Here is a 72,089-nt window from a genome sequence, read left to right as displayed (position 1 = left end):
GCACCACTTAGACAATCCAGTTGACCATGTCGGCCACTCACATACCTAGAAGTTTTTCATACTGAAATTCCAAATGCAAGCAGTGTAAGTACTAAATACCCTATTCATAAATTTCTTTCTTATACAACCTTGTCATCTAATTTTAAAAGCCCCGCTCTTTCTATATCCTCACACACGGAGCCTCATAATTATAATGAGGCATCCAACCACGCTTGTTGGAAACAAGCGATGCAAGAAGAACTTGATGCTCTTAATGTCAATCATACATGGCAACTCGTCCCTCTTTCCGAAGGGAAAAAGACCATAGGTTGTAAATGGGTTTATAAAATCAAACATAAGTCTGATGAAACTCTTGGTCGCTACAAAGCTCACTTAGTGGCCAAGGGTTACACACAACTCGAAGGTCTTGATTTTCTTGATACCTTCACTCCTATCACCAAGCTTACTACCTTAAGGCTTCTGCTTACGGTAGCAGCTGCCAATGATTGGTATTTAAAGCTACTAGATGTCAATAACGCCTTTTTACATGGCGATCTACATGAAGAAGTTTATATGCAACCACCACCTGGTTTATCTCTCCCTACACCTCGACATGTTTGCAAACTTCAACAATCCCTTTTATGGGCTTTGCCAAACTTGCAGGCAATGGTATGCTAAGTTATCCTCTTTTCTCATTTGCCATAATTATATCTTATCATTTGTAGATCACTCCTTTTTTTTTTAAACATGATAAAACTAAACTAATTGTTATACTTGTTTATGTCGATGATCTTGTTCTTACTGGCAACAATATCAAGGAGAGCAATCACATTATCACAACACTGCATCAACAATTCAATATCAAAAACCTTGGCGATCTCACATACTTTCTAGGCCTAACAGTGGTTTACATATAAATCAACGCAAAACTGTCTGGATCTTCTCCATGAGATAGGCATGTTAGGTTCTGCTCCAATGCAAACTCCAATGACCCACTCCTTTCAGTTGACATCTTCTGAAGGCATTCTCCTTTTTAAGAAAGACTTTTTAGAAAGACTTTCTAGGCCTAACAGTGGTTTACATATAAATCAACGCAAAACTGTCTGGATCTTCTCCATGAGATAGGCATGTTAGGTTCTGCTCCAATGCAAACTCCAATGACCCACTCCTTTCAGTTGACATCTTCTGAAGGCATTCTCCTTTTTAAGAAAGACTTTTTAGAAAGACTTTCTAGGCCTAACAGTGGTTTACATATAAATCAACGCAAAACTGTCTGGATCTTCTCCATGAGACAGGCATGTTAGGTTTTGCTCCAATGACCCACTCCTCTCAGTTGACATCTTCTAAAGGCATTCTCCTTTTTTAGAAAGACTTTTCCACATATCGTCAATTAATTGACAAACTAATTTATCTCACTAACACCAGACCAAACATCGCTTTCAGTGTGAACAACCTCAGCCAATTCCTTTCTTATCCAACTAAAGCTCATCAACAAGCTATTTTTTGCATTCTCTGTTATCTCAAAGACAATCCTGGTTCTGGCATCTTCCTCCATCGCAGTAGCTCCATACAACTACGTGGCTACATTGATTTAGACTAAGCAACTTGTCCTAACACCATAAAATTTGTAACTGGTTTCTCCATTTTCTTGGGTGAGTATCTTATTTCATGGAAATAAAAAAAGAAAAAGAAAAAAGGACTATTTCCAATAACTCATTTGAGGCCGAGTGCAGGGCACTTGCCACGACTACTTGTGAATTACAATGACTTACTTTCATTCTTCAAGATCTTGAAATTTCATCCATTGAACCAACCATAATTTTTTTACAACTAATCCACCATTCAAATCACTTCCAATCAAGTCTTTCATGAACGTACCAAGCACATTGAAATCGATTGTCACATTATCAGAGAAAAAATCACTGTTGGGCTTCTCAAATTACTTCCAATTTTGTATTGACTACAAATTGTCGACATCTTCACAAAGCCTCTTGCTCCAGCTTTTTTTTATTCAACTCAAATCCACGCTGGGAATGAAAAACATACTCCCAGCTTGAGGGGTGATATTAGGTTGTTACTTTCAGTTACCTGAGTTGTTACTTTATGTTTATTTTGTTTTTATTTTCAGCCTATGTCTTTGGCCATGCTTTCTGTTTTATATATACACCTTTGTAATTACTCAATGACACAGAGAGAATAATACATATCTTTTCTTTCTTTTCCCGTTCACTATCTTTTTGTATGTTCCATTGTCCATTTTTCAGTGCTTCTTCACCACTGGGCTAAAGCAATCATACGTTCCACCATCTTCCACAAGGCGCTTCTCCATCTCTGTTTTGGCTCAACCGTATTATATTTCTCAAACAGTTTGGATATTATGCCTATTACAATGTTTGATTTGTCTTTGTTAGTTGGGTTAGAATTCGATTTGGCATATGTAGCTTGTGTTGTGAGTATGAATGAGATGATCTCACTTGGTCTATATGAGGTTGGGAAGGTCTTTTTTTGACAGGTTTGGACTGAGGTAAACTGTGTTTTGCAAATCGGAAGCTGTCACAGAGGCATGGGTGTAACAACTTGGCTATGTCTTTCACAAATGCAGCTATGGAGCTTAGGAATTACAATACTAATTGTACTAAAACACATTGATTTGGTCTGCAAATGGTAAAGCTAGTACACAGGCACGAATTATATTATATAAAATTGTACCGTCCAGGTCATCGAGTGTGATGACGTGGACAAGAGAAAGGTAGGTGGTCAAGAAGTCAACATAGTCGCCGTATAGTCAACATAGCACAGAAGATACGATGCTTAAGTTAAAGCCCAAGTGGCCGCAAGGTTATACATTGCACTCCAGATAAGGGAAGTCCATGGGCCGGATATGCTAAGATCCTAAAGATAGCGGCGCAAGGACCTTCTCCAAGGAACCCTAGATAATAGCAAGCAACGCAGAGGTAAACCCTAGTTTTCACCTATATAAAGGGCACGAAGAGCCCTAGTAAGGTACATGCTTTCATAGTTATACAGAGCACTAAACCCTAGTTGTTTTTTACGGCACACCCAGCTGTGAGCACAAGGCAATTAGGGCAACACAGTTCCAGTCATTGAGATAATCATACAGTCTCTAGTCACTTCGGTGTTTCTCGCTAGCTGACTTGATCGTCGGAGTGCAAACGGCCGCGAGGGCGCCCCTTTGTTCTTCTTTTTCAGGTACTCGTAGACAAGGCAGAACGAAGGTGCTCTAGCTCGTGGGGACAAGCCACTCATAAAGACGACCAAGGTCAACCGGCCGGAACATTTGGCGCCCACCGTGGGGCCCGATATAAAACATCAGTCCCACCACACAGGTTTTTCAGTTCCAGTTGTCGTTTCCAACCTAGTTCCAGCCCTCAAATCGCAGATAGTCAAGGGGGGCTTCCAGAAACCACGAACATGAGACCCGCACGCACTAGGAGCGAAGAGATGACCATACAACAAATCGAGGAGAAGCCCTCCAATCAGTGAATGAAGAAGCCAAGGCTGACCAGTTAAAGCCATTCCTTGAGCGTGGAATGTGGCAAACCTTAAGTTGTATTTCAGCTAAGATATTCGTGCTTAATGCTTTCTCTTTAAACAATGTGTGATAAATCTGTTCTTGGAAGATGATGCATTTAACTTTGTTGATTTATCTGAATTGGCACATGATAAGTTGACCTAGCTCGGTGTAAGTACGAGCATAGGCGCTCTGTGGAATTAATCTGTTTGTTGATTTGTTTAAGCACAACACAGGTAAAGTCAACCTAGCTCGGTGTTAGTGCAACCACTCGAGTATAGCCGCCCCGTGAGTAAATGGTTACCTAGTGCCAGGTAAGACAGGGGCATGGGTACCATGCAGGAGAGCCCGTCAGCTCGACCCAAGGGTTTGGGGGAGGTCATCGGTGATTGGGCACAAGAGGTGAGTCATGAGCTCAACTCAGATGTTGGTCAGCCCAGAAAAGGTAACAAAGATAAAAAAGATATTTTATCTGTTGCGATATTATTCCAAAGATAAAAGATAATCTAGAGATAAAAGATAAAGAAATATTTTATTTGTTGTGATATTATATTTGTTGTGATATTACTATAGATAAAAGATAAAGGAATATTTTATTTGTTGTGATATTATATTTGTTATGATATTATTATGAAGATAAAAGATAATGGAATATTTTATTTGTTGTGATATTATATTTGTTATGGTATTATTATGAAGATAAAAGATAATGGAATATTTTATTTGTTGTGATATTATATTTGTTATGGTATTATTATGAAGATAAAAGATAATGGAATATTTTATTTGTTGTGATATTATATTTGTTATGGTATTACTATGAAGATAAAAGATAATGGAATATTTTATCTGTTGTGATATTATTCCAAAGGTAAAAGATAATCTAGAGATAAAAGATAAAGAAATATATTATTTTAGAGATAAAAGATAAAAAAAATATATTATTTTAGAGATAAAAGATAAAGAAAGATATTATTCTAGAAATAAAAGATAAGGAAATATATTATTTTGGAGATAAAAGATAAAGAGATATTTTATCTGTTGAGATATTGTTCTAGAGATAAAAGATATGGAAATATTTTATCTGTTGAGATATTATTTTGGAGATAAAAGATAAATAAATATTTTATTTGTTGAATATTATTTTGGAGATAAGAGATAAAAAGATATTTTATCTGTTGTGATATTATTATGAAGATATTGTGACATTATTCTGGAGATAAAAGATAAATAAATATTTTATCTGTTGTAATGTTATTCCCAAAGATAAATGATTATTATTTTTATCATGTTATTCCGAAGATGACGTGAACAATTAATTATCATTTAAATTTGTTGTGATATTGTTATGATGATCATGATCTCTCACAGTGGAGAAGTTATTCTTGTTGCTGGTCATAGAGCATAGTAGTGAAAAAGTACATGTCTAGGAAAGTTCAGACGAGGAAAGACTTGGTATTTAAGCATGTCCGTTGGTGACCCACCTCTCTTTCCTGGGAACTTACCTGGTGTACTAGTTCACGATCTACAACATGCAAAAATGATCAACTTTGACAAATTTTGCAGAACTCGTGTGTCGAGAATGACAAATTATTATGTCCTACCGTAGCTCGACGGTAAAGGGCAGTACAACATCAAACTTTTACACCATGCAGGGTCATAGAAGTGTTGGACGACGAAGCCTGTCGATGAAAAGTCAAGCCATCAGGACAACTCCTCTAAAAGGTACATTACGACTCATGTGCACTGACCCTTGGCTCAGAGACAATCTGGACATGGGCACCCTTGATCGCAACTCGCCACCGTTGTGGTTCGAGCCTTTGAACAGGTCCGTAGCGACTCTCAAGTCGCCGCTCGCCACCGTTTTGGTTTGCCCCTTTGTCTTTGCAGGTGAGAGGTTTCTTGATCAAGGAAATACGATTCTCAATCGGAGATAGAAGGGCTAAAGTCTACCATTGGAGTTAACCAACGAGAAGAGGCCTCAGCCAGTCAAGGAGTGGCTTGAGAAGAAGATCAACGGCAAGACGTTTAAGCTGGGGAAAACTTTAGACGGTGAGACACAAGACCATATCGCCAAGGTAATAATTAGAAGTAGTTTCAGTTAAAGCAGTTTTTCAAAGGGCACTCTTTAAGAAGTGGTTTCAGTTAAAACAGTTTTATCAAAGTTTCCAAGTTATTTAAGTTCGCATGCTTATCGTTTTAAGTTTTCAGAAAAAAGACCTTATCGCTTTTATGAGATTTAAGGCAACAATTTAAAGATTATGGCATGCATTCAGTACAAGGCTTTAAAGCATAATGTTTTAACTCCTGATCGCCATATGGCGATCGGAGGCAAAGGTTAAGTTTTTTAAGTCCTCATCGCCACTCGGCGATTGGAGGCACAAATTAAGTTTTTAAGTCCTCATCGCCACCTAGCGATCGGAGGCACAAGTATAAAGCTTTTAAGTCCTCATCGCCACCTAGCGATCGGAGGCACAAGTATAAAGTTTTTAAGTCCTTGTCACCACCCTGCAATCGGAGGTGAAAGTTAAGTTTTAAGTCCTACTCGCCTAGAACGAGTGTAGGCGAGAACAGAATAAAAAGTCCTACTCGCCTAGAACGAGTATAGGCGAGAACAGAATAAAAAGTCCTACTCGCCTAGAACGAGTATAGGCGAGAACATAATAAAAAGTCCTACTCGCCTAGAGCGAGTATAGGCGAGAACAGAATAAAAAGTCCTACTCGCTTAGAGCGAGTATAGGCGAGAACAGATCAGAAGTCCTACTCGCCTAGAGCGAGTATAAGCGAGAACAGATCAGAAGTCCTACTCGCCTATAACGAGTTTAGGCGAGAACAGATTAAGAAGTCCTACTCGCCAAGAACGAGTACAGGCGAGAGTTCAGAGCAAGATGACAGATATGTCCAGTATGAGTAAAATCCGGGCGCCTAGTCCTTGAGCAGGGGTTAAGGGATTCCTTCGGGACGCCCCCTCCACAAGTATGAATAGCTAGCCCCGGTACCAGATAACAGTTAAAATCCGGGCGCCTAGTCCTTGAGCAGGGGTTAAGGGATTCCTTCGGGACGCCCCCTCCACAAGTATGAATAGCTAGCCCCGGTACCAGATAACAGTTAAAATCCGGGCGCCTAGTCCTTGAGCAGGGGTTAAGGGATTCCTTCGGGACGCCCCCTCCTCAAGTATGAATAGCTAGCTCCGGTACCAGAGAAAGTCCTCCTCACCCTCGAGTGAGTTCAGGCAAAATGAGATTAAAAGTCCTCAGTGCATCCAGGGGAAAGGTAGCCCTGGGCAAGTTGAGGCACCAGAGAAAGTCCTCCTCACCCTCGAGTGAGTTCAGGCAAGATGAGATTGAAAGTCCTCAGTGCATCCAGGGGAAAGGTAGCCCTGGGCAAGTTGAGGCACCAGATAAAGTCCTTCTCGCCGTCGAGCGAGTTCAGGCAAGAACAGAGTACAAGACCTCTTTGCTTAAGCAAATTGAGGCAAGTTCGAAAGTCCTCAGTGCAGAACCAGGCCAACAAAGTCTTAGGCGACGACCTAGAAATACACATGTTGATGGAAGAGGCCCAAGCACAAGCCCACATGCAAGCCCACCAAAGGGTAGATTTGGGCCAACCATAGAGTTATGGCCAAGAGGATCCAAGAAGACGTTCTTTTACATGTTCAAATGCCATAAACTCTAGTGTATAGTAGACTTTAATTTCTTGTCAAAATTAGCATAGGAACTTTATTTGTAATTTTCTTAGAATTAATTTTGGCACCTAAAACACCTAGAAAGCCCATGGAGGGGGTGAACATAAAAACTAGACACACCCCTCCCCATGTGCTCATTTGTGCACCCATGTGCCATGTGCACCCATGTGCTTCACATTTACATTTCATTTGGCTAGCATTAGGGTTGCATTATGGTCCTCCTTAGCCTACAAAAGGAGGAGCCTACACCTTGTATTTTCAAGTTTATTGTGAGTAAAGTTATGCTGCCATTTTGTGCCAAGCTTTGCTTCTCCTAGAATTCTAGGCTCTAAACTTCAATTCCTTCATCTTTTCCCTTGAGCTGGCCGAACCACTCAATACCCATACTTAACATGCACCTACAAGATCAACACCACTCTTAGGAGGATCTTGCTCACTCTCATTCATTGCTTCCGCCCCATACTCTACATTGATTCAAGAAGAACTTCATGAAAATGCCATCATTTGGTATCATGAGCTTTTGGTTCTTCAAGATGAGTAGCTTGGTCTTTTAAATTTTCAGTTCTTCTTTACTTCATATTGTCATTTAAATTCCATACTTGTCTTGCTGTTTTTTACTTTTTAAATTGTTCTTGGTGTGCTTATGGAAGATCCAACCAAAGCACAATTGTTCAATTGATCTTGAACAAATTCTGTGCAGCTTGTGATAGGATTCCTTACACCATTGAGTGGCTGTTTTCTTTTAGGAATTTGAGTCCTTATTGCTTTCTTAATTTTGCTTCATTTTATGCTTTGAGTCTTTATTTTCTGAATCTATAAATGTTGTGTCAAGTCATGTGAATCCATATTTGTCAACAATTCTTAGTAGTCCTATTATTGACTTGATTGTTTCTTGCTTTTGGGTCTCTTTAATTTGTTTGAATCTGCTGTTCTTTGATCCTTTGGTGCCTTTTTATTTTTAGTTTGAGTTCATATTGTGTTTAGATCATACACAATTCTATTTCACAAATTTCCATTGTGTCTAAACTTTGGTATCTTGCTGTTTTTGTTTCCAGTTTTCAGATTCCCCTGTTTATACCTTCTCTGTTTTGGCTGTTTTAACCCAGAAAAATATTTCCACCCATAGAAAAATTCTGATTTTCTGGAAAATGCAAGTTTAAAGTGTTATAGAAAAGACAAAAAAAGAATTAGGTCAAAAGAAGCAACCGAAAAAAAATGATAAATCTTACAAAATCAGAGTGCAAATCCTGAGCGCTCCAGCTGGCATAACCGAACACCAATTTTGCAAAATTTATTAAAAAAAAATGGTGCATCCGTTTTGAGTGAATCCAAAGCCAGATTTTAGATAAGATCCTGAATATCTTGCATAACAAATTTCAGAGCCAAATTCTAAAAATACAGATCAGCATAAATCGGGGAACAAACACGTTTTCTGGCCCACAACATTTTCCAGTGGTGCTGTTTTTTTTTATTTGGTCATCTAATCTAGTGCTTTTCTTTAGGAATTTCTTTTGTGTGCCAACTTTTATTGAGTACCTTTAATTGTTTGCTTTAATTTCTTGAATCTCTTTCTAAGTTGTCATATTATAAATCCTTTTGGTGGTACTGTTTTCTTTCAATTAAATTTGTTTCTTGCTTTTGTTCCTTGACCTCTCTTTTTGGGTGCTGGAATTTAATTTCTCCCTTGGTGCTTATGTGCATGGAATTTGACTTGGTTTAAGGTTTAGCCCTTGTGAATAGGTGCTGGAAATTGGAGAATTAAAGCCAACATTCTAAGGAGGAGACAAAGCCAAAGCCGAAACAAGCTTTCTTGAAACAAACACTACAAACACTTAGGAGATCAACAATCAAGACAACAAAGAAGTGCACTAACCAAAAGGAGGAACAACAAAGGGAGTTTTCTCTTATTTCCTTTGCAACTTGGTTTATTGTTAATTACCTTGTTAATTACGTTTAGACGGTGAGTGTGTCTTCAAGGGCTCAAAGTGTCCAAGAAGCCTCACCTAGGGCTGAATAGTATAGCAATTTCTTGATTAGTAATTGTTACTTGTTTGTAATTGCTTTTCTTTTGCTTTCATAGATACGTTTTGCATGTTTAATTTTGTTTAAGTTTTGTTAAAAACCGTCTAGCTTTGTTAATTAGTTAGCATGCATTGTTTTCTTGCATTAAAATCTGATTTCTCAACTTAATTGTGTTCCAAGTGGTTTACTAAGAGAAAGCTTTGTGTGAAGACATTGAGGGATAGTTTTTGGCTAAGGCAAAGGCTTGGTATTTAAGTAGTCCACTGTGACTCACCTCCCTTACCTGGAAGACTACCTTCTTTGACTTCCCTAAATTTTTCTCAAGGTAAAATACTTCTACACACAAAGTTTTAGTCATGTCTTCTCACTCCTCTAAATCTCTTAAAAGTGAGCTGAAATCCTTGAAATCTCTTTTGAAGCAACTTACTAAGGATATTCAATCCATTTCATCTAAACAATTGGAGAATGAGATCAAAACTAATGAATTGACTAAAGCAAAGAATGAGAAGTCTCAATTTTCAAAAAAATTACATTCTCATGCATCTAGCTCTAAACATCATGATTATCTTGGGGAAGAAAGTCTTAGGAAAAATGAATATCATCAACAATTCCCTAGGAGAGCTAGGAAAGAGAGACAAGAAAACCTAACCAAGCATATCTCTCACACTCAAGCTAGAGAAATTCCATGTTTAGAATACCTTGGAAATGATCAATTAGCATCTCAATGTTTCAATGAAAGATCTATGATCTTAAGGGACAAAGATGAGAATAGTAGCCAAGAAAAAGAAGCTAGTGAGAGTGAAGAAAATGTAAAAATAGAAAAGCAAGAGAAAACCCTTGCAAAACAAAAGGCGTGGGAGAAGAGTGTTCCTTCCCACAAGGTCATTCAACAAGAAGGAAAAGTTGAAAATACATTTAAAAATATACCTCTTGTTGAACAACCTAGCCTTACCTTTTGTAAAGGAACACTTGCAAGCCTAGAAAAAAAAGAAGAATCCTTAAAAAAGGCTTGCATAGATAAAAATATAGTAGATTATTTTACATACATGCTAAGATATCACCAAGTGAAGGTCAAGTCATCTATAGGCATCTACAAAGACAATTTTTTATGTGAAGTAGTGCCTAAAGAAACTTGTCATGTCTTATTGAGACAACCTTTGCAAAGAATTGAAATTTCCATGAACAAAGGTTGTATCAACGAGACTACCTTCACACATAAAAGAGAAATTCTTCATGAAGGAGAACTCATGGGTCAAAATAGAGTTGATAAAACTCTAGAGCTTTTAAAAGGAAAATTATTGTCACCCATGAGAAAAGATGTTCAAAGACATTACCCTAGATACATTCCGTGTTTTAAAAATACATCTAAGGCGATGTCTCATGAACTCTATACTCCTTCACCTTTTGCAAATGATCCTTGGGAAGACATAAGCCTAAATTTCATATTAGATCTTCCTAGGACAACAAAAGGTTTTGATTCCATTGTCATAGACATGGATAAACTCTTCCTTAAAGAAGTGACAAGTCTTCATGATTTCTCTTCAAACTTAGTGTTGGATAGAGCTCCAAAATTTGAAAACCATCATTTGAGGATTCTCTTGGAAAAACTTGCAACTAAGTTGTCCTTTTCAAATTCTTATCATCCTCAAAAGAATGGTCAAAATAAAATTGAAAACATAGCTCTTGTTACTATGCCTAGAGAAATCATGAAAGCCAACCACAATTCTTGGGATGAGTATCCTTTTTCTATTGAGCATGCATACAATAGAGTAGTCCACAAGACTACTAATATTTCTACATTTGAAGTTGTATGTGAACATAGTCCTCTTTCTCTTTTTGTGTTGTTACCACTTCCTAAAGGAATTATGCCTAAGGAACAAGTAACCACTATTGAAAATTTTACAAAGCATGAGAGGATTAGAGAACACATGCAACCATCAAAAGAGAAATATTGTAAAAAGTTGCCAAAAACAAAAGAAAAACAAAAATGGCAACTTCATAAAATTGATTTGTATATAACTGCTTCAACTAACTCATTTGCTTTATTAGATAATTCCCCTAGGTGGACGTTTGATCCGGGAGGGCAAGCATAGTTGAAGAAGCAAGAGGCTGCTATCCGAGATCAAATCTCTAGATCTGAGGATAGATCTTCTCAAGGAGAAGGAGATGATGGACACCATCCAGCCACATCCATTCCCCTAGTCATGAAGAAGAATAAGCAATGGATTTGAGGACAAATCCTTTTCAAGAGGGAGGGGATGATGGAAGAGGCCCAAGCACAAGCCCACATGCAAGCCCACCAAAGGGTAGATTTGGGCCAACCATAGAGTTATGGCCAAGAGGATCCAAGAAGACGTTCTTTTACATGTTCAAATGTCATAAACTCTAGTGTAGAGTAGACTTTAATTTCTTGTCAAAATTAGCATAGGAACTTTATTTGTAATTTTCTTAGAATTAATTTTGGCACCTAAAACACCTAGAAAGCCCATGGAGGGGGTGAACATAAAAACTAGACACACCCCTCCCCATGTGCTCATTTGTGCACCCATGTGCCATGTGCACCCATGTGCTTCACATTTACATTTCATTTGGCTAGCATTAGGGTTGCATTATGGTCCTCCTTAGCCTATAAAAGGAGGAGCCTACACCTTGTATTTTCAAGTTTATTGTGAGTAAAGTTATGCTGCCATTTTGTGCCAAGCTTTGCTTCTCCTAGAATTCTAGGCTCTAAACTTCAATTCCTTCATCTTTTCCCTTGAGCTGGCCGAACCACTCAATACCCATACTTAACATGCACCTACAAGATCAACACCACTCTTAGGAGGATCTTGCTCACTTTCATTCATTGCTTCCGCCCCATACTCTACATTGATTCAAGAAGAACTTCATGAAAATGCCATCACATGTCACTTGGCAGATCAGGCAAGCGAGATTTCAGATGCTAAAAATGACTCTCGCCTACTGCTCAGTAAGTAATTTCGTGTCAAATGTTATTGCTATAGACTAACCGTTTGTTCAAGATAAGTTGATTTCCAGGAAATTAAGCATCAGTTTATGCTAAGTTAATTGGGTTGAGTAAAAACCAACCAAGTTATCAGGTGATCGCACAACAGATAAGTTATCAGGGTGGAAGAAGTCACAGGGTGGCTGAGGTAGCTTCGTAAAAGACACCTCACTACTCAGATCAAATTGTTTCAGATTAAAGGCTCAGGGGAGACAGAGGGGGGTCCGTTAAAGGCAGCTCTCCTCCCAGAATGAGCAGAATTGATAGCTCAAGGTATGAGGCCGCTCCCCAGAGGACGCCTTAGCAGATAAAAAGGAAAATAGCATCCAAAGAAGCCCACGGCTTTGTGATTGAAGCTCGAAAGAAGAAGTACACGGCGAGAATTAAGTTAGCAGAGTTTGAGGCGATGACATAGAAGTGCGCATGTCACTTGGCAGATCAGGCGAGCTAGATTTCAGATACTAAGACTGACCCACGCCTACTGCCCAGTAAGTGATTTTGCGTTAAATGTTATTGTTATAAACTAATAGTTTGTCCAGTTAAGTTGATTTTCACATAGCTAAGCACTAGTTGGCGCTAAGTCGATTTCTTTAAAGCAAGAGTTAGTCAGTTATATCAGATGATTACACAGCAGATAAAAGCGAAACCATGCGCACATTTATTGAAGAAGAAAATGGAACAGTGAACTTCTTAGTCTTTTTGCTGAAAACAAGTTATCAGCTCAAGACTGGGGGGCTTGTGTACCGTCCAGGTCATCGGGTGTGATGACGTGGACAAGAGAAAGGTAGGTGGTCAAGAAGTCAACATAGTCGCCGTATAGTCAACATAGTCAACATAGCACAGAAGATACGATGCTTAAGTTAAAGCCCAAGTGGCCGCAAGGTTATACATTGCAGTCCAGATAAGGGAAGTCCATGGGCCGGATACGCTAAGATCCTAAAGATAGCGGCGCAAGGACCTTCTCCAAGGAACCCTAGATAATAGCAAGCAACGCAGAGGTAAACCCTAGTTTTCACCTATATAAAGGGCACGAAGAGCCCTAGTAAGGTACATGCTTTCATAGTTATACAGAGCACTAAACCCTAGTTGTTTTTGACGGCACACCCAGCTGTGAGCACAAGGCAATTAGGGCAACACAGTTCCAGTCATTGAGATAATCATACAGTCTCTAGTCACTTCGGTGTTTCTCGCTAGCTGACTTGATCGTCGGAGTGCAAACGGCCGCGAGGGCGCCCCTTTGTTCTTCTTTTTCAGGTACTCATAGACAAGGCAGAACGAAGGTGCTCTAGCTCGTGGGGACAAGCCACTCATAAAGACGACCCAGGTCAACCGGCCGGAACAAAAATAATATATTTTTATTTTTTTTAAATATTAAAAACATTAAAATTATAAATATACATTGTTTTGTAAGAATACATTTTTTTGATGATTTTGATTCTTTATTTATTTAATCATTTATTAACGCGTGCCTTTCTCTTCTGTTTTTTTACTTACTGATTGTTATATTTTATGGTTTGACAGATTTAATTGGAGTTGTTAGTAAATGTATTTTTTATCTTTTGCTTGAGATAAATAATTGTTGTTAAAAAAATTGTTAAGTGTACACCTATGGCAAACCGCAAGAATATTCCTTGACGTGATTTTATATATTTTTTAAACTTTTTTCATTTTCGTACTACTGCAATGTTCATCTTTTGTGTGTAACAAAAAAATTATATAAAACTTGATGTTTACTAGTATCATTGGTTAATAAGATTTAAGATTTTAATTAAACAATAACATAAGTTGGTTTTAACACATTTTCCTGGTATGGGTAAGGACTTATGTTAGTCAAAACAAAAAAAAATGTTATTACAAAAGTTCATATCTTACTCGTTCATATAATTGAGTAGTTAATTATTTTAAGAGGTTGGGTTAAATTAGTAAATCATTTCATTATTATGGTAATGAAGAGTTAGTGTAATTTTATATGAATTGGAGTAGACATACTACAATAATGAGAAGGGAATGCTTCTATGTGAAAAATAAATGGTTAAAGTATAAAATTTTATGATTATTAGGATTGGAAAACATTCATTAACAAAATTGGAGATTTTGGTTAAATCACTACGAAAGTTTGTTAGGCCAATTTCTTATGGTATTACAAATTGCATTAAATGGAAACACCTTACATGTATTATAGGCTTTCTTCAAAGAAAAATAAAATTGTAAAAGAGCGTTGACAATAAAGACATTTGACTCAAACTCACTTCTCATAACATAACATGAGAGTAAAGTTAAATAGTGAGTTTAAGTAAAAAGTCACAAAAGATAGATGGAAAGAAAGAGAGCATTAACCTAAAAAAAGAGAGGATATTGTGGAAGGTTTGGAAGACCCACCAACACGAAATTGCCAAAACATTATAGAAAAGGGAACAAGTAAAAAAAAGTTATAAATAAAAGAGAATGAAGAAAATATGCAAAGTTAAAAAAAAAAAAAAAAGTCAGCTAAAGGTGTAAACTTGAAGTGTATGTTTATCATAATGTTATCATGCAAATTATAAAATAAATATTTTTATTAACTTTATATATTATAATTATATAATATTTGAGGATAATTATTATTTTTATAGATATTTTTATAAATAATAAAATAAATTATATTCATAAAAGTAGAATTAATAAAATAAATTATATTCATAAGAGTAAAATTCTCTTTATCAATATTCATAGATATTGCTATTAGTGAGTATATATCTCAAACTTTGAATATATGTTATTTAGTATTTATTATTCATAGATATTATTTATTATAATATCTAAATTTGTAGTTATAATTTATTATTTATTATTATCACACATACGTGTAAACAATACGGGGTCCATATAGCGTATGGGGGTATAAATAGTATTTCCTTTTAAGAAGAGGCCCGAAAAGAATTGGTGCTTTAGAAGGCCCGTGGTTAAGCCCATGGTGAAGATACGATATGATGACTGTGTTTTGGCGGAGGGGAGGCGTGGCAGTGCAGTGGCAGCGGTGAAAGATTGAGAGAGGAAGAAGGAGAATTAGGGTTAGGGTTACGGTTGTGCTTGTGGTTGTGGTTGTGGTTGTGGTTGTGATTGTGGAGAGAAGATGCAAGGCGGTGACGAAGTTAGTATAGAAGAGTTGGCCTCGAATCTTTCCCTCTACAAAGATCAACTTCACCAGGTAAGCTCAATTCAACTGTTCACTCACTCTGTTCTCGTTTCGTCTCGTCAATTTATTCCTATTTCAATGAATTTTCAGGTCAGACAGCTCCTTAACGATGAACCTTCGAATTCAGAATACGTTGACATGGAGAGGGAACTTTCCGAGGTATGACTACATTTTTCTTTTCATGCTAACAATTAATACACCACTTCTCCTACTTCTTCATCATCTCAATCTCAATACCCTTCTTTGTCGAGAAAGCAGATCCCTACCATAAAGACATCAGAGGATCCTTGTAGGCAAACATGTCTGCCCTTCCCATGCACCGTATTGTGTATTACCAATCAAATTCATTTTTTGAATTTTCTTGGTTTTAAAAGGTGCTGAGCGTACTACTTTATATTTGGAACTGCACTGCAGCAATTTGTAACATGATTCAAATTGCTCAACCTGAGGACCATGTTCAAATAAATAAGTGAATCTTACATACATAACAAAACAAAAAACCAAAGACAACCTCGTCAAAATGCACATCACGTCTATCTTGGTTCTTGTGCAGGTGTGCTCTCTGTCGTGATGTCCAGCATGCTTTCTTCCTCTCACCTGATATGAGATGTTCACACTGAGATTCTTCTAAGTTAGAATTTTGACATTAATTTTGGTTTATCATGTAAACATTTTCTGAAAACTTCTTGTTTTACTGAACTCCAAATATGTGCCCTAAAATTGTGTTACGCAGGTCATTGCTTTGACGGAGGAACTCCTTGCAACTGCAAAGCAAAATGAAATCTCTGGTTCAACGGCTGCTCCTAATGCTGGTACATCTCCAAGTTTGTCAATACATAAGGAGAATCAAATGGTATGTTCTCTGCATTCTCGTTTGATTTTGGAGTTTACTTGCACCATTACTTTCAGGGAAATTGGAAATAATGATTAGAGAACACTTTACTAATATTGCCTAGTTTTTTCATACAATTTATGCCTTTTTCCGTACTCTTATTTTCCCTTGTTTTCCCCATATATATAACAATTATTTTCTGAATTTGGGACTATACGAGCAATTGCTCATTTCAAGTGTATGTTTCGTTCTTGGGGTCTGTAAATCTCCTTTGGGGCATTAGTATTGTCATTAGTTTTGATTTTGGTGGATCTAGTGTTTTCCTTTGGACGTGGATCAGTTTTCTTGCCAGAGTCTTTTTATTACAATAAAGAAAAAAGTAGAGAGATTTTTTTACAGGAACATGAAGACCCAGGTTTTACTGCAGTACGTTAAGTCCTCAGTTTGCTCATGGTTTCCTTTGTTTTGTTGTAGTAGGATTGTTGGAGTTTCCATGTCCTCATTTTGGTCCTTTGCTCGTGGTTTCCTTTACAAAGCCCTTAGCATAGATACAGCCAGATGAATTTTAATGCATGATAAGGATCATGTCATATCCCCTCCTCTTCCTCCCTCCAATTTTCCTGCAGTCCAATTCTGAAGAGGAAATAAATTATTGTTGGGTGGTGCTGGTCACTTACATGTATTGAGTTGCTTGTGCATTGTCTGGTAGTATCTTCTGCCTATATTATGATTACTGGGCCTGCTGGTGGGTTATTTTGGCATTTTAAGGATGTTTGAAAATATGCATTGGCATATGCCAGGTCTCTGTCTGCTTTTGGCTATAATTTAGGTTGCAGATGAACAGTTGATTTATCTGCATTAATATGTATCTGCAACAGATTGCATTGTTATATGCTAAAATAGAATCAAGGTTGTCTAAATCTTGAGTTATCTAGTCAGATCTTGCAAGTTTACAATGCTAGGTAAATAAAATAAGTTAAACCATGGTCTAACTCTTTTCAGGATAAACTTTGGTAAACTCTCACAAGCTTTAGTTAAGAAACAAGTTTGCGAATTTGAAATCCAACCCAAACTTTGCTTCCCATTGATCTCACAGTGTTGTGTTTTCTTATGGCCCAAATGATTTGAAGATTTTAACTCCTTTTTTAAAGTTTTTCACCTTAAGAACTCATGTTTTTATGAATATATGTATGATTTGAGAATTTATGGATGTGATTCTATTTTAGTACTATGAGCATATTCAATGGGAGTTTCTTACAAGGATTCCTTATCAGTAAAAACTTTATTTTAATGTGGATACCACGTCTTTCCTTAAAATTGAAGATAGTTGCTTGTATAAGGAGCTTTTTGTAACTTTAAGGAGTCCATGTTTGTGGGTTACTCATTAAAGTGATGTTTTTATTGATAAGGAACTCTTGTGAGAAACTCTTGGTGATGCCTTATCATACTTTATTATTGTGGTTTGCTACTTCTGTTATGGAGATAAAATGTAGAATTATTAATAGTATTATGTAATGCATGTATGTTTTTAATATTACTTTTTATGATGAGTAAACTTGTTACTGTGAAAACTCTCCAAGTTTATGTAGACTTTCAAGTTTGACAACCTTGCATAGATAGAACTGCCTGTTCATGATTCATTTAATTGCTTTCGATTGATAATTGATGAAATTAAAACTAGTAGAAGTAGTGGAGGAAGTAATTGAAATAGTATCTGAATCTGATGACCTGTATGCTGTGATGCACCAATACATTTATCAGGCCATCTGACACGGATACGTTTAAAGTATGTATCTGTCGCAGTTACATTTAAAGTATGTATCTGTCGCAGTTACATTTAAAGTACGTATCTGACACGGTATCTGTCATGATATCTGTCACAGTTACATTTAAAGTACATATCTGACAAGGTTACATTTAAAATACGTACATGTAAAGTGTCAGCAATTAATTACAAATAGAAGAGTGCTTAACATAGTGCTTGGAAGTTAGAACTGTTGCTTATTGATACAACTAATAATGATTTATGAATTCTCGTTGTCCTTTAGGTTAAACCTTAATCCCATAGAAAAATTTATTGATGAGAAGGGTCCACAACTTATTTATAAGACAACACTTCAAGGATCCCACTTTTTAACCCCTTTTTGCTAAAATAGCCTCATATATAACATTCCTGTAATATATATAAAAATCATAATTTTTCTAATAGTAATTTTTGTTCTTTATAGTCATATATTTAACTGTCATTATTTTTATTTTATGTTATTCCAAACACTAAACATACATAAAATATATAATTTTATTGATGTATTCCATGAAATCATTTTCCAGATTTGATATTTGAGTACCACTTAATTAAAAAACAAGTTCTGTGGCAACAAATGTTGATAGAAGCAAAGCAACTAACTATTTTATGTTATTCCAAACATTAAACATACAAAAGATATATAATTTTATTGATGTGTTCCACGAAATAATTTTCCAGATTTGATATTTGAGTACCACTTTAGTAAAAAACAAGTTCTGTGGCTACAAATGTTGATAGAAGCAAAGCAACTCACTATTTGTATATACATTTGGATAATATTTTATAATGACTTTTTTAATGAAATTACAACGAAATTTATTTATTTTGTGAATTATATATATTTTAAACGTATATGAACCCATTGTGTCCTATTTTTTTAAGATCAGACAAATTGCCGAATCAGATACATTTCGTGTCCGACACTTGTAACAGATACGTACATCATAACCTGTACGAAATACTTTTCTTGTGATTGATTATTGATGAAATTACAAACTGGCAACGGTTGTGGAGGCAACTATTGAAATTATCTCTAAATGTGATGACTTGTTTTGTCACTATTACCCTAATTATATCTCTATACTCAATACTTTTCTGGTAATTGTTAAAGGATTGTTATGTTGTTTCACTTTTGTTGGAGATGATTTGATTAGAGATATGATTTGATTACATTAAAAAAGGAGAAATGATATGATTTGATAGGGGAATATCTTCCCAATCCGGGAATTGTTGTCACTAATCCTTTCGATATCTTGTAACAGTTGGATAGCAGTTCTGATCTTCAAGAGAAACTTCCTATTGGAACCAAAGTTCAGGGAGTTTGGAGTGAAGATGGGGAGTGGTACTGTTGTCTATCACTGTATTTTTTTCCCATTTCATTTACCTATGTTTACTGTGTTTTCACTTTGTTGTGTTATGAATTTCCAGGTATGATGCTACAATTGAGGCTTATACACCAAATGGTTATTATGTATCCTATGACAATTGGGGTAATAAAGAAGAGGTAAGGCTTGTAAAAACTACTTGATGCACACCCGATGATCCCATTGCTAGTCATGAGGTGTCATTTGTGGTCATGCATAAATTTCCCTCTAAATTCTTCATTGCTATTTGTTTTACTTTTTATGGGTATTTTCCCGCACCTAGGAAAATAGTGGTTGGAGTTATTGAGTTATATAGGTGTGATCGAACTCTAGAATTTACATTAACTCGTGAAGCTTTCATAAAATCTTTTAAATTAATAACAAGTTTGGGAATTCAAATAACCATAAAATGAAAGAAAAATGCTACCAAGTTGAAGTTCAAGACTTTAAATACGGACAAACAAAAGTATTGAGTAGAAAATAAAGATAAACAGAAAAAGGGGAAACTGAATATGAAAATAGAAAAAGGAAGAAAAAAAAGGACCGATTTACTTCAAAGTGAAAGGAAACAAAAAAAGGATGGAACAAAAGAGAAAATAGGATGAAACATGTCCCAGGCAGCAACTGAATAGGTCGCAGGTGGTGGCAGCATAGGTCACAGGATGCACCATTGCCACCAGTGTCTGGTTAGTGTCAGTGGTTGCTGAATTAGAACTGCTGTGTGTTTGGGTTGTGGCTGGTAATTTAGGTTGGGTTGGGCTGTATGACCCAACTTTTTTTTAAAGGAACTATTGGGCTAGAGTTGGTATGGACCAAAAACAGTTTTGAAATCAATGAAACTCGGGTTGCATTGGTCTAGGGTTGGGTCACACTGACCCAAAGCTTAATCTTACTCCTTTGTGACTAGGTTGGGGGCTTTTGTGGCATGATTTCCACCAAGGTTTCCTGCAACATCCCAAAGGGGTTGTCATGTACTGCCATGGAAGACCTGATTGGTGTGGCAACAGAAAAGAAATCTGCCACAACTTTTTATTGAATGAACAGAGAATAGTAGAAAAATCTCAAAGGGTTTTCCTTTTCCAAAGGATTTCTCCTTTCACAAACAAAGAGTGAATGGTCAATCTACAATTGATAAGTGAATAATTTCACAAATTGTGAATGGGTCAATCTGCAATTGATAAGTAACAACTGTCCACACTACACCAGAAATTCAACCTTGTCATTGAAATGGAATTTGGGGGATTCCCTTTGCATGTGATTTTTTTGCTGGTTATATTTGTTGACAATCCCACATTGACTAGATAAGACCAATTTACAGAATATAAGTAGGGTAAACCTCACCTTACAAGCCAATTTTGTGAGATTGACTCAAGCATAAACCAACTTACTAAGATGGTATCAGAGTCATTTAGAACCTATTTTAGTGAAGTTCATTGGGATTGTTGTGTCATCGCTATTAGTGCTCCTTAGACCACCCACAAATATCTAATTGCACGCTAAATATGTTTGTTCCTGTGTGTGACGGGTGTGTTGGAGATCTCATATTGACTAAGATAAGGCCAAAATATAATATACAAGTAAGGGGCAATCCTTATCTTTTAAGCCATTTTTTGAGATTGAGTTTGGCATAAACCCACTTTTTAAGATATCCTCATTTCTTCTCTTCATTGAGTTTGGTGTCTAGTCCTGTCGTGTCCTCATCCATTAGCTCACCTTCAACCAGAGCTAGGTATTTGGGCAAAAGCCCACAACCCACCTGCAAACGTTTTTTATACCCAGCCTGCACAACCTGTAGGTTAACTGGGTTTTACTTGCAGAATTCACGGGCTATTTGCTACCTGCATTACCAAGTCTAATTCATCTCAAAATTCATTATTTTCTTGTTTCTATTGGTTGAACTTTCTTTAATGAATCAAGTAAATTGTTATGCAAATGGATGCTAAAAAATCAATCTCTAGTGTCTTTGTGGGTGCGGGTTGACTCATTTAATTCGTGGGTTTTATTGGGCGGATACGGTTTGCAAGAAGGAAAGTCTGTCTAAAAAGCGGGCTATCTGAACAGGTTTTTTATAGTGTGGGTTTAAACGGGTCTGCCCGTCTGCATATCCAGCTGTACTTTCAGCTAAGATCATAACCCACAGGCTCTTGGTTAGTCTCTTTATTGATAAGTGGAATCAGTGGACTGCAGTTCTGTCCATGCTGGTGAGTGCTAGTTGAGTCTTCTGTGTGGGTTTTGTCTTGTGTGCCTCCCAATATCCTTGCTTTGATAATCCATTACAACTGATGATAGTGGTGTTCTGCCACTTCCAAAAATACTAGATTTTCCCTTAAGCTTACAGGAGAAGAAACAACCTCGGCCATACATCTTGAAGACACAAACCAATTATATTATGTGGTCCTATTATAATAAAGTGTTGAGTGGAAAAATGAAAATCAAATTAATTAAAAAACCAATCGAAGGATCCTTATCTTGTGGTATCATACTCTCTTATATGAGTTGACTTTTGACTATTAATATTGAATCTTCCCGGTTTATCCCCTCTCCAAAAGAACCAATGAGTCATGTGTTGATGGTGGTTGTTTATTACAGGTTGATCCGGCCAATATAAGGCCAATTCAAGAAGGGTCTGTAGATGCTTTATTAGAAGCTGAGCGAGTTGCGGAGGCTACAAAACAGGCTATCAAAAGAAAAATTGCGCAAGCTGCATCGATTGATCTACAGTCTCGCAGTCTACCTGCCAAACTTCGTATAGAGGCTGATGATCCTGAGGATGTGGTGAGATGTTTTATGCAAGTTATACATGTCTGAATTAAAATGGTTGTTTTCAATGTTGATGAAACGCCTGAGTTTTCTGTTTTATATAGGATTCTAGATATGTTGGGTGATGTTTTTGGTCTTGTATGTTCTTCCAAGAACAAAAATGTTTGCTAGTGGGTTCTGGACTTGTTTTTGTTTGTGGTTTATCTGGCACTTAGCTATGATGACATTGATGACATTTTTTCTAACTCAATCACAGAAAGCATCTAAACGCAAGAAAATACATGCCTTTAAGTCAAAGATGAGGATGGAGCAACTTGAAGTCACACAAAATAAGCGGCAAAATGCTTGGCAGCAATTTCAGTCCACCAAAGGAAAGGCAAAGAAGGTGCTTTTCTCAATTTTGCAACTATTTTTATTCTCACAGATAAGCTTTGAGAAGTTTTTGCACCTTACTTTAGGTTCTGTGACCAATGGTAGTTTTCTTGTATTGTATTGAAATTTTATTTGTTTGTATATACATTTTCTAGTAAATAGTAAATATTGAACTATGCAATTGATTCATTAGGATACAAGGCTTGATTGGATATGATATTACACCCTTGTGCTATCTTTTGTTTTAGGTTCTCTTTTACGGGACCAATGGTAGTTTTCATGTTAGAATTGCAGTGATTCACTTTTCTACATGCATTTCCGTACTAAATCTTGGAAATTAACTAAGTCATTTGGTCCGTTAGGGTACATTACATTTATGCTTGGTTAGGATTAGATTGTCTACAAAGTTTCATTCTAATCCAGCTTGTCTTCCTAACATGCATAATTTTATATTGAATTACTATATTTCATCATGAGATAATTTGAAGAGAATACAAGTGTTATGGAAATATTGGTTTCTATCTCCTTTTTGAACTCTATATTAATAACACTCGATATTGCAATTTTTTTACATTGTCATTCATTTACAAACCATAATCTAGTCAATTTGTTAATTTTTATAATAATTATCTTAAAAGTCATTGAAAAAAGTTATTTCTAATTGATTCAACATTATACATTTAAACTGAGCGCTGCATACCTGTTAAAAGTTCGTTTTTGAAACATGACATATCTTCATCGATTTGACACTTTGAACATGTATATATGATGTTTGGTAGATTGTGATAGATTATTGCATAATGTACACACTTGTATTCAATAATCATATATGTACAATGGAACTGGTTATGCACATTTATATATGAAACAGTTGCATGTAAAGGATTGTCTCATTGAAATATCTTGGAGAAATGTTTTTATCGGATATTAAAAAATTTAAGTGTCTCTTGATATGAACTTTTGTATCTTGGTTGTTTACATGCTTAAATTGAGTTTTGACAATGATCTTTTCTGTTCTTGTATGTGATACTTTGGCTTTGCATACAGATTGGTTTCTTCTCTGGAAGAAAACGGGAAAGTATATTTAAATCTCCTGATGATCCTCATGGAAAGGTTGGTGTGACAGGAAGTGGAAAAGGTTTGACAGAGTTCCAGAAGAGAGAAAAACATTTTCACCTCAAAGATGGCACAACTGAAAATGATGATTAGGGTTCTGATACTTTCACCTATTAGCCTTTCAAGTGTATGTATAACATGCTCAAACAAACCAATCTTGTGAAATGTGTTGAGACTATTCTAGATTGTGGTATTAGCTTCTAATACATATTTTTTTTCTTTTAACTCACTTTACTTGATCATGGTGCAATTTTGTAGCCTTATCGTTATGCTATATTGTGGTGTTGTTGTCCTTCTTCTTGAACTGAGTTCATGGTTTGTTGGTATTGAGATCCTATTAGAGGCTTTCCATAGAAAATTTATATAAAAGTGTTCATTACTCAATCTGAAAGTGCATTTTAAGTCTTCGAATAGTTCCAGGTGTAGTTCCAGGTGAGGTTAGCAAGGACCTTAATGGTAAGTATGTAAATAATCCTAACTTACTACTTTAATTCATGCAAATTTGAAGATATTTCAAATCATACTTACAGTTTGAAATCATGCAAGTTTAAACATATTATAGGTTTAGCTTAATTTTTAGTTTTTGATATACAATTGTATTTAATAGGAGTTGTCTTCTTATTTGACTTAGATTGTCTTACACTGAAATTGTTAGTATAACTACTGGATTTGAATATAAGGTTTTAGACATAATTTTACTAAACATTTGGTAAAATTGTTTAATTTCTGTATAATTTCTGAATTTTGTATTTAGACTCTAGTAATTTTTCTTATTTGTTATAACTGAAATATTTATTTTTTTGAATTTTATCATTGAAGAAATATGTATTTGTATTTTGTTCTTATTATTTGAAGAATTTCAAAATGGTTTATTTTTTATTTCTGAAATATTTTTACTATAACAATTTATATGTTTTCCGAGTCAATATATATAGATAATGTTGGGATTCAAAATCAAGAAAAAATTATTAGGAAACTAAAGTAAAATTTGTAAATCATTTAAGCTTCAAACTTTAGAGTAAATTACTAGAGTGTATAATTATTTTATTCCAGTCAAGTAGTCACTTGTGAAAGACTTATGTTATGACGAACAAATATATTTGTAGTTAAATAAAAATTTGTTTTTATCTAATTTAAGTGCTTTTGTCATTCCCTTTCTATATATTGTGTTGTAATAAGTTGAAATATACTATTTTGCATTTGTTTGGTAAATTAATAAAACATGTTATAATATTGAGACAAATTAATTAAAATAATTTACCATGTTTATGCTAGAATTCTTAGGAATAAAATTAGTTTTTTTAAGACTTTTTTTAAAAAATATACTGCTTTTGTGTCAATTAGTAAACTAAAAATATATAGAAAAATGTACTTTTAGTGGCAAGTACGAAAAGTTAAATACAAATTTTTGTATTAATTTGTTAAAAAATATCAACAAGAACACGAAAGAAATATTGATCATTGACTAAAGAACCAAAAAACATGAATCACTCCACATCAAATAATATGATAGAAAAGAAAAAACAATTACCACAGTATTCATTGTATTAATTTGTTTCTTCAAACTCATGTTTACAAAAATTATAAAATAATCTGATAAAATTTTTGTAAAGATTAATATATAAAGACATCAAACATCCACCCTAAGGAAATAGAATTTGACAATAGATAGTGAACTAATCTTAACTTATAATAGACTTTTAATGAATTTAATACTGTATTACGATAATAAAACTTAAATTTAATTTAATTTTACAAAATTGTTGATAATCAATTTTTTTAGGTTAAGTTTAAGTTTCATATCACAGTCATTCATTTATAATATGTCATTTATAATGTATTGATATTTCAAACATTTTTTTAATCAAATAATTATTAATTACATAAGCTAGATATAGGCATAACATAACGGACTATACATAAAAAATTATATCAATTATTTATTTCTTATCTCCATTTAAGTTTTCAAGAGAAAAACTATTACTTTTAAATTAAAATATCGATTTAATTAGATAATAATGAACAATGATAAGTAAGTTGAAGAAACATTAGTTTCGACTCAATAATTTATTAGTTATCTATACATAATCTTGTAATAATTGTATTATTGCTATAACAAAAGAACTTGAAATAACAATAAAATTTGTAAAGTTTTGTAAAATTATAAAAAGAATAAAGTTATAAAAAACAGAAATACACATGTTTAAGATATGTGTTTTTGCTAGTATATTATATAAAGAAATATGTAATTTAATTGAACAATTTTAATATTTAATAAATAGAAAATAATTTATTTATTTATTTAATAGGATAAGTAATTAATCAACTTCTATTTCAAAATAACTATTTTTTTTTAAATTAACCATCACATACTTTTTTTTTAAATTATATATTGAACTCAAGTCCCTATCTAGTTGGTTTTATTTCCCTATCTAGCACCCTTTTCTTTTTATTTCTCTATCTAGCACCATTTAAAAGAAAACATAATAATAAATTAATTTTTTTGATAATTTTAATTTTGAATGCATTAAAAAAATATTTTTAATGTTTAAAATAGTTAAAAATATAATTAATGAATAAAGAAATAAGTTTTTACAAAATAAAAATAAAAAAGTAATAAATTGAAAATGTTTAGTTTAAAATTATTTTTTTTAAGAATAAAGAAAATAAAAAATTAAACCCTACAACAACATAAAAGTTGAATTTATAAACATAAATTAGTATTTATTTTTATTATTATTGATTATGTAATCATGTTAATTTCAAGTAAAAAATACAGGACATAATTATAAAAAAACCAAAGTTAATTAATATTAATTAATAGTGGATACACAAATAATATTGAAGTGTCTACCCTAAATGTAAAATCCTAAAAACAAAACTAATGCAAATGTTACACTTAATGCTTAAAAATGAGAAAAAAATGTAAAAATAAATAAATATAAAAATAAAAACAACAACATTGCAACATGTCTTTCATGTGTTACAAAAGACTATTTGGTGAACTCATAAATGAAGAGTATTGACCTGCATACATTGGTAAAATACTACGTCCAAAGTCCTGACATGAAAAGAACCTCAAATGGGAGGCCTAAGTAAAGTCAAATAAGAGTTGATATTGACATAAGAGAATAACATGATCGAACAAAAAAATGTTCATATTGTCAAACATCAGGACACAAAAAAAAAAAAACACGTCCCAACATTACTGGATCGTCCATTTCTCGTCATTAATTATGTTTCATTTCACACAAACTATTTAATGTACCACTGAAAAAAATATTAAATGAATGATCATCTCTTATTTATTTTTCTTTTTATGATCAACATATACTTATTTAGTATCGTCTTATATCTCTTATCTTTATCTTGTTTGGATTTGTTTTTATTTTTTTATATATTTTATCTTTATTTTATTTTGTTTTGTCTTTATTTTATATCTTTTATGTTTTTAGTTATTATTATTTTTTCTAGGATTCTTTATTTATTTCTGTTTTTTGTTTTTATTTTATTGTTGCTATTTTTATTTTCTATACTTATTTATTTTTGCATTTTTTTCTTCTCATTTTTAAGTATTATGTGTAACATTTGCATTAGTTTTTTTTGGTTAGGATTTTACATTTAGGATAAACACTTCAATATTATTTGTGTGTCCACTACTAATTAATACTAATTGACTTTGCTTTTTTTTTTATAATTAATTTTTGTATTTTTTACTTGAAATTAATATGATTACATCATCAATAATAATAAAAATAAATACTAATTTATGTTTATAGATTCAACTTTTATGTTGTTGTAGGGTTTAATTTTTTATTTTCTTCATTCTTGAAAAAAATAATTTTAAACTATTTTTTTTAATTTATTACTTTTTTTATTTTTATTTTGTAAAAACTTATTTCTTTATTCATTAATTATATTTTTAACTATTTTAAACATTAAAAATATTTATTTTTTAAATGCATTCAAAATTAAAATTATCAATTTTTTTAAATAATGCTAGACAGGAAAATAAAAACAAAATGATGTTAGATGAGGAAATAAAAGTGTAAATGGTGTTAGATAAAACATTCACTCATCGAAAGATATATATTATTAATAATAGTAATATGTAAAATAAATTATAAAAATAATTCATCAATAATATAATAAATATAACTCAAATTCTTTTTTGATACCCAACCCACAAATTTTGAAACTAGTTTATTAAATATACGTGACAACAAATTTATTTCATCTTAATTTATAATTAAGAAATGATTTGTCTGAATTAAACACGATTCCTTGTCGCTCAAACATTTAATATTAATTACATTTTTTTAATAAATACACATAAATACCAAACATGTGTTTAATTTATTAACTTTAAATTGAAACAAAATTAGAATTATTGAAATAGAACTATATTACTTTAGTGTATTAAAGACAAAATATGTGATGTTAACAAACTGTATACTAAAAATAGAAAATAAAAAGAATTATAATAAGTTGACATGTGGTTGGAACAATGGGAGAAGGTATAGGGGTTTGAGGAGACGCATTATATTGTGTGACTTTTAGTTTTACCTTGCGTCTTCCTTCGCGCACTCACACTGTTCCACTTCCAACCAATCTCACTCTCTCCAAGAGTGAGTCAGATTCTGAACCGATTCCCAATCACTTCTCTGCCAATGGATCTTCACAACTATTTTTTTGTTATTTTCATCACTTCACTTCAATCTTCAACCATTTTCTGCAACTCACACACTTCAATTTTCTCTGCTTTTGTTTAGGTTGCTTCACAGCCTATTTACTCAATTCAATGGCGTTTTCTGCTTCAACACACAAATCTGCGGGACTTCTTCCAGGTTTCACACAATTTGTTCTCACGTGACATCCTTTTTCACTGATCCTCTGCTATTTAATTTCTTTTTTTGGATAAGATGTAGTTTGATTGTAGTAAGTGATCCGAGTGATGATTTATTGATGATAAAAATTATGCCGGAAACAAAATTACCGAAAATAGATGGCTATATTTTGTGCTCTTAACCTGCTTTGTCTGTTTTTGACTCAAATGATGCTTAATTGTTGTTCTAGTAAATTTTGACCTGTTTTACCCTTGTTTCACCCTGCTCGTGATTGTCTTTAAGTCTCGAATTGAGAGCCGAGTTTGAGATTGCACCTTCTTTGTACCTGTTTAGTATTTATGTACTCTGGACACTTAATTATAGTATAGATGCTGTAAAAAATATACATGCTGCTAACTCCAACTAGCACCTAAAAGGATAGAACTAGAACTTGGATTGTAATGGTATCTTCTACAACTGCAACCTTCTAAACTTCCTCTATGGTTGGTTAATAGAATGTAATACTTCTTGTTCTTTGGATCGGAAGCACGGTGTCTTTTTTTTACCCTCTCTGTTGAAGTTATTTTGTATGTTGTTGCTGGGCAATGTATCTTGAGTTTTGCAGCAGGCTTGACACATCCAGCTGCTTTTTTGCTTTGTGGTATTATTGTCACCCATGCTTTCTGTCGTGAATGACTTTGTCTGACTGAACTTTTTGGCAGCTTTATTATCACTGTTGATAGGTGTTTGTTTTCAATGTATATTTCACATTCACCTTATGTCATCGTGTTTCCGTGTTTTTTTTTTTCTAGGGGCAATCAATGATGATTTATACAAGGAGTTGTGGCATGCCTGTGCTGGTCCCCTTGTCACTCTCCCTCGTGAAGGGGAGCGAGTTTATTACTTTCCACAAGGTCACATGGAACAGGTATTTTGGTTTAGTATGAGATTTTTAGTGTTAGAAATTCCTAATTTGAACTTAGCAAGCAAAATGTATTTGTAAGCCTGGAAAAATTTAGAATGTTTATCCTTTTATAGGGATGAAAGTTGCCTTTATAAGACATTTAATGGGCCTCCTTGCTTGTGGTATAAATTATCATTTCTAGATTTCGTTAGTCTATAATGTAAAACAACTAATTTTTGATGATATACTATGACATGGTTGTTATTTGTCACAACATTGATTCTGAATGACACCCGGGACATTTTACATGTATACCTATATTATTGTTAATGCATATATGGCATTTCAATTTGCAGGACAAGCTGCGTGGGCATGGGATCTTAATTTTTGATCTTGAACTGCAGTGAGATATGCCTGTGTTCCTAGTTTTGAATCATGTACCTTGAGTTTTGGTTGTATACCCATATTATCTTTACTGCATGCAGCATTGCAATTTTCAAGATGATTTGGGTACAAGTTTCATGGGCATGGGATCTTAATTTTGAACATTAATTGCAGTGAGATGCATGTGCTCCTACTTTTGAATCATTCTATTCCTTGGTTTTTTGATGGTTTGATTTAATTGTTCTGTTCTTCAAAGATTTAAGACCCTGTTGGCAATTGACATGGATTCACCTTACCAGTATCCTCATAACAGTTTTTCCTTAAAAGTAATTGTTAGCTAGTGTTAAATTGGTTTAGTCTCTTGTGGGAGAGGCCACATTTCCACTTAATTGGTTGTTCGTGTTCAGAACTATGCATAATGTTTGTTTGTATATTCCATTAATGTTTGTTTGTGGCCCGTTGAGTATTAATGTTTCTTTCAGAACTCAAATGTAGGGTTCATGATTGGTGTGTAACAAGGGCAAGATACATGCTAGCCCAAACCACTCAAGCCTTCTAAACCTTTAATTCATACTCCAAAGTAACCAGAGTAATCACCACAATGCCGCAAAATGGGATTCAATTCAAATCTCTCGTACTGTGAAATTTCATTTCATAAATAATCTATGGTAATGTTAATAACTAACAATTAATAAACTACAAAAAATGTCCTCTGTAAAGTCCTAATTGCAGAAATAATGTTTCAATTTTGAGAATATTAGTCAAAAAGGCTTCAAAACAAGTGTTTATGAGATTGTAAAATAAATACTTAAACATGCTGGAGGACAAAACTTTCTTGAAAGCTTTATTTAAAATCAATAACCTTGATTTACTGAAATTGTTACCTAATATAAGAATAGAAAAAAAAAGAATAGCAACACCACTGTGTTTTATTTCTTCTAATAAAATACTTCTAATCAAATCATTAGAAATTCAACCCAAAGTATTTGATTGTTTGAATTCAAAGTATAATTGAATCTGCAAAACATTCCACACGGGAGAATTCACTGGATAGAACTAAAGCAGTGTGAGCACACAGTCAGTGAGTAAACACACATTTGATTGACTAACCCAAAGGTTTTTATTGAAAAGCATGAAGCTGGAAACCATAAGCACCTAATGTTTGTCGTACTATATTTGGAGTTGACATACACCCTGCTAGTTAGTGCCTAATCAAATTATAGGTGCACTAAGACTTAAACAATTACATCTTACAACTGTTTGATAGAGTGCTTTGATAAGTGTTTTCTATATTTCAGACAAATTTGTATTGATTTATTAAAATGTATTTATTTAAGAACCTTTTTTTTGTTGAATCATTCAGGGAGAACATTTTCCCTTACTTTCAGATATTCTTTTCACAAGTATAATAATTGCCTCTAAAAATTACTGTAATTGGCCTTTCCAATAATGTCAGTAGCATTAACTGATATTAAAACTAGCACAAAATTATCATTTTATACCTGACATATAATCACTTTGGTCCAAGGTCAATGTCAAAGATAGATCTCTAATTGTGTATTTTCACTAAAAAAATTCACAGGGGAATTGTAGTTTTTTTTATTGTTGGAGATCCCACATTGATTAGAGATATAACCAAATTATAATATATAACTGGAATGCTAATCTCACCTTACAAACAGGTTATGTAAGGTTAAGTTAGACTAATAGTTCACTTTCATAATATGATATCAAAGTTTTAATAAAATCGCCTATCCTAGCAATGTTGAAAAATAAGCAACATTCAAGGAGTGGATAGCATGCACTGTTCTCAGAGTCAAGAAAGGTACACTTAAAGAAAAAGTTACCATTCTTCCACAATTCACCTCCTATTTTGGTTTGTGAAATGGTGAACCACCTTTTATTTTTCTTATGTTGCCGCTAATTAGCATCTTTGATGGTGTCGTTTTAACTTTATTATAATGTCCTAATTTTGATCTATAAGTCCTTACAGTATTTGTTTCGACAGAATTTTGTGGTTGTACTTTTAAGGTTTATGTTCTCTTTTGTCTTCTGCTTTTCTATTTTATAGCTTGAGGCATCGATGTATGAGGGATTGGAGCAGCAGATGCCTTCCTTCAATCTGCCTTCTAAAATATTATGTAAAGTGGTCAATGTTCATCTTCGGGTGAGTTCTGATTTTTCTGAATAATCTTACTGGATATTCTTCTGTTTGTCAATGACTTGTATGGGAGTTTGTCATGATTTACGTTGACAGTGATTTAATTATTGATTGATCTTGGTTGCGTAGGCTGAATCCGAAACAGATGAAGTATATGCACAAATAACTTTGCTTCCTGAATTAGATGTGAGTGTAGTCTTATTCTTTGTTTTACATTATTTATATATCTACGTTCAATTTGTCTCTCAAATCCTTTTTCTAGTCATAAGTCATAACTGTTTTTTGCCCATTTGAGTTCTCTTTTTTCTCGTTGTGTATGTCTTATTTTACCCTGCCTTGTTGGTTTAGCAAAGTGAGGTGACCAGCCCTGATGATCCTCTGACAGAATCTCCAAGGGTCAAGATCCATTCATTTTGCAAGACACTTACTGCTTCTGATACCAGTACCCATGGGGGTTTCTCTGTTCTTCGAAGACATGCGGATGATTGTCTACCTCCATTGGTTAGACACTCTTTCCCCTTAACGAAATGGCAATAGATAAACTTTATCTTCCTTTCTTTCAGCTTTTCTTTTCTTGTAATTTGCGTATATGTTCAGGATATGTCACAGCAACCACCATGGCAAGAACTGGTGGCAACTGATTTACATGGGAATGAATGGCATTTTAGACATATTTTTCGAGGTTAGTATCTTTGTTAATTTGTTTCTTTTCCCCTTTTCTTTCAACCTGTTTTATCCCATGAACCTGTTATAGAGTGTTTTTTTACTTCTAGTGTCTGCTTGAAGAAATTTTTTTTTTGCATCGATGAAGATTCAGTTGACCTGTCAGCTACAACTCAATTTCGAGCATTGCATTTTAATATGCTGCAGTCAAGATATAGGATAATACACATATTTCTTTATTATTAGTTGTTGAAATTGTTAGGCTTAGGGTGAGAAGTAGGAAATGAGAGAAATAGTTCTCTGAAATAAATAACGTGAGAGTAGATTTATAGGCTGTAATGATGTGATGCATATTACTCACACAATAGTCTTATTTGTGGTAGAGGAAAATTATTAGAAATTAACTGCGTCCAACATGCTAAAAAACTAGTTCAAGTAAGGAGGATTGCTCAGGTATCATTAAGGAATATTCTGTCAGTATTCATATCCAGTGAGGGATGGGAATCTTAACAAACCACATCCCATGCCCAAGATTGGACATCGTGAGCATGGCAGTTATAGGTTTGGACCTCTATTGAATGACCCAACATTAAGATTGAACAGAATTTGGTATTATATTGGAAATGGATTGGGGTTACTCAATGGGGGAGAATTGTCTAACTCTTGTGAAGAGTATCCTGACCACATTCCTAGCTAATGTGGGACCTTTAATAAAAATAAATAAGGAGACATGATAAATTTAGGCAATATAGGAAATAATTTTTTAGATTAGCTTATTTACTCAAATATTTGACTAATTTATTCCATGATATATTGTACAGGTGCCCTGATAAGAAAACTATTCTCATTGTGCATGGAAGATATGATAACTGTTTCAAAAGTGAAAAAATAGTCTGTTTTTCTGTAGTTCTTAGGGAATCTCTTACTGGAAAAACTTTTCAGGGAATCCATGGTGGTTAACTATTTAATTTCTCTCAGTTTTCTTCCTTATACCACAAAAATAGTATCCATGTATTTTAATCTTTAAGGGTAGTTTAAGCATCAATTTTAACTTGTGGCCACCTGGTCTGTTATGTTTTCTGAGCTAAGGTGATCATCCTCATTAATAGCTGAAGGTACAGCTTGCAAGTGTACTGTGATTTCTATATAAGACTAGGTTTGATGTTTATTTATACTGTCAGTAAGTTCCTGAATGAACTGAGTAATTTCCAGGGCAACCCAAGCGCCACTTACTTACCACTGGGTGGAGTGTCTTTGTCAGTTCCAAAAAGTTAGTGGCTGGTGATGCCTTTATATTCTTAAGGCAAGTGATTAACAGCAGAAGCTACTATGCCTCCATTCCAGTGCGGTCAAGAAATAGTACTTTATTTTCCCCTCTTGTTTTTATTCCTTATTGTTGTTTGTGATTTTGGCTGGTTATGCTATATTCCAGGGATGAAAATGGAGAGCTGCGAGTTGGGGTTAGGAGGGTGATGAGACAGCAGAGCAATGTGCCTTCTTCTGTTATATCTAGTCACAGTATGCATTTAGGTGTTCTGGCCACTGCATCTCATGCCATTGCCACTGGAACACTGTTTTCTGTGTTTTACAAGCCCAGGTTTTATATTTAACAGTATGAAGTTGTTAGTTTTAGTTGTCCTTTTGTTTTTGTTTGTGGTGTTATTGTTGTCATATATTACTGTTTTTTCCCTTAACTTTACATCTTTTTATGTGCTTGCCTGTTTTCTGCAATTAATGAACTTCTTTTTGGCTGGAATACTTTGATTCTTTTTTTTTTTTAAGTCTTTCTGCTGATTTGTCAATATTTATCTTAGAACAAGCCGGTCAGAGTTTATTGTGAGTGTCAACAAATATCTGGAAGCTAAGAGTCATAAACTCTCTGTTGGGATGAGATTTAAAATGAGATTTGAAGGTGATGAAATTCCCGAAAGAAGGTGCTTCACTTGACTAGCTGTATTTGTTAATTGAATATTATCACATTATACTGTCTGATAACTTTCCTCTCCCCCTGAATGCAGGTTCAGTGGCACAATTGTGGGTGTTGGAGATAATAAATCATTGGTGTGGCCTGATTCCGAATGGCGATCATTAAAGGTAAAATATGCAAGATGCCTTGTATGATTTTAAACATTTTTTGTCTAGTATTTTTTTTTCTTCATCCTTTGTTATATGTGCTTTGAACTTTGGGAGACCATCCAATGAATGGAAGAAACATTTTTCTACCACATTTCTTTTCACAACCTTGGCAGATTATTTTTTTATTTTTTATATGGTTAATTTACATGATTCAGACTGATCGAGTTGAAATGAAACTCGTTAAACATTCTTTGTAAAGAATAATGTTGCAATAACATTCATTTAGCTGCCAAATAGTTGCTGATACTCCTGATGGCTAGAAGTATTAAACATCAGTTTTTGGGTTCTGTAATTTATGACCTATTATAATCCTATTTCAGGTGCAGTGGGATGAACCATTGTCAATTTTGCGCCCTGATAGAGTTTCTTCATGGGAATTGGAGCCACATGTCTCAACCACTCCTGCAAACCCACAGCCAACACAAAGAAACAAGAGGGCACGGCCTCTTATTCTAACTTCTACAATGCCTGATTCATCTTTGCAAGGTGAGTTTGTTGGGTTGGTGTTACACAATTTCATTTTTAAATTATGCTGTTTATTATGTTTTTCTACATTATCCTCTTTCTTTGTACACCAGGCATGTGGAAATCTCCAGTTGAATCTACATCTTTCTCTTATTGTGATCCTCAACATGGACGTGGCCTCTATCCATCACCCAAGTTCAATCCTTCTGCAACTATTCTTGGTTTTAGTGGGAATGGCTTTGTGGGACCTCCTTCCAACAAATCAATATATTGGTCTAATAGGGTGCAAAATTTCTTGGAATCAATGTCAGATACAGTCCCTAAAGAAGCTGGAGAGAAGAGACAAGACACTGGAAATGGCTGCAGACTCTTTGGGATCCAGCTACTTGAGAATTCTAATGCAGAAGAATGTCTACAAACAGTCACTTTGTCTGGAAGGCTAGGTGATGATAGGTTTGTTCCATCTTTAGATGCTGAATCTGATCAGCCTTCAGTAAGTTGTGATGCTGAAAAATCATGCCTGTCTCCCCAGGAATTGCAAAGCAGGCAAATAAGGAGCTGTACCAAGGTAATTTGGATTAGGTGGTTTAGCATTTATCTTCATCGTTCCTGAAAACTGTTGTTTTTAGACTATTTATTTATGGTGTAATTTAATGCTTTTTTAGGTTCACATGCAAGGAATGGCCGTTGGGAGGGCTGTGGATTTAACCCGATTTCATGGATACCAAGATCTGCTCAAGAAATTGGAGGAGATGTTTGATATCAAGACTGAGCTGTGTGGGTCCATAAAAAAATGGCAGGTTGTCTACACTGACAACGAAGATGATACGATGATGGTTGGGGACGACCCATGGGAGTAAGTTCATTTAATTAACTTGTGCATTTTTATCTTTCTGTGGTTAACAATATTTGTGGGGTTGTGATGATGCTCAAGAAAAGAAAGGATAATTTGATTAGCAGTTGGAAACAGTGGATGGTTAGTTTTGTGTGCTTGTGTTATATGAAACTAAGTTGTGGGTACTTTGTTGTTGCAGTGAGTTTTGTAGTGTTGTGAGGAAAATTTTCATCTACACGGCAGAGGAGGTGAAGAAGCTTTCTCCGAAAATAGGACTTTCAATGAATGAAAATAGGACTTCGAATCCCGAGGAGCAGTCGTCTAACATGGGACCCAGTTGCTAGAAGTCATAAAGATTCCAACATGTCCTAGTTGTTGTATATGCAATAAAATGTTGGTATGGGAGTATAACAGGAAGATGATGAAAACGAACGTGGCCAAAACCAAAAGGAACATGCTTAGATGCATGCATGCATGTCACTTTCATCACTTCCACTTCCAGTCGAGTATTGTGCAGCTATGGTGGCTCTTTCGACTCAGCTTGGATGAATGAAATGCAGAGGTCAAATCGACTTACTGCTGTCTGTTTGATTTTCTATATCTTCTCACTCAGCTCAAATATAACTCATTTTTGGAATTCACTCATTGTGATCCATGTCTTTTTTGTATATAGTATTTATTATTATTGTCTTGGGATACTATTTGTATGCATCAAACATCATCCCCTCTCTCTAACAGTCCTGTACAATTTTGTATGAATCTTGTTTGAATATTGGCATTACATTCATTATATTATTTTGTTGATTTAAAATTTAACTGTTGTTATAATTTTTAAAATTTTAAATATTCATGTGCATATTAATTTTAATTCAAAATATTTTTTGATATATTTATATACTTTTTTTTTTCTTTTGCTTCACATTAAATACACAATTGAAGGAATATCTGAAAATAAGTGATTATTATGTCTTTTTATTATGTTGAAACAAGAAAGTTATGGATATGGAGAATTAAAAATTATATTTAAGTTAACAAACAATAAATTAAGATGAGATTCTAAAAATATAGATTAGAGGAATGTTAATAACACTTTTTAAAACATTTTTCTTCTATTTGTTTAAATTTATTGAAACCCAAAAAAATAGAAAGATAATTAAGAAAGAATGTGGCATTTAAATTATTTTATATTATCCTATTTCACTATGCTAAGTCATCTAAATTTGTTATAGTTTACAATTAAAACGTTAACAGAAGTTTATTTCAATTTTTCAATTTTAAAAAAAGTAAGTTAACAGAATTTTATTTCATTTTTTTAATTTTAAAAAACTAAGAAGCAAACTTAATCCAAAATTTATTTGAAATTATTAAAATCAATTAAGTTACAAAAGAAAAATACTATAGAAATTTGACAAACTTAAACATTGAATCCGAAGCATAGCCATGTGAAAAAGTTATAGAAAGTTCCAAACCAAGAGGATTCAATGCATTTTAGGATATTTTGTCTACTACAAAATTATTATAAATCATTACAAATAGTAAATAAAATAAAACAAGAAATTTTATATACAAAGATAAAAGAAAAGTACCTACCAATCTCTTAAATATTCAATTAACATATATATAAATATACCTAAGGATTTCCCATTATAACCGTTATTTTATATACACATATTTCTTTATTCTATCTTTATTTAATATATCTCATTTTATTATTATAATAGAGTATTTTTTCATTTCATATTAATTACTTAAAAAATAAAATTATTGTTTATGTACAGTTTTTATAAACAAACTAACTTTTCTACTCTTCCCTTAATTCCTTATTTTAAGGCTATAACAGAAATAAAGAAAGAGCATACTCTCACCCATTCCCATACCAAATCTCACATATAAAATAAAATAACATCCATTTTCAATCATTCTCTTCACTCCATTTCAAACAACTCATCACACTCTCTTATCCCAAAACTACCAATGGAAGAAGAGGAAAGACTCAAACTAGAGAAGAAAAAAAAAAGAGGTTGTTTAATCAATTCATCATTTTTATTTTACATGTTAATTTTTGCTTTTCAATTTTGACTCATCCAATTTTTTTTGTATGTATGTTAAACTTCTATCATCGCGAAAGTTGAGTAAAAGAAAAAAATGCGGATACACAGACGTAATTTCGCTTATGTTTCCGCTAGTATAAATAAAGAGGATCCTCTTCATAACTGCTCTTTTGGTGTACACATTTATTCTCCCATTTTATTCTTATACAAATATTTTATTTTATTATTTTTGAAATATATAATAAGAGGTTTTTTTATTATTGTATTGTTATCTCGGACATTCCTTTCATTTCATTTTTTGGTATTTACTCTTATTTTTTTAAGTCTATCTATAATCTGAAAACCAAAAACTTAATTTACATAACTTTCTTAACAACTTCCCTCCCGTCAAAAACTTTTCTTTTTATAAAAAACTTCTCACTTCTCTCTTAATTGTATCAATTACAATATTAATGTAGCTGAAGTCTCACTCCCTTCTATCACATCTCTTCTCTTGGAGACACGCACTTCCATTATCACTCTTCTTATTTTTTTTTTCTAATTTTTGTTTTGTTTTGTTCCATATTCTTTACATGCATTGTGTTTTTGTATATAGGATTTGTATTGGTTTACAGTTGTTATCATCTTGTCATCGCCATCAAGCACATGAAGTTTGGTCCCTTGGTTGAATTAAGATGGGTGTGGCTCTTCATCAAACGCTCTCTCTCTCTCTCTCTACTCCAATCCCCCTCACTCACTCAGCCCCACTCTCAAATGAGTAAGTTTCTCAAATTTTTTTCAAAGACACTAACTATAAACCTAACACTATGTTTTGTTTTCGACTTTTCAGACATCCACATGACGTTCTTATTCCTTCACTATTTTCCCCTTAAATTCTTTTTTTTATTATTAAAGACTGAAATGTTTTTTTTTTCTTATCAAGAGAGCATTAAAATGATTGTTTTATAAACATTAATCTTGATTGTACATTGTGCAAACCAAATAAGATCATGAATTTGAGTTGTACTAAGTCTCAAACCAAACAGATTTATTTTTTGTCCCATAATTCTCCACTTGTACATAAAATTACATAAAATATTCTTATATTTGTGTATTTTTTTTTATGATGAATCCTTATAACTAATATAGCTTTTTGACTAATTTCTTTGAAATTTCTAGTGTGACTAACATTGACTATGGTCAAACAATTGTCTTAAAGTTTATATATTTATAATTAATTATTTTTAAAATACAATTTGTTTTTAAAAAAATATTTTCTTTTCCTTTGTTCTTACAATTAGATTTATCATAACAAATGAACATTACTTATCATAAAAAAAATATATATGTACATATATATTCTTAGGGACAAAATCAAGTGAAATTTCAAAAGATTTTTGTACGTACAGAAATTAAAATATTGTAAGAATGTAATAATTTTCTGAAGATTTTTTAAAATACTTTTATAATTGAAATTTTGTAATTTATAATGTAATTTTTTTATAAAATATGAAATTATAAGATTTCAAAAAATTATAAATTTAAAAGAATTTGAAAATTTTCATATATTTAAAATAATTCGAAAGTATTTTTTATCTTAACCTTTAGAAAGGATGAAATGCACTCTTACTTATTATATAAATCAAGATTAAAAAAATGATATTAAGTACTAGCCCTTTGTTAAACATAATAAATAATTATGTTATTTATATTTTTAATCTCAATTTTAATAATCAAATAATAATAATAATAATTATTAGAAATATAAGTGTTGTCGTGTATTTTTTAATTATAAACTTTTATATATATATATATATATATATATATATTAATAAATACAAAAACACATAAAAATACTTTATACTTCATTTTAATAAATGTAAATATATATAAGTTTATGATAAATTAAAATAGTATAATATAAATTTATAATTTATTTTATTAAATATAAATATATAATAATAATAGTAATAATAATAAAATTTGGATACACACAGATTCTTGCGTGTGTATTTCTAGTATATGTAAGTTAATTGCTTTTAATCAATAACTATGTATTGGATTTAAATATAAAAATATTTATTCATAATTTTAGTATATTTTTTAAACTCTAAAAGTTTATAAATATAAGAAAAAAGTTAATTAATATTTAATATTTTATCAAAAAACAGGTCATATATGAGTAAATAAATTGTTAAAGAGGAAGAGAAAGTATGGAGTTACACCGACCTCTAATGTTTACATTAATGTTATAGATTATATAATAAATTATAATTAATACTTTGGTAGTTGTTTTTCAAGTCAGAATTGTCTAATGGTTCTTGATTCCAAAAAATAAATTAAAACAATATTAATTACTTTTTGTTATTCACATGGGAGATAAGAATTTATAATTAATACAAGTGGAAACACACATTTTTCTCTTTCACTCAATTCTTATTCTTATGATTCAATTCTTACATGATAGAAATGTAATATACATAATAATTTTGGATGAATTATAATTGAAAAATAAAAGATAAAATTCGATTGAAAGTGAATGTTATTTTATTTTATATAAGATTTAATGTAGAAATGGGTGAGAATATGTTCTTTTTTATCTTGAAAAGTCATATAAAAATTATACATTAATATTAATTTAAAAATTAAAATATAATTTTATTTTTTAAGTAATTCGTATAAAATATTTTTAATAAAATAAGATATATTAAATAAAAGTATAATTACAAAAGATTAAGTATGTTATAATAGAAAATTTTAAGAAATAAGAAATTGTATAATAAGTTTAAAAAGTTATAAAAATGAGTTTGTGAAAAAAAGAAAAGAAGAAAAGGTTAAAAGCAGGAATGGAGTTGGGGAAAGAGAGAAAGATGACGACAGGGACAGGGAGAACGGTGCTGATAACAGGAGTTGGGAAAGGGATTGGGAGAGCACTGGCCGTTGAACTCGCCACTCGAGGTCATACAGTTATCGGCTGCTCCCGTTCTCAGCAAAATCTAGATTCCCTTCAAACCCAACTCTCTTCTACCAATCGCAACCTCAACCATTTCTTCTTCAATGCCGACGTCGTTAGTGCTTCTTCCTTCAATCACAACCATTCTTTCTCTTTCTCTTTCTCTTACTGTCTCTGTCTCTTCCCACTCACAAACACAATTTCGTTGATTTGTTTCAGAAGTCCTCCGAGAGCGTTCAGCAAATGGCCCGCCTTGTAATGGACAACAAGGCCGTTCCGGACATCATAGGTTCGTAAGCGTAACCCTAATTAATTAAGTAATTTAAGTAAATTTTAGTGTGAAATGAGGGTGTGGATTTGTTGATCAGTGAACAACGCCGGAACAATCAACAAGAACAACAAGCTGTGGGAGGTTCCGGAGGAGGAGTTCGAGGAGGTGATGGATACGAACGTGAAAGGGACTGCGAACGTGTTGCGCCACTTCATCCCTCTCATGATAGAGTGGAAGAAGGCGGAAGGCATAATAGTGAACATGTCGTCGGGATGGGGAAGGTCCGGTGCGGCGCTGGTGGCTCCCTACTGCGCCTCTAAGTGGGCCATAGAAGGGCTGAGCAAGTCGGTGGCGAAGGAGGTGGGTCAAGGGATGGCCGTGGTGGCTCTGAATCCAGGTGTGATCCACACCGACATGCTCTCCTCTTGCTTCGGCACTTCTGCCTCTCTCTACCAGTCCCCTCACTCCTGGGCTCTCAAGGCTGCCACACTCATTCTCAATCTCACCCCCGCAGACAACGGTGCCTCTCTCACTGTCTGACATCCTTCCCTCTTCTCATTCTATTCTTCTTTCAATTTCTTTATGCATTTCTTCTTTCAAACAAATGTCAAACTATTACATTATATAATCCATGTTCTTATTTACAATACACTGTACCCTCCCTTTTCCTCTCTATACTATTCCTTCCTTGAAAGGTCCAGAATCTTGCAAGAGTTTTATCACAAGCTTCACCTGCACACACAAAAACTCACCCTTAATAAATTTGTTTTTCAAGGCCTCTAACTATTTACCTCAGCTGAAAGTACATAGATCTCGCGAATGCTAAAACTAATAATTTATGCATAATAATACCTAACTAATAGTTAATGCATCATACCTGAGAAGCTTCACGTTCCAGAAAATCTTGGATGGCCTCCCTAAATTCTTCATCAATAAGGTAATGGCAGCTAAAAGTTGTCACAGGAAGATATCCCCGCTGAATCTTGTGTTCACCCTGAGCTCCTGCCTCTACTGTTTTAAGATTTAGTTCGATGGCTGCTTCAATTGCCTGAAAAGTATATATATACACATAGCTTAGTCCAAAAATGAAAAGAAAAATATATCCTACTAAATCAAAGGAAAAAAGAAACTTTTTTCTCTTCGGACACGCCTATTAAATGTCTCTTAAACGGACACATATATGACATTAGGAAGAAGATCTCCGAAAATTTTAGCACAGTTCTAACACAAGTTTAAAAATGACAAATACAATTATCTTCTAAAAACTCAAACTAAGAAACAAATTTTTTTGAACTAGTCATAGGAAGCATCTTTCTGTCATTAAAAAAAACCCACTCACACACAAGTCTTGATTGTCAATTTATATAATTTATAATAATATAATATATAGATTTGTGTCTTCCTGTCTTATATGGTAAAGATTACACGTGTCTTATTACACATGTCATACTTTTTAGAGATTACACATGTCTTACTACACATGTCTTACTTTTTAGAGATTACATGTGTCCTACTTTTTAGAGATTACACGTGTTCTACTTTGTCCTACTTTTTAGATATTACACGTGTTCTACTTTGTCCTACTTTTTAGATATTACAAGTTTTTAGATATTACAAGTGTTCATGTTAATGTCTCTGTTACATAGAAATAGAGGCCAAATTAGAGGTTATAGAGAAAAAAAGATTGTCTACAGACACCCACTTGGAAGCAAAAAGGGAAATCCATTCTATAAAAAGAGATACAATCTAATAATAATCATAACTTTGGACAAAAAATAATGAGAAGCATGGACCTGGTAATAGCATGCTTCAAAATGCAAACTTGGGAAGTAACTTTGCGGCTGACACCCCCATAGGCGCCCAAACAAAGTATCTCCTCCAATAAGATTTAGGGCTCCAGCAACAAGCTCATCCCCTTCTTCAGCCACAACAAGTAGCACGTTATCTCCCATTTTCGATCCCAGCTCATGGAAAAATTCCCTTGTCAGGTGAGGAGTACCCCATCTGTCAATAGACCAACAACAATACTAAATATTGACACTTCAACCATTCCCATGTCATCAAACATTTTAAAAAAAAATCAAAACTACAAAGTTCAATTAGGGTACCATACTTGTTATCAGTTGTGTTCCTGTAAAAAGTGTAGAAAGAATCCCAGTGCCTAGCCTTCGAGTACAAAAAAACATAAGTGAGTTCGCGAGTAGAGGGAATCACAACTAAAAGTTTTTCCCAATAAAGTATACCATTGTAATATCTTTAAAATGCACACTAGAATTGAATTGCTGTCAAATGTGTAATGATCAGAACATCATGATTTACCGAGAGAATGCTGGGATGAACATATCTTCCAAACCATTTTAAGTGAATTTTGGATATTCTAGATAACATTTCTCTCACGCACTGTTTTGGTGTGGTATGACAGTGTCATTAAGATATTTAATGGTTTGAGTAACAAAAGGTCATTTTTGCGTGTACTGCGAACTTTAGGGGATCATTTGCATCATGTATACCCTAAGGTTTCTTTGCAAATGGGTTAAAATTGGTGCATATAAGCAGTAAGTTACCCTTAGTTGAGCATTAATTAACTTATAATGATGGCAAATATGTTATATTGTAATATTATAAAATCCTATACTATAGGAAAAAGTGTAAGGTGATTTTAATATTCTTCATAATATAAATTTTTCTTAATCTTCAATATGAAAAGAACTATGATGTTCTCCATCCTATTGCTAGAAGACATCAATTGGCCACGTTTACTTCAACAGAAGATCGTTAATATCCGGTACTTTTATATAATTTGTCACAGAACATCCTCTGTATCATGCACTCAAATCTTCCAAAAAACATAAGAGTAATTGCAACCCTTTAGTATAGATATAAAGTAAAGTACCTTTATTTCATAACCCCGGAGCCGTTTCATAATCAAGTTCTGGGCTGAGATCTGCAGATAAAGTCATCGTAAGATATATGTGACTACATAACTATCAGATCAATGTGCATTCACGTCATTTAAAATCCAGAATCATTTGGCTCAAGGTGACCCAAAGAAAAGAAGGCATTTTCGCAATACATTCTCATTATGCTATCACAAGCCAATAGAATTCTAAAAAAACTCACTTTTTTACATGAAAACCAACCTTTTTACGCTCTTGACGTATATTTTTTCTTTTACTTTGCTTCATGTCCATCAAGAAGTCATCAAAACTGCAAACATTAAATAACAACAGTATTTGTATAGACTAATGTTTAGGACTAACAAAACACGTCTCTTTACAGAACTATTATAGTGGATCAAAATCACAGATGAGAACTCAATGACATCTTGTAAACATATAAAACACTTGAAAAAGGAAGATGAATGATTGGATCCTTTCCACTGTCCAGCACATTTCTGAGAAACAAAATTATTACTTTAAAAATTATAAAAAACACGACGGGAAACAATGATAAACAAAGAGGTGGAAAAGAAGTAAACAGAGATCTAACAACCGAGTAATGACAACTTCTGCATGAAAAGAAAGGAAAGAAAGAAATATTTTACTGTCGTCAAGTGTGATTAGTGTAGCTAGGGATTGTTTGTCAATTAGAAAAAGAAGAAGATATGCATGGGAGGCAGAAACAGTGTACATGGATGACTCACTTTTTGTAGTTACGGTTTTTCCAGTGGTACTGCATTCCAATCCTGGGGAGGAAGCCCTTTTGGGTGAGTTTAAGCCACTCATTCTCAGAGGGAAAAGTAACATGTAATGAGGAAAGCTGGTACTGTAAAGAGATAGAAAGAGATGAATTAGCAAATGCATGTAGTAAAAAGCAGGAGGAGGAGTTGGTGATCGATTACATTGGCAGTGAGGTCCTTCAATGCAGAGACAATACAGTCAAAGACTTGATCTTTGAAGGCGGTGTTACGAAGTAAGATCCTTGGACCGGTTACAGGCGTGAAGGGCACACAAGATTGTAACTTGGGGTAATATTTGTATCCGTATGAATGGTAAGCATTGGCCCAAGAGTGATCAAAGACAAATTCACCGTAGGAATGGCTGCAACGAAAGAGAGTGAAGGAAAAGGGATGACAGAAAAGGAAGAAAGAAGAAAGAAGAAAGAAACAACATACGTTTTAAGGTAGAGAGGGACGACGGCGAGAATGTTGTTGACCTGATCTTTGGCAACGATGTGGTGTGGCGTCCATCCAGTTTCCCTGACGGCGGAGGCAGAGTGCTCTAAGGCTGAGAGAAAGGCGTGGGAAAGGAAAGGATTGAAGGAGTGAGCGCCACTCGCATCCACAGCACATGCGTCCCATTCCCTTCCCGGAACGTCGGAGATGGAAGACACCACCGACACTCGGACTGTGTCTGTGTCTGTCAAACTGAAACTGAATTGCTGTTGGGGAGTTGAGGAGAAGGAGAGGGAATTCTTTCTGTTCCCTAATCCCCAATCCCCAAAGAGAGCATTAGTTCTGAATTTCAATCGGAATCTGAATCTCACCGGAGAAGGTGGTTTCCTCACAAAGAAAGAAGAAGAAGAAGAAGAAGGATTGCATGTACAGCACCTCACACTGCCTCCCACACCCGCCATTCCCACTTCTCCGGAACCCCCCAATCATCGGATAATATATATTTTATTACTTTTTTTTTCTCATTAATCCAATATTTTCTTATTTCAATTTTTGTGTTTTTTAAATTCATCAACAACCCATAATAATTAGACTCATGATAGGTGAATGTTAACTATATTACATTCTTCATTTCTTTTTTATCTTCTTCTATTATACCATTATTTATTACATCTTCTTCACTTCTCTCTGTAACATTTAAATCTGTCTTTTTTATTTTTATTTTTTATAATACATAATATTAACGAATGTTAAATAGTCTCTGAAAATCTGTGCGTTGTGCAATCTTTATGGTTTTGAACGTAACCATCATGTACTTTTTCGTGGGAAACTCCTATTTTCACACAAGAGTTTGGCTCATCGTCCATAGCAGTATATTTAAATGGTCTTAACCAAGAATCCACATGTGTTTAAAGATTTGTTAGTTCATTTTTAAGTAATTTTTTTTTAAACAAGTTGTGTGGCTAACTTTATATACGATTTAATTACGATAATATTATTTTATAGGATTTGTAACCTTCTTTTAAGTTTTAGATATGAATGAAAGAATTTATACATTTTAGACAGGTTAAAAGAGGTCAACAAAATTGTGTTCGAGACAGAGCAACAAACCAAATAGGACATCAATGTTGTGTTTCTTTTCGTCGATCACTTATTGTGCGAAAGAATTACATGTTTGGAACGAAGAGAAAACTCCTCATTACTCTGCATCCATGTGAAGTACTCACACCATCGAAAGGCAATAACCAATTACCATTTATTTTCAATATTTGAGATAATTGATTTTTGATTTTGGTAAAAAAATGACATGATAATCAATTATCTCATAAAGTTCAAAATTAATGATAATCGATTGTGATAAAAATACAAAAATAAATAAATTATATTTTTTAAATTATTTTAAATATAACAATAAATTTGTATATGTTTAATTATGATATTATTTTTATGACATTTTTTCATGTAATAACAATATTAATTGATTAATGTTTTTTTGAAAAAAATTATTTTACGGTATTAAAAATAATTTACATGATTTTAATTAACTCAAATCTACACAAAAATATCTCATATGTCATTATTCAATTTCTTTTAAAAACAATGATAAATTTGTAATATTGCATTTTACATCTTTAAAAAAATTAAAAATACTCACTCAATCATCATATCACTCACAAACTTCAATAAACATTTCTTAGGCATGAGTGTAACATACCCTAATCCAAACCCACTCACTTCCTTAAACTTGCCTCTCACATTTTCACACTTTCATAGTTTTATCTCAGTTTGTTGAGACCTAAACAATTTATGCTTGGTTTATTTATTTATATTTTGTTTCGTTTACCTTCATTTAATTATGTTTGGTTTATTTACTCAGACTTGCTTTTATTTTTTTTTATATTTAAATACTTTATATTTATATACATTCTATTTATACTTCCCTTTAATTCATACTATCCATTTTAATTTTAATTTATAAATAATTGTTTTCTATGAATTAATTAAAGTTAGATTTAACTAACAATCTTTACTTATATAAATAAATAATTAATTTTTTTAATAAAATATTTAAAATGTGTAATTTTTGAAATTAATAGATAAGTAACAGCGTGACGACATCAAAATTTCCATCCGTTTTATAATAATGATAATTCAAATTAATATATGATTTTTATAATATTTTTTATTATAATTACTTTATGATATTATTATTACTATTATTATTATTTTAATTTAAATATAATACATAAAATTAATGTTTTATATATTATAAAATTTATTTTTATTAATAAATATTAAAGTTGTTTTCAAAGGACCCATGTACATGTTCAAAAAATAGTCTAATATCAATATAATTTAAATATACAACACAAAAACTTCCTTTATTTTGTATCTTTTAATTGATGTATTTGTTCTGATTTTTTTTAAATTGATTTTTTATCAAATTAAATTTATATAATGAATATATTATATTTTTAAAATAAATCCTGTGAAATACTACTTTATTACATCTTCACTTTCCTATATAACTGAATCAGTCGGTACCAAACAAGTCAGTCTCGAACCTGGTGACCGACAGTCAAAGAACATCTCAAGTCACGCAATAAATAACAATAACAATAGTTACAATAACACTTAATGAATCACATTCATATCTCCTATTAATCAAGGATCACGATGCATATTAGTCAATAACTAATATCTGGTCCATCATGGCAAGGGTCCATAACAACATTATAAACAAAACCTTCTGCGGAGGTGTAAGGTACGGTTTAATCAGCTTTACAATGTACACTCTTTACACATAGTACTTACTTGAGCGTTAGAGTGTCTTTTTTAGGTCCACCCTGACCGAGCACTAATAACAAAAGGAGGAAACTTGAAGGAAACCAATAACAAAAGGAGGAAACTTGAAGGAAGCCAATAACAAAAGGAGGAAACTTGAAGGAAGGAGTAAGAGGCTATTGACACATCAACAATTGTACAACCAGTTCCAGGTACTATCTAAGCCTCTCTTTATCCATATAGGTACAATTGGGGGCTACCGTGGGGCTGAGATAGAGTTAAAGAAAACAAATGGTATGAACAAGGTAGATTGCAAAATCAAGAATGCACTGTTATTTTGAAGGATGATCCTAAGGGACACTTCTTTACTAATCAAATCATGGAAGTGCAACTTCCTCCTAATTGGAAAGGTTTGAGCGTTGATCTTAATCGGATATAACCCGATATGAGGTAATAAGGAAAATGATTATTATTTAAATTTGTTATGATCATTTAAATCTATTGAGATTTTATCCTGAAAGAATTATTATCGCCCCGTGCGATCAGAGTTATTATCGCCCAGTGCGATCAAAATTATTATTGTTCTAACACAATTATTGTTGTTTGAATCTGTTATGATTATATCATTTTGTTGAGATTTTATCCTCCTAAAAAAAGAGGAATTAGAGGAGATAAGACAAAACTCTATAAATAGAGCATGAACCCCGAAAATAAGATAAGTATTATTCTATACAATACATAACACATTTTATGCTTTTACCCACTTGATCGTTGGAATATTGGCAACACGTGGAATCTAAGGAGGGTTCTCAACCGAGAAGGCTTTAACCAGGTACTTTATAATTATATATTATATTCTTGCTTATTTATACGGCTGAGCAAGAATCCTACCGACCGCATTATCGCTCCGTGCGACTAAAATAAATTATTATCGCCCTGAACGACCAAGATAAATTATCGTCCCGAGCGATCAACAAATTATTATTGCCCTGCGCGATCAACAAAATGTTATCGTCCCACGTGGTCCGCATAATTATTATCGCCCCACGCGATCCGCATAAATTATTATCACCCTGCGTGATCAACAAAATGTTATCGCCCCGCGATTCGCATAAAACATTATCGCCCCGCGCGATCAACAAAATATTATTATCCTGCGCGATCCACATAAATTATTATCGCCTTGGGCGATCCGTATAAATTATTATTGCCCTGGCGATCCGCATAAATTATTATCGCCCTAGGCGATCTGCATAAATTATTATCGCCCTGAGCGATATGCATAAATTATTATCGCCCCGTGCGATTAGAATTATTATCGCCCTATGCGATCAAAATTATTATTACCCCATGAGATCAGAATTATTATCGCCCCATACGATCAAAATTATTATCGTCCTGTGCGATCACAATTATTATTGTCCGTGCGATCAAAATTATTATCGTCCCGTAAAAAAAGCACGCATTACATCTCTGACAAATATTAAATACACCCAACAGTCACATCTCTCCTTGGGAACCCCAAACAGCCATTTTACGACTCTTCAGCATTTAATCTCTTCGAGCTTGGGGGTAAGTGTACCGGTCAGTACCGGACGATCCAGCTCGGGCCTGGTGACCGACTGATCGAGTCAAAGAACATCTCAAGTCACGTAATAAATAACAATAACGATAGTTACAATAACACTCAATGAGTCACATTCATATCAACTATTAATCAGGGATCACGAGGCATATTAGTCAATAATTGATATCTGACCCGTCATGGTAAGGACCCATAACCAACACTATAATAAAACCCTTTGCGAAGGTGTAAAGTATGCTTTAATCAGCTTTACAATATTCAATCTTTACACAAAGTACTTACTTGAGGGGAATACGTTTTACAAGTTCACACTGACCGAGTACCAATAACAAAATGAGGAAACTTGAAGGAAGAAGTAAGAAGCTATCGACACATCAACAATTTTCCAGGTACTATTTAAGTTCCCCTTTGTCTATATAGGTACAATAACATTTGAAATCTATCTTTTTTGTATTTTTTATAATACATAATATTTATGGACTGGAAATGTGGGTGACGAAATATAATTTGTTCTATGTTTTATTATGACAAGGAAAAATTATATTATATTGTTTAAAAAAAGTGAGATAAAAAAGTAAAAATATTTAAAATACTTAAATGACAATAAAAAATCACTACAGTAATAAAATAAAACAATTTAATAGTAAATTGACCTATCTTAGAAGGAAAATGGTTTTTCAACATCCCCAATCCCCTTGAGCCAAATTACACCTTGTTGACATGGAAACGCTGATTACGTGGCAGTGGCAATTTTGTAAAATGAGAAAGGAAAATGGGGTGATTACGTGGCAGGGTCATTTGGGTAAAATGAGAAAGGCACAGGGAAATTTAAAAATTTCAGAACCGCAAGCAATTGAATACAACGTTCGTGGAGAGAGGACCGACGGGAAAGATGAAGATTGCAACAGACATTGCGAAGGCGACGACGACGACGTAGTGCGAAGGCAATGGCGGCGACGTAGTGCGAAGGGCGACGACGAGAAGGTAAGTATGTTTATTTTGGGTTTTCTAGAATTTTAAGGTTTAGAATGGGATGTTTGTGGTTTAGAGTTTTGGTGGTATATGGTTTATTTAAGGTTTTAGTACGTGAGTTTTTTTGTTGTGCGTGTTGTTCTCTTCTTTGATGATTGATATTATTCTTGGACTAAAACTTGGTCATTGTATATTTGTGTTCCATTTGAAAGTTTGTATTATTGAGAAAGTATTAAACTTTTGTCATGAGTGATTGGTGTTGTGGTTTTTAGGTTTTTGAAGTTTGAATTGATTTGGATTTCATTGTTTAGTATTTTGTGATCTGCCATTTTCAGACTGGTTTTGAACTTTTTTTGTGTGTTCTAAGTTATTGGTGATAGAATTTAATGTGAATGTTAATGAACTGAATTAGTGACAGTGACATGGGCAAGTGGTGATCAATTCATTTTTATTTGGTGACCTGTGAAGCACTTTTTGCACTGTGATGTTGTGTTACAGGTGAGTGCTTGCATGCATTTTTTTGGTTTTGTGAGGGTTCAAAAGGGAGTCCAGTGAGGTCATTGACCATGTTGAATAAGTGACTATTTTAAAGGTAGTTTGAAATGTGATATGTGTAGCTAAGTGGCGAGCCCTTGATTTTGATGTGGTTTAGTGTATGAATAACTTTATGTCATGTCATGTTGTCTTTGAAACAAATGTTTGCATGTCCTTTTTGGGTGATGTGAGCTCATTGTAGGTTTGGGTGATGTGAGCTCATTGTAGGTTAGACAAATTGTAATTCCAAGGACAACTTGAAATGTGTTGTGTGAATGCAAGTGGTGACCCATTCGTTTTTATTCGGTGACCTATAAAGAACTTTTTGCATTGTGATGTTGTGTTACAGGTGAGTGTTTGCATGTCTTTTTTTGGTTTTGTGAGGGTTCAAAAGGGAGTCCAGTGAGGTCATTGACCATGTTGAACAAGTGACTATTTTAAAGGTAGATTGAAATGTGATATGTGTAGCTAAGTGGTGAGCCCTTGATTTTGATGTGGTTTAGTGTATGAATAACTTTATGCCATGTCATGTCTTTGAAACAAATGTTTGCATGTCCTTTTTGGGTGATGTGAGCTCATTGTAGGTTAAACAAATTGTAATTCTAAGGACAACTTGAAATGTGTTATGTGAATGCAAGTGGTGACCCATTCGTTTTTATTTAGTGACCTGTGAAGAACTTTTTGCACTGTGATGTTGTGTTACAGGTGAGTGTTTGCATGTTTTTTTTTGGTTTTGTGAGGGTTCAAAAGGGAGTCTAGTGAGTTCATTGACCATGTTGAACAAGTGACTATTTTAAAGGTAGCTTAAAATGTGATATGTGTAGCTAAGTGGTGAGCTCTTGTTTTTTATGTGGTTTGGGGTATGAATAAATTTATACCATGTCATGTTGTCTTTGAAACAAATGTTTGCATGTCCTTTTTGGGTGATGTGAGCTCATTGTAGGTTAGACAAATTGTAATTCTAAGGACAACTTGAAATGTGTTGTGTGAATGCAAGTGGTGACCCATTCGTTTTTATTTGGTGACCTGTGAAACACTTTTTGCACTGTGATGTTGTGTTAGAGGTGAGTGTTTGCATGCCTTTTTTTTTGCTTTTGTGAGGGCTTAATAGAAAGTCTAATGAGGTCATTGTAGGTTACACAAATGATAATTGTAAGGGAAGCTTGAAATGTGGTGTGTGAATGTAAGTGGTGTACCTTTTGTTTTTATTTGGTGACCTCTAAAGTACTTCTTGCAGTGTTATGTAACCTTTTAACTTAATGTTCGCATGTTGTTTTTTTTGTTGTGTATAAGAACTAAGTTTGTTTTTATGTGCTTTTTGTGAGCTTTTCTGTTTTTTGTTGTGTTACTTATTTGTGTTCTCTGTTTTGTTTTTTATTCAATGAATTGTTTCTGAAGGTTTAAAGAATGGAAAGTTCATTGTGCAAGAATTTTGTCTCCCATGCAAAAGCTGAATTGAAGGTACTGTTTTTTAATTTTATGCATATTATTTGAATACTTTGTGAATTGACATTGTTGAAAAAATATATATGGTCTTGTTTTATTTTGGGATTTTGCAGGTACGAGTTAGACACAATGTGCAAACTCAATATATTGATCATGTGAACCGTAACCTTACTAGTTATCAACGAGAAAGGATACAAGAAACTCCATTTAAGTGGATGGTTGAAATTGACAAGGTCTTAGACATTTCAAACAACCTTCTGAGAGAGTTGTTGAGTAGATGGTCATCCGATAACTGTGCATTTAGGATTGCATAAAGTTTTCTTCCTTTTTCAGTTGTTGATGAATTTTTTGTATTAGGATTGCCGGTTGTGGTGGAGGAGGTGAAAATGGAGAATGATGGGGGAGGTTTGGTGAATAGGTTATTTGATGATGGGGAGGAAATTAAATTAGAAAATTTTTTAAAAAAGTTGGGGGACAAGAAATTGAATACAAAGAAAAGCGTAGACGATTTTTGTAGGTTATACATATTACTTGGGTTATGTGTTTTTTATGTTCTTAGGACTTCTAGGACATTTAGTTTTGCTTTTAAATTGTTAGACAATTTAGATGCGTTAGATTTATATAACTGGGGGGTGCAGTTTTTAATGTATTATGTACAAGTTTAACGAGGGCATCCCAAGTGTACTATAAAGAGAAGAATGCCAGTGAAATATATTTGGCAGGTTGAGTTTCCATCTTGCAGGTTAGTGTAAATTTGTAGAATTATGTTTTTTTTTAATGAATTGGTCATTTTGATTAAATGTTATTTACTTGTGTATTATTTTTTTGGAAATAGGTGTGGGTTGTTCACCATGTGGGTGTTGGTGACCGTGCCGAGTGTGTTGGTTTTCCATGATTTTTGCATTGGTCGTGTGTAAGTAATCATGGAAGAAGGTTACATGATTTTTTTTTATCTGCTGAGATATTTTTTTTATTCGTTAAGATTTTGGTGCATGCTTTTGCAGTAATTTATAAGTAATTATAATTTTTTTATTTTTTCAGATTATATGGGATTGGCCAGTCAGTGCTGAAAGAAGCCTTAGCTGATTCATATGAGGGAGTTGAGGAAGGTAGTGCTGGTACAAGTGAGTGAGATAACTTACTTGACCAACATGAAGTTTGTCAGAAGAAAGTTGCAGATAATCAACATAAAATTGTTGATTTGGATAAACAACTTCAAGAGGACCGACAACTGCTTGTTAAAGAAAATCATTGGTCAGTTGGATTCGTTCTTTGAGCCAACCCAACCTCTCCTGGTGAAACTTGTGCTGGTCCAAGCTCATGCAGTTTGGATATTTTAAAGATGTATAAAACATTTTTTGCATATAAGTTTGACATGAAACGGTAAGTAAATATATTGTACTTTTAGTCAATACTTTATTTGTTGTTATTGCATGAATGATGATTTGGTGTTAAATATTGTTCCAGTGTTATTGTAGACATACAAAATAACATTTTGACGAGGTTAGATTTGCAATCATTAAGGTCGCAGTCTAGAGTTGACAACATGGTAAAATTTGACATATTGTTGTGTTTGTTGTATTTGCTTACATTATTTACATAGTTATGCTGAATGTGGTTGTAGGTTATGTTATTCGTAATTGGGTTGTTAAATCTGAATCAAATTGTGAAATTCGGATTGCTGAATTGGTTTCATTCAATCCAATTTTTGCGATTAGTGTTGATTTAAATTTATTGTTATTTGTTTTAAGTTTTTAATAATAGTAATAATAGATTTTTTTTTGTTGCAGACTCGTGTAATCGATGAGATGAACATGAATGGGGGACAAATTTCATGGTGCAGTTTCGATTACATGTCATTTCATGGGAATGGTTTATTCCCGTATCAAGGAATATTTTATTGTCATTTTGTAAGTTAACATTACTGATGTTTTGTTTGAAATTTGTTGTTGGTTAGAATGGTCATGTTGACTTTCAGTTTAAATTTTGCACTGTTTTGTAGGTGTTTCTGCCAACCGTATTCAATGACCACTGGTGGGTGTACGCACTTAATTGTCGGACTCGACAATTGGATGTATTGGACTCCATTGGTGATGGAATTGAAGGTCGACAAAACATTGATACAACAATGGTAAATAGTTGGATGTTCTTCGATGCTTAATGAATTGATTTGATTTGGATTTGTTTATCATTCTTTTTAAGTTGCATGTTGTAGGTTGATCGACTGCAACACCTATTCGAAATTCTTGACGACTTCTCTGAAAAGAGTGGTCCTCAAATTTCATTGATAAAAGAAAAGGTTCCCCTACAACCGAATAGATTAGTATTGGTAGTAATAGTGTTATTTTTTTATATGTATTTTAATTTGTTTGGACTTAATATTTTGAATTGTTGTTTAGGGTTAAAAATTTATTCCTTCTATGCAGTTATGATTATGGCATTTTAGTTGTGAAATATATCGAGTTGTGGGATGGTTCAGAGCACTTGGATGGGAATACCTTTCCCCATTACACCACGGTAAGAGTTATTTTCATCAGTTAACACATTTAATTTACAATTTTGTGATTGGAAACTAATTCCATGATTTATTATTCAGAACGAGCTCGTCAAGAAATGTTTTTGTCTTGGGTGCTGGATGAGTGTAACGTTGAACGACAAGCCGTCTTGAAAGATTTGGAAGTAGATTGTCCTTGATTTTTATTGAACGTATTTTTTATGTAATTGTACAGTTTCATTGTTATTGACAAAAATGTTAGTTATTATGACTTGATGTAAACAATATAGATACATTTGTTTGATCAATGGAAGCAATTTAAATTTCATTCAAGTTATTTACTTGATTTATTGTTATATACCATATTTTGGGCACAAATGTATCATTGAAGGACATGTATGTGAAGTTGTATATTCATAAATTGAGTGATATTGATTGTTGTTTTCAGTGTATATTCATTGTATGTTCATAGCAGACCTTTTAGTTTAAGTGGGAACCAATGACAAGGTTTGTGCATGTTGTTTTTATTCATACTGGTAATTGGGATTCTGCATTTGTCAGTCCATCATGTGTGTGAAAGCACCTAGGTGGAGGGTATGAACGTCAATTGGGTGGGTAGAGGCATGTTGTGGTGGTCATAGGAAGTCTTGCAGTGTAAGTGGGGACCTATGTGTTACTAAGTGGGGACCCGTGACAAGGTTTCTACTCATCTTTTTAAACTTGCATTTTGGGAATTACCTAACTTGGCAGTGCATGATGTGTCTGAAGGAACCTAGGTGGAGGGTATGTGTTGAAGATGGATGAAGCTTCTTCTCTGTCAAGTCTTAATGTGTGTTTAATGTAGAAAATAGCAAGTTTACTTTGAAGGTTGTAATGTTTAATTAGGTGATCTTGTACATTAGCTAGAGTGTGTTTAAGGTTGCCTTTTGCTTCGTGACCTACCTCATATTCCTAATCAAGGTGGTAAGATCAAGCACAAGAAGTGATTCAATGTTTTCCTAAAAGATCTTTAAGTTTTCTCAAAAAATCAGGTTACTGCACAAAAATAAATATGTTTATTTGTAAAAAATAGATTTATTTTTGAACTGCTGAAATGTTTTCAAAATTCTGTTAGGGCACCAAAATGTTTGTTCCAGTCAGTTATTTCTATTAAGATGAGCTAAACATATTGAAAATAACAAGTTTACTTTGAAGGTTGTAATGTGTAATTAGGTGATCTTGTATATTAGCTAGAGTGTGTTTAAGGTTGCCTTTTGCTTCGTGACCTACCTCATATGCCTAATCAAGGTGGTAAGATCAAGCACAAGAAGTGATTAAATGTTTTCCTAAAAGATCTTTATGTTTTCTCAAAAAATCAGGTTACTGCACAAAATTAAATCTTTTTATTTGTAAAACAATAGATTTATTTTTGAACTGCTGAAATGTTTCTCAAAATTCTGTTAGGCCACCAAAAAGTTTGTTTAAGCCAGTTATTTCTGTCAAGATGAGTTGGAAGTATTTTCAGAAAAAACAATCTATTTAGTTTTGATTTAACCTGTCTTTTTATAACAACTTTTTAACTATTTTTTGAAAAGTTGTTATAAATTGTTTTCTATATAAAGAGAGACACTTCTCACATGAAAGGTTGTTGTGAAATCACGTTTTAAACAGAGGTCAAACGTTTTTCAGTGAGTGAGAAGGATTTGAATGAGTTTTTGAAAGGTTTTTAAAAAGAACTTCAAGAGTGTTTGTTCTTTGAATGCCTTGATCTTGGTAAAGGTGTTGGTGCTATTGTGCTGCAATTTGGGCTACTGGTTTTCAGTTTCTTGCATCTTCTTTCAGGTGTTATCCTTCCTTAATTTATTCTTGTGTAAGAGTGTTTGTGAAAGTCACTTCTTGATAGGGTTTCTTGAAGTGCAAGTAGTGCTGAAATAGGGTTTTTCAACTTTGGTTGCCTTGTTCTTGTAGGGTTCAAGAACTGCAAGGTGTTGTATTTGATTTGAACTGTTTTTAGTGAATTTCACCTTGGTGTGAGGTGAAACTAGATGTAGCTCTTTATGAGTGAACCAGTATAAATTGTGCTTGCATCATTCTTCTCATCCCTGCACTTTTTTCTAGTTAATTGGATAATTTGTCAGGAAATAAATTTGTTCATTTAAAATTGAATCTGTTATTTATGGGCTTCCTCATACTATTCTTTTTTGTTCTGGAAAAATCTTTTAATCACAAATAAGCTTTCTGAATCTGAGTGTTGACTGGTTTAAGAACAAACAAATTTCTTTATAATATCTTGGTTAAAGATTCATTTTTTTTTAAAGAATTGTATAAAAAGAACTTGTGTTGATCTCTTGATGTAAATCTTGTTATTATAGCTGCTGTAAAAATAACTCATCTTGTTCTGGAGAATTTCTCTGTTTGATCTCAATGCTAATCTGAATAAGTTCTGATTTTGATAAAGTGTGTTGAAAAATAAATCTGTTCTTTTCAAAATCATTTTGTTCTTTTTCTTTTGAATTACTGTAAATCAGTTTGTGTTTGCGGAAAATTTTATAACTTCAATTCACCCCTCCCCTCTTGAACTTAGACACTAATAGACCCAACAGTATGAACGTGAATTGGGTGGGTAATGGCATGTTGTGGTGGTCATAGGAACCTTTGTACTGTAACTGGGGAACCTCTGTACTGTAAGTGGGGACCCATGACTACGTTGCATTTTGGGATTAAGCACTTGGCAGTGCATGATGTGTTTCAAGGAACGTAGTTGTAAGGTATGAATGTGAATTGGGTGGGTAAAGGCATGTTGTGGTGGTCATAGGAACCCCTGTACTATAAGTGGGGACCCATGACAAGGTTTCTGCAGGGTCATTTTTTTTGCATGTTGGTTTTTGGGAATTAGAACTTAGTAGTGCATGATGTGTTTCAAGGGACGTAGTTATAAGGTATGAACGTTAATTGAGTGGGTAAAGGCATGTTGTGGTGGTCATAGGAACCCCTGTACTGTAAATAGGGACCCATGACTACGTTTCTGCATGGTCATTTCTTTTATCTTGCTTTTCGGGATTCGCAATTGGCAGTGAATGATTTGTTTCAATGGACGTAGTTGTAAGGTATGAATGTGAATTGGGTGGGTAAAGGCATGTTGTGGTGGTCATAGGAACCCCTGTATTGTTAGTGGGAACCCATGTGCAAATAAGTAGGGACCCATGACAAGGTTTATGCAGGTTCATTTTTTTTGCATGTTGGATTTTGGGAATCAGAACTTAGCAGGCAGGATGTGTTTCAAGGGACGTAGTTATAGGGTATGAACGTGAATTGGGTGGGTAATGGCATGTTCTGGTGGTAAAAGGAACCTTTGTACTGTAAGTGGGGACCCATGACTACGTTTCTGCATGGTCATTTCTTTCATCTTGATTTTTGGGATTCAGTAATTGGCAGTGCATGATGTGTTTCAATGGACATAGTTATAAGGTATGAATGTGAATTGGGTGGGTAAATACATGTTGTGGTGGTCATAGGAACCCATGTACTGTAAGTGGAGACCCATGTGTAAACAAGTGAGGACCCATGAGAAGGTTTTTGCATGTTCATTTTTTTGCATTTTGGTTTTTGGGATTCAAAACTTGGCAGTGAAGGATGTGTTGAAAGGGACATAGTTGTAAAGTATGAATGTGATTTGGGTGGGTTAAGGAATGTTGTGGTTGCAATAAGAACATCTGTACTGTAAGTGGGGACATAGGTGGGGACCCATGACTACGTTTCTGCATGGTCATTTCTTTCATCTTTCTTTTTGGGATTAAGCACTTGGCAGTGCATGATGTTTTTCAAGGGACGTAGTTGTAAGGTATGAATATATTGGATGGGTAAAGGCATGTTGTGGTGGTCATAGGAACCCTTGTACTGTAAGTGGGGACCAATGTGTAAATAAGTGGTGACCCGTGACAAGGTTTCTACATGTTCATTTTTTTGCATTTTGGTTTTTGGGATTCAGAACTTGGCAGTGCAGGATGTGTTTCAAGTGACGTACTTATAAAGTATGAATGTGAATTGGGTGACTAAAGGAATGTTGTGGTGGTCATAAGAACCTTTGTACAGTAAGTGGAGACCCATGTGTTAATAATTGGGAACCCTTGACTAGGTTTCTGCATGGTCATTTTTTGATCATGCTTTTTGGGATTCAGCACTTTGCAGTGCTTGATGTGTGTGAAGGGACGTACTTCAAAAGTTATGTGGTGCTCATAGGAACCTCAATTGGTTGAGTGAAGGCGTGTGGTGCTCATAGGAGCCCTTCAAGTGTAATTGAGGACCCATGTGTTAATATATGGGGACCCATGACAAGGTTTATGCATGGTCATGGGGCAGTTCAAATAAAGCATATTTATGAAGCCTGTGTTGTATTTCGGTTCATGAATGGGTGGATAGTATGTTATAAGGGCGCAGGGGAGGGGAATAATATTATTTCTTCACCAACCTAATTGTCATTCATTTCAATGAAATTGATTGGAAGAAATTATAAATGATTATATTTTGAACATATCTTGTATATCATTCAATTCAATTCCCAACATACAACTACCTGGTGCAATAACTATATATCATTCAATTCAATTCAATTCCCAACATCAAGCTGAAAAAGTTTTCAAAAACCCCTCTTAAACAATTCACCCCCGTCTCGTTTAAGACCATATATTTTAACACAACGAGCACTGAAGTCCCATCTGAACCCTTACAACACCAAAAATAAAAACATGCAAACATTAACTTGGAGGATGACATGACATTGCAAAAAGTTGTACACAGGTCCCCACTAAAAATCAAAGGGGTCCCCACATACATTCACACACTAGAATTCAAGCTACTCTTGCACTATCCAATTCTCTAACCTCCAATGAGCTCACTAGAATCCCATCTGAACCCTCACAACAACAAAAAAAAAACACATGGAAACATTAAGTTGGAGGATGACATGACAGTGCATAAAGTTCTACACAACTCCCCACTTGAAATCAAAGTGGTCCCCACATACATTGACACAGCAGAACTGAAGATAGTCTTGCACTAGCCAATTCTGTAACCTCCAATTACCTCAGTGGAGTCCCATCTGAACCTTCACACCATCAAAAAAATGACATGCAAACATTAACTTGGAGTATGACATGACAATGCCTAAAGTTCTACACAGATCCCCACTTAAAATCAAAGGGCTCCTCACATACATTGACACACTAGAACTAAAGCTACTCTTGCACTATCCAATTCCCTAACCTTCAATGAGCTCACTGGAGTCCCATCTGAACCCTCACAACAACAAAAAAAACCACATGGAAACATTAAGTTGGAGGATGATATGACAGTGCATAAAGTTCTACACAACTCCCCACTTAAAATCAAATGGGTCCCCACTTTACAGGTTTAGACTGTTGAATTGCATAACCTAGATTGAACTCAATTGACCACATTCACTACAAACTTTAACAAAGACATCTCAACAATACATAACAATCACAAATATAGCTGCAAAGCTGACCAAGTCAATAAACAATTCAGAATGAATAATAAAATAAATCCACTCACACTTTGACAATTTCCACAATAACTTAATGCTGAACAAAAATATTTGTTACAACAATTTCATAAAACATAAATTGTACAATACCATAAATTACAATCGTTTGAACAATGTCAATAAATCATACATCAACTAATTTAAAACCACAAAAATCTAAAAACATATCCATTAATCAACTACTTAAGCATCAGTTTTTGGGTTTTTTCGCTCTTGGAATATGTTGTCCAAGGTGTTTTCAAAACAACAGTCTTGAAACGTGTTCTGGGTTCACGTTCCATTTTAAGAAACATGTTGACTTCTTCATTTGGCTTATCTTAATCTCCATTTAAGTTTTTTTTCTTCATCTATATCTTCATGGCTCCTTTTGGCTTTTTGAAGTATGTGTGATCTACTGAAAGAGGTTCAACTTCAACTACTTTCAACCGAGTATCATCAAAAACAAAATTTATGCTTCCAATTAACTCAAGTATGTCCTTGACCTCTTTCTCCATACTCGTGATTAATACTTCTAGCTCCTCATATTTGCACATCAGTTCAACAACTTTCACCGTCATTGCACGAACTTCATCCTTTGTTGGTTTCTTCTTCCTAATTTCAAAGCAAATTTGGTGAAAAACTTCTTGAATAAATTCACTGCAAAGTTCTTCATTGGAAGCAAATAACTCAACAACAACCTGTTCGTTGACATATAGAATTCCAAACTTAATTATCTAAATTCAAAACAACATTCATGTAATACAAATTCCAATAAAAACGACACCATATTCTTACGCAGACCACGTCGAATTTCATGGTCACCAACTCTAACATCCATCCAATGCATGATACGAGGATATTTATTTCCACTCCTAGGTATTTGATGCTTATAAGAGAACAAATGCTCCATCGCCCATATCTGAAGAATGAATACAAAAAATTCATTTATTACAAAGTCAAACACATGCACAATTATTACAAACATTTACCAATATGAATAATGTTCCATATTACCTGCAACAGGTAAATACAACCATCTACATGGATAGACGACATACTTTCTTGGGTCATCCATTTTGAAGTCGAACACAAACTATCAACCAAAACGTCATACACTAAACCCCCCTCCTCCCCAATTATACATACCAAGTTTATCTAAATCATCAACAATGTTAAACAACCCATCATGAACTAAACCCATTCTAGTAGGCAAAATAAACTTCGTCAATCCTAACAGGATGTACAACTTACAAAAGTCCTCTGAGAAAATATCGTTCCCACATTTCAAAATTACAGAATAAATAATTTTCACACTTACATCACCTTCTTCAAAAAAACTCCTAATGTCAGATATAATTATACTTTTCCTTAAATCAATTTTTGTACCAACTACTCTAAGACCTACAGTTAAATACACATCTAACAACCTAAACGACATAAATTGACACTGAATTGAAAACCTTACTTCCTCTCCACCCAAGCACTACATAATTTACTTAAAATTCCACGACTCAATTTTATCTCCTCATGGACAAACATAAGCCATCCAAATGGGGTGGACTGTATAATAGACTTTTGTTCCAAACTTAACTACTTGTTCACAACACCCAAACATTTTGACCTGCAATTATGCCTAAACACATGTATATCAAATCAAATAGAAATACACTTTAATATATAAAAAAATTATCAAAACATAAATATAACATCATGTCTACTTTAAAACAAAAATCATCATTTCAATGAAACCTTAGCTTGAGCCTCAAGATAAGGATCAATCGTAACAACTTCCTTATCTGAACAATTAATTACTTAATCAATTGAAAACCATGAACACCACAATTCAATTCTACAAAAACCAAAATAAATATTGCCCCACCAAAATACATGCAAAAAATTAATAAAAAGCACAAATTTTAACTATGAATAAATGTGGTGGCAGGTCACCACCTATTCCCACATACCTCATAAAACCAAATGCAAACATTAACTTCAAAGGTTACAAGACAGTTCATATATACCTACACACATCACATTTGAACCTACCTTGACAATAATCAATTCTATAACCTTGAATCACCTCACTACACTACCTTTTCAACTCTCACAACACCAAAACAACACATGCAAACATAACAGTGGTAAGACAACATGACAGTGCAAAAAGTGCTTCATAGATCTCTACATAAAAACAAAGGGGTCTCAACTTCCCCATGACAGTGTCACTAATTCAGAACATTAACATTGACATTCAATTCTATCACCACTAACTCGGTTCCTAACCTTCTGTACACACAAAAAAGTTCAAAACCAGTCCCAAAATCACACAACAAAAAACAATGAAAACCAATCCATTCAAACTTCAAAACTAAAAAACCATAACACCAAATTTTGCAGATCAAGTTTTTTTTAACTTCATTTTTCCAAACTTAAAGACTAAAACTGGTTTTTTTAGTAATTTAAATTGTACAAGGTTACAAGCTTTATTTTGGGAACAAAATTGTTAGACAATCACAGTGCAAAAAATCCTTCACAGATCACCACATAAAAACAAAGGGGTCACCACTTAGCTAGGCAAACAACATTGCAAACATTGTAGTTAAATTCAAAACCAGCAGCTCATAACACACACCAAAGGTTCAAAACCAGTCCCCAAATCGCAGACCAAAAAACAGTAAACAATGAAATCCAAATCAATTAAAAAAATAAAACTAAAAAACCACATCAACAAACAAAGAAACGCAATTACACTACACAGAACGCTACACAACAGAAACCAAACCAAAAGCAAAACAATCAAACAAATAAACCTGTACAAAACGAATCAAAATACATACCTGATTCGAAATTCCACTCTTCAACCGAAACCCTAATGGCAACGCACCTCTATGAAGCTTCCTTCTCCCTTCAATAATTGTCGCATACTTGTTTACCGCCCAATCCAAAACCCTACCAATCCAAACCCTCTCAATAAAAAATGCACACAAATTCGAACCTATTCTTTCGCAATGAAGAGCCTCAAACGCAACGTTGTCCCTTCGCAATCCAAATCCTACCTTTCAAACACACACATCAATGGAAGAACAAACCCTTTTTTCGAACGCACTCTCTTTTAGAAACCAAAAACACACCTTCCAAATGCTATAATTTGGTAATTTTTCCAACTCAACAAGTGGGACCCATATGCTTTTTCTTTAATATTAAAAATGTCATGTCAGCTGGTTGTATTCTGCCGCAACCTCAATAGAGGTGTCAAAATATCGGTACCAATCTTAGAAACAATTCGTATTTGGCAAGTTTGTAACTGCCCTAAAAGACTCTACAGGTTTGGTAGGTTTTCTTTTTCTAAATTGGAAATTTGCTTTACAAAAATTTATATTCACAAGTATGAATGTAAGCCAATTAAAAAATTTCACACTAGAATCATGTTTCAAACGCACTTTTATTTTTTAATAGAAACTGCGCTTAAAGGTATAATTTATATTTGTATGATATATTTTTATAAATAATATATATAAAGACGATTTTAGATTTTTTATGCTATTTTAAGTTAATTTTTTTCATTTTTTAATAATGCAGAAATGATTTACAATAAATAGTGTATGTAAGCATGATTTCATTTGATTTTTTTTAAAAATTTTGTTAATTTTTTTAAAGAACCAGATTTTTATTTGAAAATAGTTATTTTGAAAATTTAAAAACATATGTATAGTTTTTAATTTTAAATTAATGTCTATATTTATTATAATTCACACCTTTTTTGCATAGTGTAATTCATCAATTAAAATACTGATGTTAAGTGGATGTAATTTAAAAAAAAGTAAATCAGTAATTATTAGAATAAAAAAAATTAAAAATAAGCATATAAATAAACAATCTTTCAAACATAAAAACATTCGTTTTTTCGTATGGATACCTGCATTATGATAATGATAAGCTGCATACTCGGGTCTCGTATCTTCCCTCATATAATAAGAATTTGTGGCAACATATGAGCTCTTGAATCTAAGGGCATGCTATCAACTCAAAATATAACAATAATTCTGATAATTTTCTTCTTAACATAGTTTCTCCTAATTTCAAAGATATTACAGATGAGGTTTGTGGTTGATAAGGCTGAGACTTGTCCATGTCAATAACGGTGATGTAGATAACATAGTCTCAGCGGCGACTCCTCCACGTATCAGATACAGAAGCTGTTTTTTTATTCTGTATATTCCTTATACAAATTGCAACGATATTTATGGAACAAACTTGGTTTTGTACAAGTGCCTTGTAGAAAATAATTCCGAGTAAACTTATATTTGAGCATTAGACAATTGCCATAAAACAAAATATTGACTTTGCTGTAAACTCTTTATATAATTTATTCGAAGGACTGAAACAATTTTTAAAACATTCACGACCAGTTATAACAGTGGGCACTTTTTGGACATCGCCTCATGATTTGATTTGCCACTTCAAAGTGATCTTAATAACCACAAGCTTTTTCATATAATGATAATACCAACCAGAAATAATCAGCGGTTAATAAAGTAGGCGGAAAAAGAAAAAGGCATTGATATAAATGCTGATAATCACATTGGATACAAAACAATTACATTTGTAAGAGAGAGGAGAAAGAATGTCGGGAAGACACAAAATTATCTCACCCAACAATGCCCCCACATACCCAGTAAGGGGCTAAAATTGGACACACACACACACTGCGTATGGCCGTAAGATGAATGAGATATGAATACTTTACTTATCTACAAAACTATAACATTCCGACTAAAGTCTCTAAAAGGAGGTGGAACAGTCTCGTTATAAGAAGAAAAAACTGAAAGCGCAAGAATGCATAATTTTGATCAAAACCAACCACATGTAGCTTCATCTAATATCTTGGACCAGATTGCGGAGGAGCAGGGGGCAACCGAGTTGGTGTCCTGCGACTGCTAGAATTTGAGCCTGAGCTCACATCACCATTTTGGGATGGGTCACTGTAACGTCTACTATGACCACCAGAACCATACCTAGATGACAAGTCGCTTGGACCATTGGCAGCAGCATCAAAGGCAGACCTCCAATCATCACCTGACGAGGGTCCAGAGCTTCTTGGGCTGGTCTCTGCATAGTTTTATTTCCAAAAGTATATGAAAAATCAACAAAAATATAGTTACTTAAGAAATCTGCAATTAACACATTATATGTTCAACAACTTATTTATTATGTTCTGGGAGAGTTACAACAAAATTTATATACATAATCTCATCACATTCTTTCTTCAACAAAAGCTAAAGGTCTTCTGAAACAGCTAGCAGACCAGCTAAGCTTTCACGGAAAGTAAGACCTCAGGCAAATGTGAAGACATTACCTGCTGAACTCCCTCTGTCGGACCAATTGGATGCTGCAGCCGCTCTATTGTCATGGACACCAAGCTGCCTAGTGAGTTTTGAAAGAAGGGAAGACTGTTTCTGAACTCGCTCCCTTTTGTTCTTGGCATTGCGGTCTTCCTGAAGCAGCTCCTCAACTTTTGCAGAGCTTTGGGCGCTGCCAACCACAACATTAAAAAGACACTTAATTTTCACTGTCAAATGGTTCCATTCTTGAATAGTAATTTGTAATAACTGTAGCGTTCAAGATTAAATAAATAGAATCAAAGATTCAAGTATTATTATTTATTGCAAACAAAAAAAGTTATTAGACAGAAGAGGGAAAGAACTACTAGGGATAGGTTAAGATCACAAAGAAGTCCTACTAAAGAGAAAAGTCAAGAGAAAAGAAGGAACTTACAATGGCAACTTCATAAACTTAATCTACTTGTATACCCAAACCCAACGTGTCTATGTTGATTCCCTAGACATACCCAACCAAAGCATTAAAAAACACAATCCTTACATATGACCAAATACTTACATATGTGGTTGAATAGTAGATTAATATAAACTTAGGTTGATTGAACATTAATATTGACTAAAGAGAATATAGGTTGAATGCCAGTACATCATAGTATCCACTAAGAAGCAACACACTCAATAGACATCCAATAGTATGATGAGAAACGACAGCACTTACCTGATGGAACTGTATAACTGGTTGAGCATGTCTTCCTTGGCTTTCTCTACTTGGCAAAGAACAACTGCCTGCTTAGACAAAGTGAAATGATCTTACAAACAGTGCCAAATCTGAATAGAAAATTATGTAGGGGATAAAATAAACTCACTTTTGGGACATTAGCAGCAAGGCTGTTAAGAACAGCTTCAACATAACCGCGCACTTCTTGAGACATCCATCTGAGCTCCTCTTCAGGATCTGCAGGTTTTCTGGCCATAGTATCCTACAAAAGATTTTTCAACATGAAGACATGTTATGAAAATACAAAAATGAACTCTTTTCTAGATGGACTGTAAATTGGTTAGTGTTTGTAACTTCCAAACAAACTAACAGCAATAATTAAAGGACCCAATCCTAAGTTCCAAAATGTCATAAATTCATTTCTATATAAATATATTCACCAGAAGAAGGATGCTATTTGTTAAGCTATAAAGATGATGATTTAAAATTGTATGTTTTTGTGATAGCATGAGTGGTTTATTTATATTGAGAAAAAGAAACCAACACAATAAATAAATGAGATTTAATATCTTCTAAAAATAAAGATAAGATCCTAGAATAATACAGATATGATCTTGAAGTTTCTGATTATAAAGATCTGATCCCAATATCTGTAATTATAAAGATATGATTCTTATTTATGTAATTATAACACCATTAAAGGAAAATTTTTGTATTCAACAAACCCAAACAAACAAAGAAATATCTTAGACCCAATCATGGGTGAAGAAGACGAAATTTAAGTGGTTAATTGGTCAATTAGATGAATGTTGGAAAAGTTGGTTGGCAGTGTCTCACAAAGGGTTACTACCCCTATGCAGTGGCTAACCAGAAAATTAATGGTGTGTTTGTTTGGAAAGAAGGAAGTGGAAATAGGAAAGATGGATTTAATAGGATTTTTTGGCATGAAAGAAATAAGGAGGAGAAAATTAAAAGGTGAGTGGATCCCAACAGTACTGTTCACTCTATTTCTATTCATCTTTCTATCTCGGTACTTATTATCTATTTCTCTTCAACCAAGCATCTTCAATTTTCATTTTATATCACATTTTCATTCATCTCTTTTTATTTTCATATATTATTTCTCCCCTCTCTACCAAATGGACCCAAAGTAAAATGTCAAGAATGTAGTTGTTAATATGTCATCTTTCAAGAGATTGAAATCTCACATTAGCTAGAGAAATGAGTCCTTAAAAAGCTTAGGTATTTCTCACCTTAAAAACTAGTTTTATAAGATTGACATAGGTCCTAAACTCAAATTCTAAGAGAATAACATCAAAGAGAACAGATAGAAACTTACAAGAGAACCATCAGAAAGACTTTGCCGCATAGGAAAACTAGGTTCCCCAATGGCATGACCTCCTTTAGCCTGTGCAACATTTCTTAGCTTGTTGATCCACTCAACCTTATCTGCCATGCTCTCAGCCTTTAACAAAACTGTACTTTGAGCTGAAAAACGTACGTTTTAATATTGTCAGTTGTCACGGTTTCAGATCTGGTGAAGAATTCTTAAATTGGAACACATGGGGGAGGATGCAAAAATTAGAACAAGAGGGGTTACCTTTCATAACAGTCTTATATGCGACCTTGTTTGTTATTTTGAAAACAAGGTTTGATGCTTTTCCAGAATCAGGTCCATTGGACTTTTTATCCTTTGAACTCTTTGTGGAGACTTCATCATCTTCAGAAATGTCGTCAATAATGCATTCCTGATCAGGCACAACCAAAAGTAAAACAGGCATTACATGCTGAAAGGTTCATCAATAGTCATTATTCAGGTCAACTTCAAATTCTGTCTGAACAAAGCATTATGTTGTGTCTGAACCATTGATTATATGCCTCATATGAAAGAAATTTATAACTTCATCACAAGGGAGACAATATCCATAAGAACATTAAGGGGGTGTCTCGGATTAGGACTTTGAAGGATATTTTAAAAGACTTAATTTTATAAAAAAAATCCAAAGGAAATTAAATCAATACTTTCAAATGATATATAATTCTTGTGATATTCAATTAGAATATCAATTAAAAAAATGCTAATTAAGCTTTTTTAAGAAAGACAATGAAATCAAGTCGTATCCAATTAAGATATGTTACAACTAATACAAAATTTGTTGATACTAAAAAATATAAAAATATAAAAAATTATTTTTTAATAGAGATTTTGATTGATTTCATGTGACTTCTTAATAGAGATGCATAAATATCACAGCCATCAAACAATCCCACTGGAACTCTTCTTGAAACTCTTTTTCTTCTTGTTGTTGGACTTTTCTTTTTTCCATCACAATCCATTCGCTCATATGTACTCGGTACTATTTTTATGACTTCCCCATTGAAACAATTTTGAACCCAGTAGCATGCACGAGAAGATTCTAATACATAGCTGACTAGTAAAAGAGAACATGAAGTTAGAACCAATTAGCTAGTATAAGATTGAAAAATTTCAATTGGTTTTACTTTTTCAATACAAATTTTCAGTTATTTTAAGACTTTTCATGCACTCTTGTAACTCTCGATGTTTTATAAAAGAACATATGGAGTTCTTTCAAATCTTTGTAAATGTATTAAGTTAAGCCTTTTCAAATCTTGTAAATTCTTACTATATAAATCCATTAAAATCTAAACAACAAAAACTTAATCATAAAAGTCTTTCACAACATTTTTACATAGTTTTTAAAATATACAAGACTTTTTGTCAATAAAGTCTTTTAAAATCATAACCAAATAAATTCCCTTAAATCATAAATACAATATGGCACTCCAATTTTATAACTGATTACACAGAGGTTATTTGGCCCTTGTTTTCTCAAGTATCCCAGAAACAGGTTATTGAAGTTCGTAAGCTTTATACCATAAATTCAAGAAATCAACCAAAAAGTTCATACCTCTAATGTAATTACTCCTCGGAAATGTCTCTCTTCCTGTTTTTTGGTGTATCCAAGCTGGCAATATAAAGTATAGTTAAATCTCAGCATATGTTCAGAAAGATGCAGTTTGTACTCCCATCTATAGCATAAGCACCAATATCAAAAAGACCTCCAAATACAACTTACACAACTTGAGACTGAATACAAATTATTACAAACTGGATTTAGATCTAATTCAACCCTATAAAACTGATTTCTAAGGTGAGGATTGTCTCCATTTATATACTGTATTTTAGCATTATCTCTAGTTGATGTGGACTTGGATTTTTCCTAATACACCCCAGTCTAACACTATTGGGCTTGGTAACATGATGAGTCGTTCTTTCATTGGATGTAGGATAGGTTCTAATACCATTTTACAAAATGGATATAGGTCAAATCCAATCCTACAAATCTGACTTGTAAGATGGGGATTGGTCCCACTTATATAGTGGATTTTGGCATTATCTCTAATAGATGTGGGTTTGATTTTTTCCCGCATACAAAAATATAAGAACTCCGAGCTCATATTAACAGATAGAATGCCTTGTCAGTTTAATAATTAAAATGAAGGTTTCTCTAATCATAACATAAATAGGCCACATTCCATCATATTAGACAAATGCTTAAAAATTTGTAAACTAACTCGATTACTGGAAATGTCAAGAACCAAGAGGTATAGTAAGAATTTTCACAAAATATCATTTTCAATTTCACCAAAAGAAGTTTTTATCCATATGAAACACTTCTGTGCAGCTACAGCTTACAAGGCTTATATGCTCAAATGTTTAAACCAGAAGGTCTAGAGCAGTTTTGGAATGTAATTCAGTATAAAATGAGACAATTTACTAACCTTGCCAGTCTTCTCATTTAAAACAAACCATCGTCTGCTCCAACCACTACCTTTTCCGCTTTTTTTCAACAAATATCCTGCATCAAGAGTTGAAATCAATTCAAAGTAAACTAAGAAACATTCAATCCTTACTTTGGTGAGAGGCAAAAGATGAAAGATAGAACACCCAGAAAGAAAGGTACAGAAACTGTTGCAGTCCTTGGATTAAATGAATAATAGCTTAACATTTGTTGATATCCACAACAACCACTAGGAGGAGTTAACTATACAGATCAAACAATGTCATTGTAATCTCTAATGACTTAATTGGAAAGAAGAACAAGATAATTATGTTTATCAATTCCTTATTTATATAAAGTTGGGGGGAATGGAAAATAATCCTTAACTTTTTTCTCTACAGTGAGGTATCTTTTCAAATGATTGTGTGCTGTACTATCTGTGCACTATCAATTTAGTGATTAAACAATCAGCTACAAGCAAGATGTGCCGAACAATGTTTGTCAGTATACAACTGCTGCAAGTCCTATTGGATAAGGAAGGTGACTGCTGAGAAAATTAAGGTAACTATTGAGTGAGGCAGATACAGATGCTCTGGATGAAAAAGGAAGCCACAAAGTTAATACTTCAAGGATTGTGCAGCACATGAGACACAGCAGAGAGAACATAATGATATTAGACCTGGAATACAAATTTAGGGATGAATAATAAAAACCTGCTGTTATCTCCCCTTCGGGCCCAGCAGTCTTCAAGCCAGATGCCTCTTGTGTATCCTTGTCTTGCTGACTAGATTTCTCTTTCAGTGATTTTAAGTTTCCCCCACTTTGTTGACTTGTTTGAGGACTAGTTGCCTAGAAAACAAAATAGAACATACATCTTGTATATATAAAGCCAAAATTTATACACTTATGTAATGTTTAACAAATTCAAGTATGTACATTTTAAACTGTATTATTCCTTACCCTATTTAGAATTGATTGTTCTGCATCAACTGCCTTCTTGGATGACCGGTTCTTTAGCTCCTCTTCTCGGCGTTGCCTTTCCATTCTAATGAAATTAGTTGAAAGTATTAGATCATATAAAATTAATTATAAACAGCAGCAGTCAAACAGTTAACAGTTAGTGATTATTGTATTTATGTGTATACTATACAAGGTTGAGAAATAGAGGATATTGAAATTGAAACAGTAATCACATTCGTTCAAGATTAGAGATAGATAATACTAAAAGAGTTCAAGTCACCAATACGGCTCTGTTGTATTCCTAGAAATAGGGACGTGATCTGGCTCCTTATTTGCAAAGAATGCAATGAATATTGATTGCTCATTCAACACAGCCCACAAACTTAAAAGGGATCTTAGAATGTCAAAAATCATTATCGTATTCTTAAACTCTTTTTCTTAAAAAATAATTTACTAAGAAAGAAAAGAGAGACTCAAATGCATGATAATAAGGAATCTTCATAAACTACAACAATAAAGAAAAAGTAACAAGACTGAGAACAT

The 72,089-nt window shown here is 33.5% G+C and overlaps 5 protein-coding genes across 9 annotated transcripts in view; 3 read left to right on the top strand and 2 right to left on the bottom strand.

Moving 5' to 3' along the window:
* The first annotated feature begins 15,133 nt into the window (after positions 1–15,133).
* Positions 15,134–24,032, top strand: LOC137806673 (uncharacterized). Its single transcript, XM_068606905.1, has 8 exons — positions 15,134–15,409; positions 15,488–15,556; positions 16,131–16,250; positions 19,299–19,378; positions 19,465–19,540; positions 21,990–22,175; positions 22,417–22,545; positions 23,580–24,032. The coding sequence occupies exons 1-8, from the start codon at positions 15,335–15,337 to the stop codon at positions 23,739–23,741; spliced, it is 897 nt and encodes a 298-aa protein (XP_068463006.1). The 5' UTR covers positions 15,134–15,334; the 3' UTR covers positions 23,742–24,032.
* A 4,113-nt stretch (positions 24,033–28,145) lies between these two features.
* On the top strand, positions 28,146–36,838 carry LOC137806672 (auxin response factor 1-like). 2 transcript variants are annotated; one of them, XM_068606904.1, is made up of 16 exons: positions 28,158–28,276; positions 28,421–28,495; positions 29,287–29,402; positions 29,735–29,781; positions 31,834–31,929; positions 32,053–32,109; positions 32,272–32,424; positions 32,521–32,605; positions 33,799–33,889; positions 34,019–34,183; positions 34,401–34,520; positions 34,605–34,680; positions 35,043–35,208; positions 35,301–35,755; positions 35,853–36,043; positions 36,222–36,838. In XM_068606904.1, the coding sequence occupies exons 5-16, from the start codon at positions 31,846–31,848 to the stop codon at positions 36,364–36,366; spliced, it is 1,788 nt and encodes a 595-aa protein (XP_068463005.1). In that variant the 5' UTR covers positions 28,158–28,276; positions 28,421–28,495; positions 29,287–29,402; positions 29,735–29,781; positions 31,834–31,845; the 3' UTR covers positions 36,367–36,838. The 2 variants fall into 2 exon arrangements, with proteins under 2 accessions (XP_068463004.1, XP_068463005.1); XM_068606903.1 differs by lacking the exon at positions 29,735–29,781 and having other exon boundaries at positions 28,146–28,276.
* Positions 36,839–40,826: 3,988 nt separating this feature from the next.
* On the top strand, positions 40,827–41,925 carry LOC137806671 (NADPH-dependent pterin aldehyde reductase). The gene is made up of 3 exons (XM_068606901.1): positions 40,827–41,120; positions 41,225–41,294; positions 41,374–41,925. The coding sequence occupies exons 1-3, from the start codon at positions 40,899–40,901 to the stop codon at positions 41,814–41,816; spliced, it is 735 nt and encodes a 244-aa protein (XP_068463002.1). The 5' UTR covers positions 40,827–40,898; the 3' UTR covers positions 41,817–41,925.
* Positions 41,843–45,919, bottom strand: LOC137806670 (uncharacterized). Of its 2 annotated transcripts, none has more exons than XM_068606900.1 (9): positions 45,391–45,919; positions 45,118–45,316; positions 44,920–45,035; positions 44,417–44,483; positions 44,170–44,220; positions 43,390–43,442; positions 43,070–43,280; positions 42,154–42,324; positions 41,843–42,008 (listed from the first exon to the last, which is right to left on the bottom strand). In XM_068606900.1, exons 1-9 carry the CDS (start codon positions 45,849–45,851, stop codon positions 41,949–41,951), a joined length of 1,389 nt encoding a protein of 462 aa, XP_068463001.1. In that variant the 5' UTR covers positions 45,852–45,919; the 3' UTR covers positions 41,843–41,948. The 2 variants fall into 2 exon arrangements, with proteins under 2 accessions (XP_068463001.1, XP_068463000.1); XM_068606899.1 differs by having other exon boundaries at positions 44,920–45,041; positions 45,391–45,872.
* Positions 45,920–65,262: 19,343 nt separating this feature from the next.
* LOC137806669 (dynamin-2A) overlaps positions 65,263–72,089 on the bottom strand; it is a 23,215-nt gene continuing 16,388 nt past the window's right edge. For all 3 annotated transcript variants that reach the window (XM_068606898.1, XM_068606897.1, XM_068606896.1), the window contains 10 exons: positions 71,547–71,631; positions 71,300–71,435; positions 70,588–70,664; positions 69,714–69,770; positions 68,384–68,531; positions 68,123–68,271; positions 66,932–67,045; positions 66,784–66,851; positions 66,083–66,258; positions 65,263–65,835 (listed from right to left, as the gene is read on the bottom strand). In XM_068606898.1, coding sequence (XP_068462999.1) covers positions 65,603–65,835; positions 66,083–66,258; positions 66,784–66,851; positions 66,932–67,045; positions 68,123–68,271; positions 68,384–68,531; positions 69,714–69,770; positions 70,588–70,664; positions 71,300–71,435; positions 71,547–71,631 — 1,243 coding nt within the window. In that variant the 3' untranslated portion in view covers positions 65,263–65,602. The remainder of the gene's footprint in view (positions 65,836–66,082; positions 66,259–66,783; positions 66,852–66,931; positions 67,046–68,122; positions 68,272–68,383; positions 68,532–69,713; positions 69,771–70,587; positions 70,665–71,299; positions 71,436–71,546; positions 71,632–72,089) is intronic.

Source organism: Phaseolus vulgaris, chromosome 3 (assembly GCF_000499845.2).
Source record: "Phaseolus vulgaris cultivar G19833 chromosome 3, P. vulgaris v2.0, whole genome shotgun sequence".
NCBI lineage: Eukaryota > Viridiplantae > Streptophyta > Magnoliopsida > Fabales > Fabaceae > Phaseolus > Phaseolus vulgaris.
Note: the sequence above shows the minus strand (reverse complement) of the source record. Positions and strands in the feature narration are given on the sequence as shown.

Excerpts from the sequence above, each read along its gene's own strand:
- LOC137806671 (XM_068606901.1), top strand. The coding sequence starts at position 40,899 with ATGGAGTTGGGGAAAGAGAGAAAGATGACGACAGGGACAGGGAGAACG. Across the intron at positions 41,121-41,224 it reads TCTTCTTCAATGCCGACGTC|AAGTCCTCCGAGAGCGTTCA; the intron begins GTTAGTGCTTCT and ends GATTTGTTTCAG. Across the intron at positions 41,295-41,373 it reads GGCCGTTCCGGACATCATAG|TGAACAACGCCGGAACAATC; the intron begins GTTCGTAAGCGT and ends TTTGTTGATCAG.
- LOC137806673 (XM_068606905.1), top strand. The coding sequence starts at position 15,335 with ATGCAAGGCGGTGACGAAGTTAGTATAGAAGAGTTGGCCTCGAATCTT. Across the intron at positions 22,176-22,416 it reads CTGATGATCCTGAGGATGTG|AAAGCATCTAAACGCAAGAA; the intron begins GTGAGATGTTTT and ends ACTCAATCACAG. Across the intron at positions 22,546-23,579 it reads CCAAAGGAAAGGCAAAGAAG|ATTGGTTTCTTCTCTGGAAG; the intron begins GTGCTTTTCTCA and ends CTTTGCATACAG.
- LOC137806670 (XM_068606899.1), bottom strand. The coding sequence starts at position 45,851 with ATGGCGGGTGTGGGAGGCAGTGTGAGGTGCTGTACATGCAATCCTTCT. Across the intron at positions 43,281-43,389 it reads AGGAACACAACTGATAACAA|ATGGGGTACTCCTCACCTGA; the intron begins GTATGGTACCCT and ends GTCTATTGACAG. Across the intron at positions 42,009-42,153 it reads TGGAACGTGAAGCTTCTCAG|GTGAAGCTTGTGATAAAACT; the intron begins GTATGATGCATT and ends TTGTGTGTGCAG.
- LOC137806672 (XM_068606903.1), top strand. The coding sequence starts at position 28,450 with ATGGCGTTTTCTGCTTCAACACACAAATCTGCGGGACTTCTTCCAG. Across the intron at positions 31,930-32,052 it reads TGGTCAATGTTCATCTTCGG|GCTGAATCCGAAACAGATGA; the intron begins GTGAGTTCTGAT and ends TTGGTTGCGTAG. Across the intron at positions 32,606-33,798 it reads TTTTAGACATATTTTTCGAG|GGCAACCCAAGCGCCACTTA; the intron begins GTTAGTATCTTT and ends AGTAATTTCCAG.